The 72,089-nt window shown below is 37.3% G+C and overlaps 3 protein-coding genes across 3 annotated transcripts; 1 reads left to right on the top strand and 2 right to left on the bottom strand.

Moving 5' to 3' along the window:
- Positions 1-16,223: 16,223 nt before the first annotated feature.
- LOC113356864 lies at positions 16,224-22,227 on the bottom strand. The gene is made up of 2 exons (XM_026600095.1): positions 20,494-22,227; positions 16,224-20,019 (listed from the first exon to the last, which is right to left on the bottom strand). The coding sequence occupies exon 2, from the start codon at positions 18,677-18,679 to the stop codon at positions 16,250-16,252; it is 2,430 nt and encodes an 809-aa protein (XP_026455880.1). The 5' UTR covers positions 18,680-20,019; positions 20,494-22,227; the 3' UTR covers positions 16,224-16,249.
- A 14,170-nt stretch (positions 22,228-36,397) lies between these two features.
- Positions 36,398-38,154, bottom strand: LOC113359759. Its single transcript, XM_026603341.1, has 2 exons — positions 37,355-38,154; positions 36,398-37,301 (listed from the first exon to the last, which is right to left on the bottom strand). Exons 1-2 carry the CDS (start codon positions 38,152-38,154, stop codon positions 36,398-36,400), a joined length of 1,704 nt encoding a protein of 567 aa, XP_026459126.1.
- Positions 38,155-55,299: 17,145 nt separating this feature from the next.
- On the top strand, positions 55,300-58,633 carry LOC113356863 (probable serine/threonine-protein kinase At1g01540). The gene is made up of 8 exons (XM_026600093.1): positions 55,300-55,538; positions 55,646-56,393; positions 56,615-56,719; positions 56,867-56,989; positions 57,080-57,250; positions 57,420-57,549; positions 57,673-57,882; positions 58,205-58,633. The coding sequence occupies exons 2-8, from the start codon at positions 55,654-55,656 to the stop codon at positions 58,361-58,363; spliced, it is 1,638 nt and encodes a 545-aa protein (XP_026455878.1). The 5' UTR covers positions 55,300-55,538; positions 55,646-55,653; the 3' UTR covers positions 58,364-58,633.
- Positions 58,634-72,089: the final 13,456 nt, after the last annotated feature.

The following is a 72,089-nucleotide window of genomic DNA, read 5'->3' as shown; positions in this document are numbered from 1 at the left end:
AGTCTGTATAAAGCAAATGGATTATTGCTCGAGATATCTTCGAAGAAATATCTAGCTAAATAATTAAAAAATAATATGCTTTGGCGAGTAATGGGGACATGAACATAATCTTTAATCATCATTGGGTCGACCGACCGAGCGAAGCGAGGGAGGGAGGACCTTCTATTTGGTCACTTTTTTGTAAAATGTAAGTGATCAATTGATACAAAAAGATTGGAAACGGTATGTGCCGAAAAACCAAAAATGCCCCTCTGAAACAAATTTTTCTTATTTTCCTTTAGACATTTTCATAAATAAACCGAAGAGGAAGCGCAAATAGGTATTGTATTATAATTCCTAATGTATCATATTTTCAAGGGTATAATTGGTAAGGAAACTAGAATATAACATATCTAAAAATCCGTGTCTTGCAATTTTACAAATTTTATCTCGTTTGAAAGATTTGAAAGAGATCTATACAATGAGTACAAACAACAATATCAAATTTAAAGTTTTTACGAAAAAATTGAAGGTGTTTATCATTTTAGGCACAATTTTCAAAAATTGATTTCGTAGCCATTATGCAGACAACCACAAAGGATGCATAACACAATATGTAGCCATATTTTGGTTTATGCATCAACTAATTTTCCATTGAAACTAATAAAACGATGTACTCCCTCTGTTTCAGGAAAAGTGATACTTTCACTTTAAGCACAAATTTTCTTTTTACAGTCGCTAACTACTCAAATCCAATCACAACCACCAAAGTTATTTAATGATTGTATCAGATTCAAGGATCTTCTGTCTAAATCTGAAATACCAAGATAACAATATATGATCCAAAACTGCTTGATCAAGATGAACTAAGATAATGATTATCGAAACAATCAATCTTGATTCTATAAGTTAAGCGTGCAAGAAAAAAAACTTATTGATATTCACAAGTTTACATTTATCAAAGATAAACAACTTGTTTTTCCTTGAAAATCAAGTCAAACATATAATCACGCCAAGATCAGAAACACAAAATAACTTCAAGTCTTCGATCTTCTCAATCTTCAATAGTAACGACCTGCGTAATAATCAACAAAAACTAAATCACAATCTAGTTTCCCACTAATGGTACTTGTAGTGCTGACATAATAAGCAGACTTTAATGCATAAGCGCTTTTGTCTAGAACTAAATCGAACTTAATCGGCACTAGTTGAATAATCAACGATGACAACAGAGGTGTGACTGTATGATGAGTTTGTAAGAGTACAAGCTCCATTATTTATAGTGTTATTACCAAGTTTGTTTGAAAATCAAGAAACCTATTTTCAAAATTCTCAAAAATATTTTTATTAATACCAATTCCGAAAATAAGATATTCTTTATATTTTTTCGATATTATTAACACACAATGTTGTGATAAAATTTGAATATATTTCCAGATAATATATGAGGAAATCCTACTAATTGGAAAACTAGTTATGTGCAAACTTCTGGGAAAGAGAAGCACATCAACATCGGTTCCAAACTTTGATTTAAAAATATTTCTCAAAATATTAATTAAGATCCAAGTCTTGAGTATCAAAGTAATAAATACGAACAGTAATATATTTGAGTTTAAATATGTGTTCAATGTCTCGTGATATATAACTTTCCTATTCAGTTTCCCAACTTTCGAAATGTAAAAGATATATAATTTAAGATGGAGATTTCAAAATTGCAATTCTAGGATCGCCCATGGGATCGGTCCTGAATCCTATTATACTTTTGAAACTGAATTCTGGTATAAACAATATTTAAATTGTGCCAAAGAAACGAGTTTTTTAACACGAATTCAAAGTCTGGATTCACTACTAGATACATAAATCTAGTTTCCATAAAGTTCAATAGTAATCTATAACAAGAGTCATATTAGTATTATGTCGCAACAACAAAATTATAGTTTATATAACTCAACACAATAAGTTGTCAAAACCACCAATATATATCCTTCCTTTGAAACTTACATCATATGAATGATCAATTCATCTAAACAACTAAAATCATATAAAGAAACTTCACATGCTATGTTTTAATGAAATACGAATGTAAAAACTTGATAAAAAAGGAACAAGTCAAAATCTATATCTACTAACTTAAATATGAAGGATGATGTCTTCGTTTGTTTTCAATACGTCTTTAGATCTTCAATGAGTAATTAGATATTATATCAATGTTTCTATATCCTAAATCTTACCTAACGAAGTTGACTTTAGTAATTAATTCAAAGCACCGAGTTTTGGAACTAAACCTGACATACACTGATTGGTGGGTTCAACTGGGCAGTGCTATAACAGATTCTCACTGAATACTTTAGTTCACTTTTCATTGCTGCCCCTGTTGATTTGAATTTGCGAATAATTAATTTATAATAATATCTCTTCTTGTATTTCATTGGAGGATGATATGAATCTATTAAGAATACCATCTCATGAGGATACTCAGCTGAACTGTTTTCTCATGCTTCACCATATTATACACACCTTCTTCTAGGCCCCCGCTTGTGTGGCAATAAACTTCCTACCACCCCAACCTCATATAGTAATCAACATATATAAAGTATATCAAAGAGTTTAATATCTCTAACTCGTAATTCAATCCGCAATCAGCAAATAGAAATCTGCGAGCCCGATTGAATATAATAGGAATTACTTGAATGGTACCAAAGACCAATGTTCAAGTGTCAATCAATGTAAATCAACAACTAAAGGTTGGATATTCTAATTGATCGATCTTAACGCACAACCTGTGATATTTCAATTATATAACAAAATATAATGCAGAAAATAAATAACACGGACACCAGAATTTTGTTAACGAGGAAACCACAAATGCAGAAAAACCCCGGACCTAGTCCAGATTGAACGCCACATTGTATTAAGCCGCTACAGACACTAGCCTACTACAAATTAACTTCGGACTGGACTGTAGTTGAACCCTAATCAATCTCACACTTATTCAAGGTACAGTTGCGCTCCTTACGTCTCTGATCCCAGTAGGATATTACGCACTTGATTCCCTTAGCTGATCTCACACACAACTAAGAGTTGCTACGACCCAAAGTCGAAGACTTGATAAACAAATCTGTCTCACACAGAAAAGTATATAAGAATGAATAAATCTGTCTCCCACAGAAATACCCAAGAGTTTTTGTTCTGTATTTTGATAAATCAAGGTGAACAGGAACCAATTGATAAACCAGACTTATATTCCCGAAGAACAGCCTAGTATTGTCAATCACTTCACAATAAACTTAATCGACTAGTGAAACAAGTTATTGTGGAATAACAAACGATGGTACGAAGGTGTTTGTGATTACTTTTCTATCTTTCCTATCGGAGATATAAATCTCAAGCCAATTTTACAATTGCACTCAATCACGATAGAAACGTCAAGATCGGATCACGCAACTACAAAGAGAATAGTTGGGTCTGGCTTCACAATCCCAATGAAGTCTTCAAGTCGTTAACCTACAGGGTCTCGAGAAGAAACCTAAGGTTAAAGGAGAATCGACTCTAGTTATGAAACTAGTAACACATAGGAGGTATGGGGATTAGGTTTCCCAGTTGCTAGAGTTCTCCTTTATATAGTTTTCAAATCAGGGTTTGCAATCCAAGTTACCTTGGTAACAAAGCATTCAATAATCACTGTTAGATGAAAAACCTAATTCAACCAAGATAATATCTTTCCACCGTCAGATCGAACTTAGTTTGTTACACACAAATGAAATGTACCCTCATTTAGGTTTATGTAACCCTACCTAAACATGTGCACCATGTTGGTTCACAAATAGTTAACCGAGGTTAGCCATATGATTACTCTTATATCAACCTTATTCATCTTAATCATAACTAGTTCAAATGACTCAAATGAAACTAGTTAAAGAGTTGTTCAATTGCTATATTCTCATGGATTTATACAAGAACACAATTGAAGCAAAATCGGTTTAATTCACTCGAATCAATACATGAACATTATAGCCACGTTTGCAAAGATTATATTCCTTATTGATAAATGTTTTAGTTCATGAACTGACCAATTTGATAAAGTAACTAGCTTAAGTATGCGTACGGGTATGCGTACTTAAGCAACCAGATTTGAGTTGGTTTAGTTTCCAAACTCAGCAGAAATTTTCAGTTCGAAAACATTTGCTAGTATGCGTACGGGTACGCATACTTAAGGTGACTAGTTAAGAGCTTGTTAATTCCCAAACTCAGCAGAATTTTTCGGTTGGAAAACTTCCGCCAGTATGGGTACAGGTACGCATACTTAACCTGTCTCCTTCAACAATTTCGTATACACACATATGCATACTCTTGGTTCCCGGTTTATGGATTTATACACTAATGTGCGAACACACTATATATACTTATATCCAAAGATGGTTATATAATCTCAAATCTTCATTTCAATCATTGAAACATTCTTCTATAATGATAATAGTCGTTTTCACACACTATTAGCATCAAAGCAATTTTCAAGATATTGAAATAATCATTATCGAAACATTCCAAGTCTTACACCAAATGATTGCATCACACAAACCATATAAGATTTTTACTCGAAAATTTTCTCATGATATAAGATGAACTTGGTCGAAGCGAAAGCTTATCAACACATATTTCGAGAAATATGTAAGCTAGATATACTCAGCTCGAAATCTCAAATGTGTATAGAGAAAACTATATCGTAACACGACTTATTTCTCAATATAAGAGATAAAGTAGAAATAGACTTTCCAAGTGATAGATGAGTTTAAGTCTCCACATACCTTTTATCGATGAAGTTCCACAAGCTCTCCTTAGTCCTAGTCCGAGACATCTATAAATAGGCTAGAAATCAAGACTTATAGTTTTGATCACTAACATTGACAAACATGCTTGAGATAGCAACGCATGCGAGTTCGACCGAGCAGTGCTCTAACAATCTCTCCCTTTGTCAATTTTAGTGACAAAACTATCAATACATATTTACAAAATAAATAAAAATTGTAGCTTCTCATCCAAATGCTTGATCTCCTTGGCATCTTCAACGTGACTCGAAATCTTCGTCACTTCCAAGTACTCCATGATCCTAAAGGTTGTAAGTTCAGCATCATATTTGTTAAAGATCCGTAGCGATAAAAATGAGAAAATAAATGCTCTCAATCTTTGTTATACAGTGTCATAGTATTATTACACAGCATCAAAGTTCAATTCTATCACAACTTTGACAATAATACTATGGTGATATGTATCACCCCCCCTTAGTCAATACTTCATCTCGACATGAAAACCACTCCCCCTTACATAATAATCCGTAAACCATATGTATTTGTAGTATCACACTACACATTAATTCTCCCCCTTTTTGTCAATATAAATTGGCAAAGGTACGAAAACTAGTGGGATCCTCATGAAATTTCCATAGAGATACTTCATGACCAAAAGAGAATACCATATCAACTTATTTAGATGTCATCATAAAGCCGAAGCTAAATGCATTCATCAAGGAGTTTATAAAGATACAATATAACCCCTAATATTCCACAGCCGCACTCCCCACAAAGATTTGGCAATTAAGCACAAGTTCAAAAAGAACTCTCCCCCATAAAATGTCATTTCCGAAAGAACAACAAAGGCGACCTTACTTTCACGAGAAAAGAAGGATTTCTTTTGACATAACCAAATCACATGAAAACATGAATTTGAATCCAAAGTATTCAATTGAATTATCCACAAAAGAATTCATGATTAATCCAATCGAAATGCAAAATTAAATTAACCACAAGAAAACGCATAATTAATTCAATCGGTATTACACAACTAAATTAACCACAAAAGTGATCAATTCAATTGGTCATACTCGTCATAAGAGAACTTACGGAGCAACAACTAAACTGACCATAAGAGAATAATCAATTCAATTGGTCATGCTCAAACATAAGAAAACATATGGAGCAACACAGTATATGCACAAGAATGTGGATCGGAGATCGACCAATACTGCGGAATAGACAAGGATTCATTCTATTTTCCATCACTATTTGCAGAATAATATATAATAGACTTAATCCTTGTAAACAAAAGTTTTACCCTTTCTTCCGTCAAAACAATGACATAAAAGGCTTTAACTTTTGTAATGTCAAAAGTTCATTCTATCTTCTATCAATACTTTCATATCAACATAATAGAGATAACTTTTGAACAAGTATGGGAAAGTCACAGGTTCACGGATGTAAACAACATATCCCATAACAATTTGCAATATATAAAATCATAAAGATTAAAATTGCAAAAAAAAAAATCATCTTCCAAATAACTTAGAATTTAAATAAATAAATATAAAACATTGAAGATGAAAATAGTTGGACATAGCTATGTGTACTCATAATAATGGGTATTCCAAACCCTAGTTATTCTTCTAAAAACATAAAGAAGAAGATTTACTAGACATTGAGACCTCTGAAGAATTCTTTATCGTCCCCGAACTCCTTGTCGTCAACAACATGGGAACATAAGGTTCATGGAGAAAGGATTCAATTCCAACAAACCTTCTAGGCTGATGATGTCGAATCAGGGCCTTCTGAATTTTGAGAGTTCTCATAACAAAAGCCTTTATTTGCTGAATCTCCTTCCTTGCTTCCTTCAACTCTTCAAGAACATCAGAAAACTTCTGAGAATTTGAAGGAACAGCTCTTGGATTCCTCACATTCCTTCTCTTTCTCTTCAAAGTTTGAGGTGACAGAGATTTTTCTTTTTCCTTCATGATTGATTGCTTAACAATCATATTAACATCTTTTCCATCAGAATACATGATGCTTGGAGTCTCCATACTTGTATGGGTTTGTGAGAGGAAATCACAATTTAAACTCAACATGCAGTCTTAAGATGAAAAGAGTTTCAGAGAAGGAAAAAGGATGTAGGGTCACGGAACCTTAAACAGCACAGGTTCACGCACGCACAATTCACAACTCTAGAGAGAGTAGAATTATCGAGAATAACCCTCTTTTATTGAATACACAGGGAAGTCTCTTCCAAAACCAATTGGCAAGGATGAATTCCAAATTTGAAAACTAAAGCAAAAACAAACTAAAAAGAAAAACTACTTTTCTTTTCTTAAAGCCTGAGGTGTGCACAATCTTGTCTCTTTTTGATCAGGCACATGAGACGAGATGCACGAAACCAACACAATAAAGTTGTGCTGCGGTGAACAACAATTTGTCCACCATCCCCTTTTTGAAAGGAATTTATAGAACCATGTCTATCAAATTGTTTAGACCATACTCTTTTCTCTAGTGGTCTTGACCTATCTTTGGAAACCAACTTCTTTGAAGAGGATAAAATCTTACATACCTCAGTGGTTTTATGAACAAGTTTGAGCTTGTTTGCTAGGCGATTTGCTCTTCTTTGAAGTCTCTTGACATGTATCATCTTGTGTTTGTACTTGAAACACTTTGAAAGTTCATGACCCTTGAGTAAACATTAAGAACATGTCACTGGATAAGATGATTCAGACGCCCGAGATTTGCAAGCTACTAGACACGGAGTGGAACCTGAATAATCAAACATAGGGTTTCCAACAGAAAGGTTAATTTCTTCTTCTAGATTGGTTGGGTCTTCTTCTGGAAGGATATCAAGATTGATGTATGTATTGCTACAATTATCAAAATCAATATCTTCACATAGGAGTGCAACACTTGATTTTTCATCTTCGCTGGAATCATAGTGATCAGACATTTCATCAAGTGTTGCAGCAAGACCTTTGTTTCCAATGTATTTTCTACAGTTCGGACACTCATTCGCAAAATGACCAAAACCTTTACACTTAAAACACTGTGGCATATCTTTGTCATCAGCCTCGTCAGCATCCTTGTTTTTAGGAGAAATACGATTGTGAGGTTTAACTGACGACCTAGGTTTGTCTCTGGAAAACCGTTTACTTCTCTTCAATATAAGATCCCTAAACTGTCTTGTGATCATAGAGACTGATTTGTCAAGATCTTCATCTGATGAATCAGTCTCAGAAATATCATCCTCAGAGACAAACACTTTTACTTTTGTCAAGTAATTTAGTGTTTCTTTGTGCTTTGAAGGAAACATCCTTTCCAGTTTTGGATGTATGCTCATGATCAAAGATCTTTAGCTTCCTAACCAACGTATTTCTGGAGAGAGCATCAAGGTTATTTCCTTCAAAGATGGCATGCTTCTTAGAATCGTATCTAGATGGCAGTGATCTGAGAATTTTCATCACAATGTCATTTTCAGGAATAGTCTTACCCAATGCAAAATATGCATTAACAATTTCATACACTTTGTGATTAAACTCATCAAATGAATCTTCATCTTCCATACAAAGGTTTTCCCAATTAGAATTAAGGTTTTGAAGCATAGCTTCCTTTTCACTGGTATTTCCTTCGAATACGGTTTCTAAGATATCCCAAGCATCTTTAGACCGAGTACACGTAGTTACATGGTGTTGAAGATCTGGGGTAATGGCATGTATGATGACATTCAAACCGTCGGATTTTTGCCTTGCAGCAAGTATCTCAGCAGCGTCATATGCACCAATGTTCTTAGGAACGGTCGCATTCTCTACTGCCACAACGGGAGCATCATAGCCATTAACTACATAAACCCATGATTGAAAATCTTGTGCTTGAAGAAAGATACACATAGAAATTTTCCACCACAAGTAATTTGAGCCATGGAAGACTGGTGGTACGTTTATAGATATAACACCTCTGTCCATATCAGATCACTACAAACACAAACTTGTAAGGTCTTTAATGTGTTTGCCTTCTCTGACACCAATTAAAAATGTGGGGGTCTAACAACCACACCCAACAATTCGTTTGGCAATCTGAGAGGACTTACTCCAATACACTTTCTAGAGAATCAACTAGACAGTCAGACTCAATCTAGAATAAAGTATATCAAAGAGTTTAATATCTCTAACTCTTAATTCAATCTGCAATCAGCAAACAGAAATCTGCAAGCCCTATTGAATATAAGAGGAATTATTTGAATGGTTCCAAAGACCAATGTTCAAGTGTCAACCAATGTAAATCAACAACCAAAGGTTGGATATTCAAATTGATTGATCTTAACGCACAACCTGTGATATTTCAATTATATAACAAAATATAGTGTGGAAAAGAAATAACACAGACACCAGAATTTTGTTAACGAGGAAACCACAAATGCAGAAAAAACCCGGGACCTAGTCCAGATTGAACACCACACTGTATTAAGCCGCTACAGACACTAGCCTACTACCAATTAACTTCGGACTGGACTGTAGTTGAACCCTAATCAATCTCACACTAATTCAAGGTATAGTTGCGCTCCTTACGTCTTTGATCCCAGCAGGATACTACGCACTTGATGCCCTTAGTTGATCTCACCCACAACTAAGAGTTGCTATGACCCAAAGTCGAAGACTTGATAAACAAATTTGTCTCACAGAGAAAAGTTTTCAGGATTGAATAAATCTGTTTCCCACAGAAATACCCAAGAGTTTTTGTTCCGTCTTTTGATAAATCAAGGTGAACATGAACCAATTGATAAACGGGACTTATATTCCTGAAGAACCTCCTAGTATTATCAATCACCTCACAATAAACTTAATCGACTAGCGAAACAAGTTATTGTGGAATCACAAACGATGAGACGAAGGTGTTTGTGATTACTTTTCTATCTTGCCTATCGGAGGTATAAATCTCAAGTCAATTTTACAATTGCACTCAATCACAATAGAAACAGCAAGATCAGATCACACAACTACAAAAAGAATAGTTGGGTTTGGCTTCACAATCCCAATGAAGTCTTCAAGTCGTTAACCTACAGGGTCTCGAGAAGAAACCTAAGGTTAAAGGAGAATCGACTCTAGTTATGAAACTAGTAACACACAGGAGGTATGGGGATTAGGTTTCCCAATTGCTAGAGTTCTCCTATATATAGTTTTCAAATCAGGGTTTGCAATCCAAGTTACCTTGGTAACAAAGCATTCAATAATCACCGTTATATAAAAAACATGATTCAACCAAGCTAAGATATTTCAACTGTTAGATCGAACTTAGCTTGTTACACACAAATGAAATGTACCCTCATTTAGGTTTATGTAACCGTACCTAAACGTGTACACCATGTTGGTTCACAAATAGTTAACCGAGGTTAGCCATATGATTACTCTCATATCAACCTTATTCATCTTAACCATAACTAGTTCAAATGACTCAAATGAAACTAGTTAAAGAGTTGTTCAATTGCCATATTCTCATGGATTTATACAAGAACACAATTGAAGCGAAATCGGTTTGATTCACTCAAATCAATACATGAACATTATATCCATAGTTTGCAAAGATTGTATTCCTTATTGATAAATGTTTTAGTTCATGAGCTGACCGATTTGATAAAGTAAACAGCTTAAGCATGCGTACGGGTATGCGTACTTAAGCAACCGGATTTGAGTTGGTTTAGTTTCCAAACTCAGCGGAAGTTTTCGAACCTGTCTCCTTCACCAATTTCGTATACACACATATGCATACTCTTGGTTCAGGGTTTATGGATTTATACATTAATGTGCAAACACTATATGTGCTTATATCCAAAGATGGTTATATAATCCCAACTCTTCATTTCAATCATTGAAACATTCTTCTATAATGATAATAACCGTTTTCACACACTATTAGCATCAAAGCAATTTTCAAGATATTGAAATAATCATTATCGAAACATTCCAAGTCTTACACCAAATGATTGTATCACACAAACCATGTAAGATGTTACTCGGAAATTTTCTCATGATATAAGATGAACTTGGTCGAAGCGAAAGGTTAGCAACACATATTTCGAGAAATGTGTAAGCGAGATATACTCAGCTCGAAATCTCAAATGTGTATAGAGGAAACTATATCGTAACACGACTTATGTCTCAATATAGGAGATAGAGTAGAAATAGAATTTCCAAGTGATAGATGAGTTTAAGTCTCTTTGCTTGTCGTAGTGCAAGTTGTGCAAGGCTTGGACAGGCCGGCGTAAAACCTGTGTTCGACTCTTAGGAGATATTCTCTAGCCGACCCGGTACTTGCTACTGGAAAAGGCTTTGGATTGGGATTAGATGAGTTTAAGTCTCCACATACCTTTTGTCGATGAAGTTCCACAAGCTCTCCTTAGTAGTTCTTCGTTTTCAAGTGATAAGCGCCGTGAAGTCTAAGCTCAACTATACAAACTATGTCCTAGTCCGAGTCATCTATAAATAGGCTATAAATCAAGACTTTTAGTTTTGATCACTAACATTGACAAACATGCTTGAGATAGCAACGCATGCGAGTTCGACCGAGCAGTGCTCTAACATATTATTACTAACATAATTACCAAATGTGGATAAAATGCTTAACACGCTCCTGCAATTAGAAAGACGGGGCGCCCTCCAATGCAAGTCCCATAGACCAATACCTCAATATAACATTAATCGCTCAAATGTATATACCGAGACTTACGAAAGTAAGTTGGTTGGCTGACAGCCCATGTAGGACTATTATTATATGGGCATCTACCATCACCGATTGTCGTATATCTTGAGGCCTAATCAGCCAATCTTGCATGGCCTCTCCCAGATGTATGTCGGATACCTACAAAGGTGTAAAGCTTGGACACACCTATGTACATCCGACCAAGAAAACTTACTTGGCATATCGTCAAGTTAGGTAGGGAAGGAGCTATATTAACTTGATGGTTTTGTCTGATTTTTTCACGAGAAATTTGAAACAAAGTCATCATATAAACTGACAATGGCGCTTGGAAGCTGCACTCAAGCAGGGTTTCGAAATCCAATATTAGAAAAATCCTGTAATGCAAATCCTGGGTTCAGAGTTGGGCCAAAATAGGTTTGACTTGGTAGCGTTTGTGCTAAATCGGGTTGAATGCCTTTTTCTTAGAGTATCTTCGGGCTTGACCTCAATTGTATCTTTCACAGTTGTGCCATCATGTAATATTGAACATAAAATTTTAGGTCACGCTTTTATGGAATGCTCTTCGCTAAAGGATCTAACAATAAGCGAACTAATTGGGACCCCCTAGTTGTACCCCTGGATATCGTTTCCCGCATATAGTCTTGCCAACTGACTATATAATACCTCTACCCACATCGCAACATTGGGAAAGATAGTTTTAACTTCTCGTAAAATTGTTACTTCGTCCACCAAATTAAATATGTTGGAGTAGTCAACAAGAAACAACAATGTATCTTTCCCGTGCATTATAATACACATGTTAGCGATTGCATATAAGTATGGTTTTTCCTTCTCTGGGAGTACCCATAAGAAATTGCAAGTCTTGCAAGTCAGTTGACATGTCTTTGCTGATACCTTAAAAATGCATTGGAGAGTAGTCAACAAGCAACAATAATGTATCTTTCCAATGCATTCCAGGACACATGTTAGCGGATGCATAAGTATGTCTGTGAGCTTCTATTTTGGGTACACAAGTGGATAGTGGGATTAGATCATGTGATAGTTTCATCCTCTTGTGTAGTGGGATTAGATCATGTGATAGTTTCATTCTCTCCTATTCACCTGTAATATAAGTATGTCAGTGAGCTTATGGTTTCTGATTCATATGGTTGAAACTTACCTATTTTAGACTTTCCATTTGACAAAAAAATTGCAGAAAAAATCAAAAGAATACAAATAGCTCATTTTGAAGAAGATATTGTCATCAGAAATCCTACTAGAGATGGAAATTTATTATTAAGAATGCTTATATTATGATAGTTGAAAGAAGAACTATTTGACCATGTTCTTAAAAAAAGTTAAAAAAATGTTGTGGAAGACTCGAGTGCCTTTACGTGGTTATGGAAACTCACTGCATAATTTTTTGGTTATTATGAGGAATCTCTATATCATCTTTTGATTATTTGTAATCATACTAGATTTGTTTGGAGGTCCATATGTGTCGATGTTGGTGAAGTTAGTGTGAACAATGACTCTGTCAAGAGCTGGACTAATTCTTGGTTTAATAAGGTTAAAAACACTACAACTACTGAACAAGAAAATGGATAGTCTTCTAAAACCTATTAATATTATCGCAAATAACAACTTTCATCTTCAGAATTTTATTCTTAGTGATCTCATCTCCGCAGGTTAGACATTTCACAATGAGTTTAGGATTGTTAGTTGTGTCAGTAATCTTCAGCATGAAAATCTTGTAACTAAAATACATATTTACGCTCCTTTTGATAATCTTACTAATAAATTTGGTATCAGGATGGTATTATGTAACTCTACATGAGCTTGGGAAAGAGGCAAAGGTAGTTATGTAGCAGCAGTCCTAGATCCTGGTAAAGCTGAAAATATCTAGCAATGAGAGAGACTTCAAAATGGATGAGTATGCCCAACATCAGGAAGATTCATATTGAAGCAAAAGTGGTGGTTCCGGCTGTCGATGTTGATATATCTTTAGTCATATAAGAAAACAAGAAATTAACGAAGGAAATAAAACATTTACTTACTAAGTTTGAATATTCGAAAATTTCTCATATTAGAAGGGATAATAACAATATAGCTGGCGTCATTTCGAAAGAAAAAAATTGAAACAAGAATCTTTTAGTTGAGGAATCATTTCATTTTTCTCCTAGGGCTATTGCATTATGCATTATTTGAAAGGGGATGTAATGATGCTCAGTAAGTCAAAACAAATATATATTTTATCTAAAAAATTATATATACAGATGATGGTTTGGACAATATACGAATTACTCCATCCATGCCGCCTGGCAAAGGAGGATCAAAAAAAGTTAACATCCACCATGTGTCACGCGGAGCATACACCCAGCCAACTTAACATATTAGTACTAAGTTTCCGTGGAAAATTGGAAATGGTAACTCAGATATTAACAGTGGGTTAGTCCTCGAGTGATTTCTAGGGAGTTGAGTGTATTTTAAATCTCAGTAATTTTGAGAGATTTTGAGAGAGTGTAGGGAGTTTGAGAGAGTTTGGTGTTTTTAAGTTCAGGGAGTTTGGGGGAGTGTAGGGAGTTTGAGAGAGTTTATTAGAGGGAGTTTGGGGGAGTTTGAGAGAGTTCACTCCTAACTCATTCTCTTTTAAGAAACAATAAACCCTCATTTGCAAATAACATTGATCTTTAATCAAAAGAAAAAAAATAAATGAAAATGATCATATCTCTGTATCAATAGTATGTTATTTTGTGCAACGAGATAATTTTTTTTCCCTTCAATTTAACGGTCTCCATACAATTCTAACTCCCTTTGTTCACGAACATTTTTCCACATTTTCCTGTTGAAGTTTTTACTAACTGTCCACCGAGAGCGACCAAATGTGTCACGTATTGTGATGGAATTAAAATTTGGTTCAAAATCTTTTCTCCGAGCTATAGCATTTATTGAATCTTATTTATTTCTAAAATTAGGGTTCTTATTTGGGGTGGTTAAGGGAGTAGTGGTTGGTTATAGGTGGTGATGGTAGTGGTGAGAAAATAGTTTTGACGGTGGTTGCAGAAGTGGTAATGTAATTCAACTCAGGGAAGCGCTAATTGTGAAGACTTCTACATTTTTTTTTGCTGGTGCATCTTACGGGATATGTAGATCTAAACAAATCTATATATCCACACGTTTTCATGGACTCTAGATCACTATCCTAATATTTTCCTAGAAATGTTTCACCGTATCATAATGGCCATCATCTGACAATCATTTCATCATGTTGGAACAACATTTTTGTTGGTGAGATTTGAGAAATCCGTATGATTTGAAAAGAAAGATTTTGAACCAAATTTGGTTGTGAGACCAAAATACACTAAAATCTCTATTCTTTTGAGAGATTTGTTGTGAGACCAAAATACACTAAAAACTCCTTCGAACTCCCCAAAGCAACCAACTCCCTAGTATTGTAGGGTTTTATGACTAACATGGAGTTCAAGAGCTTTTTTTAAACTCTCCAGCGACTAACAGGTGTTTTCTAGGGAGTTTAGGAGACTCCTCTAAACTCCCCCACGACTAACGGGGATTTGGAGAGACTCCCTCAAACTCCCTCAGGACTAACAGGAGAAAACCCAAATACATTAAAATCTCTCGAACTCTCCCACGACTAACCCCCTGTAAGGATGTCAGTGTGTCCGGTTTCTTACGGACTCGGACCGGACCCGATAAAAAAAGGCGGGTCTATGTCCTAATGATTTCGGGTCTAAGTCCTACTCTAGTGGACCGGCAACCGGATCCGGTAAAAATCTAATTACCCGTCAGGACCGGGTATCTATTGGATCTTTTAAAACGGATTATACTTTTTGTTAAATTTCTTTACTTAGGCTTGAAGTAATTTTTTATGTCAAGTTACTGTTATATCTATATAAGTGTTCTAATTGACGATTAAATCTAATAAAAGATACGAGTTAAAAATATCCGGTCAAAACAAGTCAAAACCATTAAACTATGGGTAAAAACTACTAAAAAGTAACTCATATTCGAGTACCGGATTCCCACGGGTACCTGACGGGAAATATTCGTTAAGACCAGAAAATTTATCGGGTTCTAACGGGCCCACCTGTCGGGTACCAATATTGCTTGTGGGTCCAATTTTAGAACCCAATTTATCCGAATCTGATTCGGTTCTAAGTAACTGGATACTTATCAACAACGGTCACTCCGATCCCAAAGCCGTAGCTTAGAGCATCTCCAACAGAAGGTGCAAAAAATCCTATGTGGATTTTTAATTTAGTCCTTTTATTTATGGAGTGTACAGATAGAGTAAATATAAGACCTCATATTTAAAAAACCATCTCCAACTGTAGAGAATTTTTTAAGAAAAAATAGTGAAAAATATGACGTGGAGGTGGAACCGGAAATGTAGATAACACTTTCTTGAACACCTTCATATTTAGTAATTGGTCCCTCCTAATTTGTATTACCCTACTGTTGGAGATGGATTTATGCCAAACGGGAGTTTAAAATCCTATGTGTCATTTTAAAAGAGAAAGATCCACCCACTATTAGAGATGCTCTTATAATATTTTTTAGTTTTTTAAGCCTCTTCTGAAATGCACCTCAACCGACATTTCTATTGTTCAACGACTTTGTTCCGATTTTCTCACTGATTATTGTGGCCCACACAAGCGAAATTGGAATATTATTGACTACAATGATCATCATTGAGAATCAGAACAATAAAGTCGGATATTTTAAAAAGGTTGCTTGAAAAAAAAAAAAAAATTTGATGAAAAGACGATATATAACCACTAGCAAATATAGTACAAAAGGTTTACAATTTCGTTTCTATCGAAAACATTAGTAACAATGCTAGTAATTTTGACTTGTTGCTGAAACTTTATGGATAAATGTTGAAGACATTTTATCCTTGCTTCCTTGGCGATTTTGTCTGCTGTTGAATTGTATTTTAGATTAGTGTACTTTACCTTTGCTTGCGGAAGATCATGTAGGTTTGTCTTTACTCCTTGTACGGTGTTTTCGGCCGCCCAGAAGGGACTTGTGTTATCCTTGTTGATATTGTCTGCCAAGGATTTGCAATCAGTTACAATGGTGACACTAGATAACACGTTTTCTTTTAGCCACGTAACTGCCTTGAGTAATGCTTTCGCTTCCGCATGGAAAGCAGAAGTGGCTTTCTCCGAACCAGCTGAAATGTGCATGAAGGTGTGTTGATCGACTGAATTCACTATGTTCGCATATCCCATTGATAGATCTTCTTCTTTGAAAGAGGCATCTACGAAGATTATCCAATCAGTATTTATGTTTGACCACTTGGCATTGATCAACTGTGTTTTATTGGTGTCTGGTCCTTTCATAGTAATCTTTTTCGGGATGGATTGCAAGAAATTGTTGATCTGAGTTATTAGTTGCGTTGGATTTGGGATTGTCTTCTCAAAAACCACTGAGCATCTGTATTTCCATATGAACCACAATATTGTTGCAATTTTCCCCGTTAAATTATCTAGGTCCGGGTTTTGAATCCACCATTTTACCCAATTTGTGATTGATGTCGTATCATCTGAAGGAATTAGGTGACCTAAAGAGAAACTGAACCAGATGGCTCTGGAGAAAGGGCATGTTCCAAACAGGTGTTTCTCCGTTTCCTGAGCTTGCATATTCCACAGTTGGCAGTTTGTATCGATTTCCGAATTATGGGCCCCCAGTCTCGACGATGTGGGTAAAGCTTTCCCAGATAGTTTCCACACAAAAAGCTTAATTCTCGGAATTGCTTGTATTCTCCAAATATTTTTCCATGGGAAATCTAATAAGGAAATGTCTTCTTCTTGAGTTTGGTTTGCCAGGAAATTGTAAATGTTTTTTGCTGAGAAAAGTCCTGATTGATGATGTAACCATTTTATGTTGTCTTCTTCCTCTTTTCTTGGAGAGATTGCTTGAATTTTATTTCTCACTTCCGGGCTAAAGTAAATGTTTAGTTTTTTTTGGTCCCACTTGTTCTCTTCTGTAATAAATTCTTGAACCTTTGTTGGAATTGTACCCTGAGAAACTTGAGGTTGCGGGAGTATTTCCTCATTTGGAATCCATCTATCTTCCCAAACATTTATCGAGTTTCCATTTTTCACTTGCCAGATAAAGTTTTCTTTGATTAATTCCAGTCCTTTTCGGATGCTTGTCCAAATCCACGATAGGTTGGAAATTTTTGATTCTTCCAGAGGGTTTGAATATGGGAAATATTTTGCCTTGATGATTTTTGCCCAAAGTTGCTCCTTTTCTAATAATAATCTGCTGGCTAGTTTAGTGAGAAGGGAAATATTGAAGTGGTGTGGGTTTTTTATACCTAGGCCTCCTTGCGCAATGGGTTTGCAAATATATTTCCAAGCCCTAACGAAACCTCCTTGCCGTTTTTGCCCGTCTTTATTCCACCATAAGTTTCTTTGTATTCTGTCCAACTTGTTTAAAGTTTCCTTAGGAAGAGCAAGAACTTGCATCTGGTACGTTGGAAAAGCTTGGAGGATAGATTTTATCAGAACTGTCCTCCCTGCTTGAGAGAGGAGTTTCGATTTCCATCCTTGTAGAGTTGAGTAATATTTCTGTAGAAGAGGTTCGAAATTTGTTTTCCTGTTTTTATCAAATAAAAGGGGGGTTCCGAGGTATCTATCATTTTTTGTCATTAAAGGAACTTTTAGGATTCTGGCTAAAAAATTTCCATGTTTAGGGTGAATTTTTGGACTGAAATGTACACTTGATTTTTGTAGATTTATCATTTGGCGTGTTATATCTCCGAAGAGAGAGATGATTTCCAGAAGATTCTTTGTTTCCCCTAAATCGGCTTTTGTGAAAAGAAAGCAATCGTCTGCGAAGAAAAGATGGGATATGTTTGGAGCTTCTTTATTGATCTGGAAACCGGATATTTTCTTCCCGGAAATCGCCTTATCTAGAAGTCTGGAAAGAATTTCCATGCAGATTAGGAATAAGTAAGGCGAGAGAGGGTCCCCTTGTCTTAATCCTCTAGATGTTCTAAATTTTGAACCAGGGGAGCCGTTGAGAAGGATAGAGAAAGATGTGGTAGAGATGCATTGAAAAATGAGGTCAGTCCACCTTTCATCGAAACCCAAACTAAGGAGCGTTTTCTCTATGAAATTCCACTCCACTCTATCAAAGGCCTTTGACAGGTCTAATTTCAGAGCTAGATGGCCTTTTTTCTTTTTAGAATTTTTCATTGAATGGATGAGCTCATGGGCGATTATAATGTTGTCGATGATTTGTCTACCGGGAAGGAAAGCAGGTTGGTTAGGGGAGATAATTTTGTTAAGGATGGGCTTTAATCTGCTTGCAAGAATTTTTGAAATGAGTTTGTATATGGTGTTGCTTAGACTTATTGGCCTAAAATTAGTCGGGCTTTGGGGAGTTGAAATTTTTGGAATTAGGGTTATGAAGGAGTGATTCAATTCCTTATCAAGAACCCCTGTTTTAAAAAACTCTTGGACTGTATTGATAATGTCTGGGCCGAAGACCTCCCAACTAGCCTTAAAAAAACCTGGTTGGAAACCATCCGGCCCTGGCGCTCCCCATTGATTCAAATTGGAGAGAGTTAGCCGGATTTCATTTTTTGAGGAAATCTTTAGTAGAGATAAATTTTCTTCTTCAGATATGCACGGTTTTACGATGCTGGACAGATCAAAGTTACAACTGTTTTTTTAGGATGAGCAAATTTGGGAAAAATGATTAATCAGAAGGGAGTATATTTGATCTTTGTCCGATAGCCATAAGCCGGAAGGTTCTCTAAGGGTATTGATGGAGTTGATTCTTTTCCTATTGGAGGCAGTGGCATGAAAATATTCTGTATTTCTGTCATATTCTTTGAAATATTTATCTCTCGACAGCTGATGGTAGTAGTCATTTTTGATCTGGTACCATTTACCTAGTTTTTCTTGGAGCTTCTTAAGCTTATCTATATCTTTGGCAATATTTCCGGTTCTATGGATATTCTCAATTTTATTGTTTAAGTTCCTGATATTTTTATGTATATTGCCAAAGATATCCGAGTTCCACCAGGCAAGATCGGAAGACAGTAGTTGGAGTTTGAGGGAAAAATTATCATTAGTTGAGTAGGTGGAATGAGATTCCCAAGAAGCTTTAACTACTTCGGGTAAGCTAGAGTGTGAAAGCCAAGATCTGATACATCTAAAGGGCTTTTGAAGTTTTAATTTTATGATCAGAACCAACTGTAGGTAAATGCGTAATTTTTGTATCCGGGAATACCTGTGTCCAAAGAAAGGAAGTTAACGCTCTGTCGATTCTTTCGCAAATATTTGCATCGCCTTTTCTGTTGTTTGACCACGTGAAAGGTGCACCTTCAAAGCCCACATCTTGTAAGCCCATTGAGTCTATAATCTGGAGTATATTTTGTTTGTTAGGAGCTGGCCTTATTTTCTTTCCCCTTGCTTTTCGTCTGGATCAACAATAATGTTTAAATCACCAATCAGGGTCCAGGGTTTATCAACTAGTTGAACCAAATTTGAAATATAATTCCATTGTTCACTTTTTCCTTCAGCGTCCACTGCACCATAAACAAATGTGATGAAAGATTTTTTGTCATCTATAATTGCTTCAAAATGGCACACGTTAATTGCTTCAAAATGGCCACGCTATTGCTAACCCTTTCACTAATCCCACGGAAGGTATAATAAACCAGTCATGAAAGGGGATTTTTTAAAGGGATTTTTTAAAGAATAAGTCCATGCGAGACAGTGGAGCTTTTGTCTCGGCTAGGAAAACAATATCAGGATTGTAAGTTTGGCAAATATAAGAGAAGTGGTCTTTTGTGATTGGGGTACCTATGCCCTGGACATTCCAGGACAGAAGTTTCATGATGTCAAAAAAAGTCACAGGAAATAAACAAAATTTACTAAGGGAAGGGAGGAAAGGAGGGAGAACTATTATGACGTGGGCACTAAACAAGAAACAGGCAATCAAAGAAAAGAAAAAGAGATATAAGAGCACAGGAACACAGGAGATTAAGGGAACAGCTTACCGACCCAGTATCCACATTAAGGATACCGTCAAATCTGTGTAGTATCTGTTAAGAGATGGCGAGGGAGAGCAAAAATTACTTGCTTAAGAGGAGGTGTAGAGTAGAGCAGTTGTTGGGGTCAAGGAATAACACAAATACCTATCAAGAGGTTACATCACACAGAAACAAATCGATTTGCCACAATAACCAACCTCAATGCTGAGATCAAAGGACTAAGGGGGAAGCCAATCTCATCAGGGGACTAAGGGGAATTAATTAAAATTGAAAAGTCTAAAAGCTGCATCCAAATTGGCCAAAGAAAATTCAAAGTTCTAAAAAAAACTGGGAAGTTTAAATCGTCAACTAAACAGAACCAATATACCGATAGAGAGAAAAGAGACACCATAACAATTATGTCTCCAAAAGGACCACCCATGAGACTATGCAATACATGGACTTATACACACCAAACAAAGGAAGATTTTTGGGTAAAGCTGGCCAAGATTAGAAAAGTAACCGCTGAAGAAACTATTCTACAAGAAAGAAAACTTGAAACCAGCCGAGAAATAGGCTGACAGAAACCACAGAATAGTAGGAAAACAACGGAGAAAACTACGGATAGTCACAAAAATAACAAAGCCACTGGGAGATAACTACTTTACCAGAAAGAAAAAACCAGACCTTAATTCATCGATCCGACACAAACCCAAAATAGTTAGGCCGCAGGGAGGAAACCAGAAGTCGATAACAAAAGGAGCTTCAAAGTCCAGCAATACCAAAAGCACTACTTTGAAACGATAAACCAAGTTAAAGGGTGAAGAAGGATTAAAATGATATATGCACGAATAGAGTAAAATCTAAGAAAAGGGAATACTAACAATCACTCTGTATGCGAGCATAAATTGAAAGGGACTCACGCAAATTTTACAAATACACTGTGAAAAAATGGAACTTTTAGCTAAGATACGAAATAATAGCAACAACGAGAATTTAGGCAGAAAACATTTAACCCAGAGACAAGAACTAAACAATTGAGAAAAGGATCATTAGCCAATTAAAATGAATGCAGCAAATAACGCATTCAAAAAGAGCCATAGTAACCCCTGATGTTGGATTAAAAGATGAGTCTAAATTAAACCAATCAGAAACAAAATCAAACCTTGTGGAATGATAAAGGAGCCCCCGACTAAATCAATTTGAAGTGGATGATAAAAATCCATAAACATTTATCTCTGATTCATGTAAAATTGAAGGTAAAAAACAAACCCCAGCTTGTACCGTTGCAGCAACACACGACCAGCAAGACTAGAAGGGTGAGACTCGCCATAGAAGGTAGGAAACAGATACTACGGTAGATTAAACGGCCCCTAATGGGGCTACATGGCCGGCAAACCAAAGCTAATCAGCCTGACATAGAAAGGGGAAAACTAAAGTAATTAGATAATACATAGAAGCAATTAGAAATCAAACAAAAAAAGAAATAAGAGATTGAAAGGAAATTAATGATGATTTATGAATATGAAGAGGATTAGGTATTCCAAAAGATTAAGAGATTGAAGGAAAGAGTTAACGTATAAAGATAATTCCGAGAATTGAAAAAAGAAATCAACTAAAAGAGGATAAAAAGAAATTAAAAAGAGATTATGTTTAAATCCTAAACATGCAGTTGATTTAGATCCCAGAATTTTTCGAATCGGAGAAGATTGAGTCAAATCGGCGGTCTCCCGATCCGCAGAGCCCCCGGTTATTTGAAGATCCCAGAATTATCTTTTTTGTAATTCACTAATGCTTCCAAAATTAATAACTTGTATCAAATACTAATTTTTTTATTTTTATTTTATATTCAAATTTGAATATGAAAAATATATTTGTTAAAACTTATACAGAGCCTTTATTTGGTAACCTATTAACAAGCTGGGCTCCAACACAACACCTCTTTGAATAGCAATGCCTAATCTATGAAAAAATAAAATTACCAAAACCACTACTAGCATCGTTATTAACAATACAATTCTTCAGGCGCTTGAAAAAACACAAAGTATCTTCACCAAGTTCCCCAAGAGTAGAAAACGCTAAGACACCCAAACCATATCCAAGTGAAGCACACTTTTCCAAATATTTAGCTTGCTTACGCGAAACCGCCTTAGAAATAGCTTTATCTGGGACAAAAGAACGAATGCATTCACCAGTGAAGGGCGAGACACCTGTGACATCCATGCAAACATCTTGACCATTCTCCCAGTTGAGAACAAGGATATCGGCAGGCTTCAAGTCCTTGCCATCATCTGACACCATACCAAGAGAGACTTCCTTGCGCGCAGGCACGTTAGCTTTGTAACATATCAACTACAACATCTCGAACAAGATCATGTCGAAACTTACTTCCAACATATTTAGCACAATGAAGCGCATGGTCCCCAAAAATGTCCATATATTTGTTACAACTAGAGCATAAGCCATTCTCAACAAAAAGTGGGATGCCAAGGCGATAGCAAAGTACAGCTCTGAACTGTCTAGACCTGAGGCACTGATTAAGCCCACTAATGGGGACAGCCAATAGATAATCCTGAGCATGCTTAACACGGTTACACATCCACAAAATGGAATCTCGTGCAGACATAGAAAATTGGTCTGCAATTTTCTTCTTGACTGCATCAAAATAAGTGACTGCCAGGGAGTGTATGGAAGGGGGGGGGGGGGGGGGGGGGCAGTATCATCAAAACAATAAGAAGGAGGTAATCCACATACCTGGATAAAATTCTGAAGAGCCAATTGATAAGCAGAACCTTTGCCTGTTGAGAATAAATCCCCCAGAATTATTTTTTGTACCGAAGTTGTCTGACTCTGAGAAGCAAGGTAGCAGTAGGTACTGGTGTCAGCCACGGTGTAAATGCCTAGGCCACCATCTCTGATAGGTAAAGTAGCTAATCTTTGCTGTAAAGGGCCAAAACCCCCACCATCACCAGTAATTAGTAGCCTCAAATACCTAAGTAAATGGTCGTCAAAGAGATCAATGGCACGTTGCAGGGCTGCTGGATTGGTAGTACGCATTGCAAAGTATAATCTTGACACACCAGTGCAATTGCGAAGTAATAGCATCTCACTCTGAGGGTCTTTGAGTTTTTTAATTGCAGACATTAGTTGAACATTCTTATTCACCCTGTTCACCAATATATCACTAATAAAATTAAGATCCAAACTCACTGGTCCCCCCAAAAGTTTAACGTCATTGGTAGGTCTACCAATATCAAGTGGGAATACACCATCAACAGTGCTTCTGGGGTCAATAGAAGGCCAAAATATCTCTGTCTTCTTGATATTGAGATGTAAACCCCTACTTGGCCCTTCGGTTTCTATTATACTCAAAGCCTTAGAAACTTCAAGTGTATCACCAATAATCGTACCATCATCAAGGTACCAGGCATGTAAATCAAGCTTACAACGGGAAGCAATAGACTTCACAAGAGGGTGAAGAGACAAGGAAAACAACAGAGGACCAAGGGGATCACCTTGTTGAACACCGAGTGCCGAAGACAGAATATACTGGTCATAATAGAGTCGAGCAGGTCTTGAGTAGCAAAATTCTACCCATCGAGAAATACCTGGACAATGAAGCCGAACCTCCCTGAGGAGATGGGATCTACACACCATATTGAATGCATTGGAGAAGTCAATAAGTAACATTGACATCTTGTCCGACTGCCCCTTTAACTCCAAAAGGCCATTAACAGCATGTAAAATACTTTCCCCCCCTGCAGGCACCCCAACACCAAATTGGTAGTTCCCTAAATAGGAAGTCATGTCCTTGCTGACTGAGAAAGAAGCAACCTTAGAAACTAACCTTCGCCAAACTGTGCCGACTGCAATAGGCCTTAACCCGCCATCGGGTTTAAGTAGCGGTGTTAGGGGTGCACTAGCTATGAACTCGCCTAAACCGCTGGGGCATTTGCCTGCCAACCAAAGATTAACCACCCCTGTGATGGAAGAAACTAAGTCATCCGCAACTGCAGCTGCTGCTCCACCCAAAACATCGATTAAATGTTGTGCACGTAACCCATATCGGCCGCACGATGTGCCTTTTGGGAAGCTCTTGATCGCCCCAAGAACTTCCCGGGAATCCACAACAATAGGATCAACGACTACTGGTACATCCGGAATGGTAGGTGGAGGCGCATCCGGGTGCTTCAATTGCAATTCAGAATAAGTGCTTTCATTACGAGGAGCAATCCCATTCGAAGAAACTACTCGTATCGCTGCTGCAAAGTGACCACAACTTATCTTCTTTTGGCATGCAATGATGTTGGCCGCTGCTTGCTTCTTCTTATCTACCTTCTTACTCCCCTGATGACTCGGAAGTTGCAACAATTTGTTAACCAAAATGAAGCAACCATTAGCCTCTTTACAAACAATTAAGGCCTGATTAATGGCGGCGATTTGAATACGTTTCCTATTGCTGGATCTTTCTTCAGTAGAACTCTTAGGTCTATATAAGGTCAGAGTACATATAGGTAGGAGAATAAGTTGTATCCAAGAAGACATACAAGATGGATTGAGCAGTACCTTGTCAAGGCAGGCCTTCAAGACTCGAGAGAAGTTGAGTCTGCATTTATGGGGAATGGAAGCGACGATAGTGAACTGCCTTTGGAAGGCTGCATTGAGCAGTTCCGGAGATAGAGAGACAATCTCAATATCACGGATTTCAGCCCCCCCTGAAGTACTTCCAACAATCCGGTCTTCAAAAAAGTTATCCAATCCACACTACCACAAACAGCGTCAACAGGCCTTGCCAAATCGTGAATTAGGAATTCTGCTAAAGAACCATTGATAGGGCCTGCAATAACATCACTATGGGAAACTCCATCCTGACCTTTACAGGGCATTTTCCAACCATGAAAACGCATACACCTGATGCATATCCACATGCGTAAACGTAGTAGAACCCTCTCGAAAGAAAGGTAAATTTGTGAGTCCTTAGAGATTAATTCTCTACAGCTGTTCTTTCTAGCATCAGAGACGAGATGTCTGTCCTGCAGATGTTTAAGGATCGACCCTTTAGCATAACCCCTACCATTCACCCCATTTGGACAACCATCGAAACTCCGGAGTGGACATTGGCAGTAACCTGCTTTTGTTTCTTCCGTACAAGATGAAGATGAATCACTAAGAGAGCTCGGGGACGCAACAGTCTGAGAAGAAGAAGGAAGAGAAAGCTTCTGGGCCGTGATGAAGACAAGGTACCTTCTTTTGTTTTTATTTTATTTGTTCTTCTTTACATTTTTGGGTTTTTGTCTTTTCCTTACAGAATTTGGAATTTGGAGCAAATGAAAATTTTGCCAAAGCTTTTGGTGAATATTTAAAGACTTGGAGTAAAAGACAAAGCGAAAGGAGAAGATTTTTCTATTTTATAAAAAAAGAGAGGAAAAAAAAAAGAGAGATATTTTTATTTTATTTTTTTGATTTTATTTTTTTTAGACTTTCCTTTCCTTTTGCACTTTATTTTTGGACTACTTTGGACTTTAAACTTTGGGACATTATTTTTTTTAAAACCCTACGGAAGGGTAGTTTAAATATAAACTGTGTGCAGAGAAGGACGACGATTACGATATCGTCTCGGCCCCTTGGGTTCGTACACTGACATCGGAGTCGGTGGCCCGAGTCGACTACAGTGTTTCATCCCCCGTTTGGAACAGGAGGTAAGTTTGTTGAAACACTCGCGAATCCCCTGTCAGCGAGTTACTGTCTTCCTTCGTGTGAATATATGTTGAGGAACTGAATACGGCTGCTTTAATTTCCTAGTAAATGGCAAGGACTGGCCATACAAGATAAGGGTTCGGATTTCATCACCGTTCTCTTCTTGCCCGCCTTAGGAAAATGATACTTAACGCGAACCCAAGCTTTAAAATTTGGAATAGAACGAGACCAATAAGGTAACGAGTTTAATAGAAAGTCATTCGAAAAATATTGGTTACTCTTTTAAGCATACTTCGAAGTTCATGATGGTTTCTGTGAGTTGAATGCGTGACTCCGCCGCCTTGTAATACCGGTGAGGCCTTGGGTATCAAAGCTCCACCGAGATTCCCTCGCCTCTATTCAACTTACTTTGACTCGGATTGATTCCATAGGGGTTTGCTTAAATTGTAACGAATTCCCTTTCGAAAGATTAAAAGCTGGTCTAGAAACAATCTAAGTGGAGCCATCATGCTTTTTGTTTGCTAGAAATCTTTAGGTTTGTTTTGGTGGAGTCAGCTTGTTGTGTGTTTGCTTAGAACCTCCCTTCCTTAGGATTTTTAATTTTTTGTAGTGTATGCCAAAATCGCTCGAGTCCATTAGTGAGCGTGCTTGGAAAAGAGATACTTTTGGCCGTTTGATTAGTGACGAGCCTAGAAGTTTTTCTTTTGTAAACGGGGAGCTCGAAGACTCTTCTTTTGAGAGCCCTGTGTTTGGAAACTTCAGTTTTGAGAACTTAAGTCTTAGTGAGGAATTCACCCCTAGGATTTTACTGTGCCAAAAATGACAACTTTGAAGGAGTACATGTACCCAACTAGGACCAACCGACTATCGTGTATTAAATTGCCAGCCTCTACGGCTACTTATGAGTTGAATCCTGGTATTCTTGAGATGATCCCTATATTCTTAGGAAAAGATGATGAAAACCCTTACTTTCACATTAGGGACTTTGAAGAAATTTGTGGAACAATTAAGATTAAGGACCTTACTGATGAAGTCTTGAAACTTAAGATGTTCCCCTTTTCCTTGAGAGATAAATCCAAGACCTGGCTTAACAACCTACCATCTGAATCCATAGAAACATGGCAGTAACTTATTGATGTTTTCTATTTGAAATTCTATCCTAAGCATAAAACTGCAGCTGTTTGGCAGAAAATTAGTTCTAGTACGCAATAAGAGGGGGAATCTCTTTATAGGTTCTTAGAGAGATTTAATGATCTCCTATCCGAATGTTCTCACCATGGGTTTGAGAAAATGAAACTAGTAGAGATTCTTTATAATGGTTTAGACTATTCGACCAAAGCCATGGTCGAGTCTCTGTGTGCTGTTGAGTTCACTAGTAAAAATGCCGATGATGCTTTTACCTTCTTAGGAGTTAATGCTGAAAAATCCCAACAGTGGGAACCTTGTGTTCAACCCCCTAAAAGACTCTTGGTCAATAGAAGTAGCACAAATATGGTAGATTCAAGCTTAGGGTCAGATGCTAAGTTTGCGGCTTTGTCTAGAAGGTTAAAAGCTTTGGAATTGAATCAATATAAACATAGGTCTCTTGTTGAACCTGATGATAGGATTAAAGCCTTTAAAGTCTCTAGTTGTGGAGTAGAACCCAATAGCTCGTTTTGGGAAGGTCAGGTTAGTGAAGAGCAAGCCCATGCTGTTTATAACAATGCTAGGTTTGAAAACCGTCAGAAGTTTGACCCATACTCAGAGACCTACAACCATGGTTGGAGAAGCCATCCTAATTTTTCTTAGTCTAAGGGACAAAATCAAGGTTATTCTAGTAATTTTCAACCTCCCCCAGGTTTTGGTCATACTCAGGACCCTTCATGTCAAACTCAGTTTCAAAACACATCTGAGAAAAGAATCTCGACCTTAGAAGAAACTCTTACTATGTTGGCAAAGAACCATGATATGTTATCAGTTAACCACCTTAGCTTTCAACAAGAAACCAGGCACACTCTAACTAAATTAGAACTTCAAGTCGGCCAAATAGCTAAGTATATAAGTGAGAGAGAAGATGGAAAGTTACCTAGTCATACTGATCCTAACCCCAAAGGAGAGAAGTTGTACAATCATGTGAATTCAGTTACAACCCTTAGGAGCGGTAAAACGGTAGACAATAAGGTATCCATACCTAGTGGACATACTGTAGTTCCACCTTCTACTTCCCAATAGGAGGATCCCATAGCTGAGGAAACTGAAACAATATCTAGGGAGTCCAAAGAAATTCCTGATAGGACTACCTTTGTGCCTAGAGCCCCATATCCACAGTTGTTATCCCCAACAAAGAAGGAGTCTATTTTCAACGAGATAATGGAAACATTTAAGCAGGTGAACATAAACATTCTGTTATTAGAAGCAATTAGGCAGATGCCTGCTTATGCCAAGTTCCTTAAAGATCTTTCTACACGAAAGCGTAAGCTTAATATCCATAAGAAAGCCTTTTTAGCTGGTCAAGTAAGTTCTATTCTTCTGAACCAAACACCCCCTAAGTATAAGGACCCTGGATGCCCGACCATATCTTGTGCGATTGGTAATCACATGGTCGATAAGGCATTACTTGACTTAGGAGACGGTGTTAACTTACTTTCGTATCATGTATACACCCAGCTAGGTCTTGGTAAGTTGAAACCGACCAAAATGACACTTCAATTGGCTGATAGGTCTGTCAAAGTGCCTCGTGGTGTCATATAATATGTTCTTATTGAGGTCGATAGGTTTATATACCCAATGGATTTTGTTGTTCTAGATACCCAGCATGTTCAGGACCCAAGTGCTCAAATCCCGGTGATTTTAGGTCGCCCATTCTTAGCCACATCTAATGTTGTCATCAACTGTAGAACCATACTTAAGAACATATATTTTGGTAATATGACTACTGAGCTAAATGTCTTTAAGTCTTCTGAAATAGATGATTTAGAAGTGGTGAACATGATTAGAACTTTAGGTTAAGATCCGTTAGCCTGCAGTGTGTTTGATAATCCTTTATTTGAGGAACCCTTTAGTGATTCAGGGGAGATGAGCATGACGAACACCTTAGTTGATGAGCCTATGCTAGAGATTTTCTTTGATAATCCATTATACGAAGATGTTGTTCGTTTAGAAGACCAGTCCCCAAAAGAAGTTAGTCATTATGTTGACTTTATGGACCCTAGAATCCATCCGATAGATTTTGGTCCATTTGAGGATAGTGTTCACCCTAAGTTTGGGGGTAATGATGATTCTTGTGATCGTCAAGTATCCCTAATTGAAGTCCCTAACTTGGGACTCGAGCTTTGTGCCTCTATGGTATTACTTGAGTTTCTTCAAACTCTGCTACCCGATCCTCCCGATATTATCCATGAGGAAATCCATTTCTTAGAAACATGTCATCCGGTTGAACCTATTTTCCTAGACATTCATATAGAGCCCAAAGAGACACCCCAGATAAATCTAGTTTCCTTGAGAAAAGCCCTAGATCAAGTTATGCTTTGTCTGCTTATTTTTCTAATCCGAGATGGTAGTCTTTCATTTGTGTCTGCTCTATTTGGCTCTGAGGACCCACAACTATTTCAGATTTTGGTATATGACTTTGGAAGGTGACAATCCTTTTTGAGGTATCTGATGTCTAGCTAAAGACTTTAAATTTAGCATTTTCTGGGAGGCACCTACGCTCATGCTTACGGTAATATCCTTCCTTATTTCTTTCCCCTCAAGTGGTAACAGTTTCTCCTTGTTCATGTTTTTATTTTTATCTTTAGAACATTGAGGACAATGTTATATTTAAGTTTGGGGGTAAGGGGGAAACTTCTAGCGTCACATAGTATCCGGTTAGCTAAGTTTACATATTGTTTCTCACCGAAAAGATAGAAATTGGAATTGCTAGGGATAACATTCTATTGAGACATTAGAGAAAAAGACATTGAGATCTTTGAAATTCAGGAGAGAACTTGTTCCTTTTAGAGGGTAATCGTGATGGACCTAACCATCCATGATGGAAAGGCAAGTAGGTCAGAAGGAAATGCCAGAAAGACAAAGCAACCTCACAATGTAGTCTTAGTTACTGGATTACGACTCTCTCTCAGTAGAAACTTATCATCATCAACAAGCGGAGCGACATTAAAATCTATGAAGAAAGTTGAAGACGTTTAAGGTTTAGAAGAAACAACAGAAAAGAATAAATCAAAAATCAATGTTGAAGACTTAGTTACAAGAAGTTATAAGAGAAAATGGTATAAGTTGTTGAAGTTCATGATACCAAGACATCATAAGTTGAGAAGACCTAAGTTCTAAAGTCCTTCTCTCATGGCCATTTAAATTTTTGTCTTGTTATTTTTGTGTTGAAAAAAAATGGAAATTAAGTCTAAAAATCAGCTTTCACAAGTCCTAACGAACTTTATTACTACAACATCATTGAAAATACCATCAGGGTGGTTAACCCACCCATTTTCCATGCCAGGTGGCCTGGCAAACTGGCCGCGCCACTATGGTAATAACGTTAAGCGATCGACTCTAAACCGAGCGGTGGAGACTACACCGCTAGCGGTTGATTTTAAACAAGAACGACTCTTTATCCACCGCTATCAAAATGTGACATTCACACTCAAGAATTACACCAAATTTTTTACACAAAAAAATTCTATCTTTATCTATCTTATTCTTCAAAATGGCCAAGTTTGAATCCCAACTTGACTTGGCTACCCAACTTGATTTCTCTGGAGTGGTGCTTAAAGCCGCCGTTAGTAAGATATGTGAAGGTTATAAAGAAATAGGTAAAAACCAAAGAAGTCTACAAGTTTTGGATATTAACCAAATCAAACCTCCAACTAAGAAAAGACAAAGAAAAGTTCAAGGGAAGGAAAATTTGAAGGCATAGAAGAGGATAAACAAAGGAAACTCCGTTCATGAGTGCATTGATTGGAAGTTTGGTGAAATGAAGAAGATAAACATGATGAAGAACATTGTCCCAAATTTTTACTTTTAGTCTTTATTATAAGTTATGTCATTATCTAGATGAATGAAAGAGGGCACTTAATGTAAATTAAAATTCTAAACTTTTAATGAAAGATGCACTAGTTTTATATTAATAATATCTTAAAATTAAAATTCGATACAAATGATAGATGCATCATACAAATGAAAGATGCATCATATTTGGGCAGCTAATCTAAACTGATCATATTCGGGAAACACCCTCAAGATAAGATAACAACCATCAAATTGAAAATCTTTTTCCACTCTGTTGCGCTATTCGACCTGACACATTTTCTCCACATCAAATGCGTTTTGGCCATTTTGTCGGTTTAGATAGCCTTCAGTAATTGCAACAACAAACAACTTCACCTCCCTGCTGATTACTCGGAAGCGTTGACAACATCTATTTGCATCTCGATTATTGAGGTTCATTGTATCTTCTTGAAATCTATGAAATATGCGACTCCATAGAATCTCTTGATGTTGATGTTGTCCATCATTGGTTATATCTTGCATAACAAAAACATAATTCCTGCAAATGATTCATCTTCAGCTATGTTAAATTTGCGAGCTCGAACTCGAACTGACATGTTGGACTTGTGGAGTGAAAGAATGGAGATTGAAAAAATGGTGTGAGTTGAAATGAAATTTGATATCGTATCTACAGGATGAAGAAATTATGACCGTTAGGTGAGATGATACGACCGGTCGAGTCTTGACCGCTGGCGGTGGAGACTACACCTACCGGTGTTCACTACACCGAGCGGTCGAGTTTCGACCGCTCAGTAGACACTTGACCTGGCCTGGCTAAGTGGCAAATTTGCCACTTAGCTAGGCCAGTTTGCTTGTTTGCTAGGTCCATTATGGGTTCAAAACTGGAAAATCAATAGATTTTCACCCCCCATAGGAACCGGCTTATGCAAACGGGTACGCATACTTAAGTAGTCGGATTGAGTTTGTTTTTTACTTCCAAACTCCAGCAGAAATTCACGGACGTGAATTTTCCGCCAGTACGCGTACGAGTACGCATACTTACCTGGATTTCCAACAACCGCCAGTACGCGTACGGGTACGCATACTTTAGGTTCCCGGTTTTGGACTTTTACACAAATGTGAGAACACACTATGTTTATATCCAAACATGGTTACTTGTTTTAAACTCTCATTTCAATCATTGAAACTTTCTTAGAGGATTTTAAAATAGTTTTTATCCACAAACTATTAGCATCAAAGCGATTTACAAGTTATTGAAATAATCAATATGACTTTCGTCATGAGTAAAGATGAACTTGGCTAAAGCCAAAGCTTACAAACACATATTTCGAGAAATAGATAAGCGAGATAAACTCGGCTCGAAATAGAAAAAGTGTATAATTGAAGTCTATATAGCAATACGCCTTTTGTCTCAAATAAGAGATAGAGTAGATATACTTTCGAGTGATAGATAAGTTCAAGTCTCCACATACCTTTTGTTGATGAAGTTCCACAAGTTCCCTTGAGTAGTCCTTCGTCTTCATTCGATGAACGTCGTGGAGTCTAAAGCTCAACTACACTTACTATTCTAATCCGAGACTTAGCTATAAGTAGGCTAGAATCAAGACTTATAGTTTTGGCAACTAAACTTGACAAACAAGCTTGAGATAACAACGCTTGCGAGTTCGACCGATCAATGCTCTAACAAAAGGTGTAGAAGAGAAGACATGATGCTGGTTTGACGAATGGTTAGAGATTTGATTTCTATGGTTTCTTTGATGATGCTCTCAGGTATGTCTTGTTAACTCTTTCGGTCCTGTCTTGGGTTGCGGAAAAAGCATATAATGATCTTTGATTTAATGAAAGTTTTTCTGGTGGTGTTGGCCGTGGATGTAGCATGTAAAGTGAACCACGTATATCTTGTGTTGTGTGGTTGTTTATCTTCTGTCCCTCTTATTATTTCTCTCATGTTTGGTTCAGATCACCAATTGCTTTTTGTGATCATGCGCTCCGCTGCGCTCGGGGTGCTAATTTTTCCAACATAAACAACTGTGCAATCCTCTTATTAGAAGTTTTCGGCTAGTGTGCTTTCATTTCTGTCATAAAAAAAATTCCTAAAACAATTTTTTTTTCTCAAAATTCTTCCAACAAAATCCATGATTTCAGTCTAACCAAACCAAAATTTAATAACTTTTAATTCAACCAATTAATCTAATTAAATTAATTAAGCTAAACATGTTTTATTAGTGCTAATAAAAAAAAATAAGGACATTTTAACCATTTTTGAAAATATATGGTTAGGCTTTGGATTTTCCATATTTTGTCCTATCGGATACTCAGTTAATTTGGATATACCCTAATCTTGTCATGAAAAAATATTAGCGACAAGGAAAAAAGAAAATTGAGGTGAAAAATACATAAGTTACCATTGCAGGGGTGGCAGAGGGCTAAATCGTGGACCCATCTGGTTTGGGCCACTGATGTATACCAAACCACAGTACCAACTACAGCACTGATACGAACGAAATAATGTTCCCAACTTTTTTCTGCTAATCGAGTAACGTTCCCACCGGCCACCACGACTCAGTACGTATGTTGCATGTCCTTTACCAGTATTTTAATGGTATATTTGATATTTCTTGGCCTTTTGCCAATTTCAACCACTACTCAATGTGTAAAGGGATTCTATAAAATTATTTCTTTTTTTTTATGAAAATGACTAGACAGAGACAAAATCCGGCGACCAAAATCTAAAGTTTTAGAATCCAAAATCCAACAAATTATATGGATTGCAGGATTAGTAGCTTCCCCACCGATTTCTACAGGTTCATTTTTTTTAGTCGGTCAAAAATGGATTGATTAAAAAAGCGAAAACACAAAGGGAAAGGTCTCTGAAGCCTTAGCCAGAAAGGCAAAAGCCAAAGAGCCTATTTGAAACGATAATACAATTTGCCAGGCCATTCTACAGAGGGAATGAAGGCCGGCTTACCCTCATAAAATTCAAAGATGTCTTCGGCTAGCAAACAGGCCCTCTTGGCCAAGGCGTCTGCAGAAAAATTGACTTCCCTATAGCTGTGAACATAGCGAATGTGGAAGAAGAATTGCTTCGCTAAAAGCCATTTCTGTCTTAGCTGCCAAGGAAGTTCATTTTTCTGAAAGGCCTGTATACAACTCATCGAATCAGAACGTATGTAGAGATTTTTAATGTCCCACTTCTGAGCCACAACTGCTCCATAGATAACAGCTGCTATTTCCGCATAGAAATTGGTCTGCCAGCCCAGACCAACAGAAAGAGATCCAAGGACCGCTGAGCTTGGATCGCGAAATATTACTCCTGAGCCTGCTTGGCCTGGGTTACCCATCGAGGCACCATCGCAGCAAATCAAGATTTCGTCAGGATTAGGAGGAGTCCAGCTTATCTCCACCGGGATGTTGACCTTGCAAGATCTGTGTTGAACTCTGAAGTAATTTAGAATCCTCAAGTCATCTTGAGTGTTGTGCATATGCCCTTTCATTCGGCTAGAATTGTCTCGTATTGTTTGATATACCCTTTCTTTGAAGCCAAGACAATTCACCGGAGCATTATCAAAGTAATTTTTGTTCCGAGTCTTCCATAATTCCGTTGTGATGGCAAGATTTGCCACAAGCCACAGATCTTTTATCATCTTGCTACGGCCCTTTGCGGCCTTGTAAGAGATCACAAGGTCTTCGCTTGGCTTGATATTGAAGAGACCAGCTAACCAAGCCCAACTCCTTTTAGAAAATCTACAATGCCAAGTGATATGGCTGAGAGACTCGCAATCTCTTCGGCATAGCCGGCACATCGTTGGCATGCTTCTACCAGTGATTTTGATCATTTTATCCTCAGTTGCACAACACTGGCCCATCTATATCTTCCAATATTGCACGCCCAAAGTTGGATGGACCATCTTCCTGTTAAACAGGACCGCTGCTGGCTGGATCTCCTCTGACGCTTTGATTGCAGCCTTGGCAGATTTCACCGAGAAAGCCCCTTTCTTGTCCAAGTCCCAGATTCTGTAATCTTCCCTGCCAGGGGTAATTGGAAGCTTCCCCACATCGATGCCACAATGATCCATTAGACTACTCGTTAAGGGTGGAATAACCCAAGACCCATCCTCAATAATGTCACTAACCATTGCCTGGAAATCATTAGGGCCTTTGGAGGAGAGGCCCAGCTTCCCAGCAATTGAGAAGTCCCCACACCAGTTGTCAAAAAATAAAGAAGTATTCTCACCAGATCCTATGATCGATCTTGTGTGCTTTTGCACAAATGTGTAAACTAGTTTGATGCCCGGAAAAACAGAAGAGCCCAACTTGTAGTCGATCAGATTGCCATTGTTTTTGAAGTATTTGGCTCTCAGGAAGCGAGCCCAAATCTTGTTCGAATCCCTGATGGAGACCCAAAGCTTCATCAACATAGCCTTGTTAACGTCCAAAAGCTTCTTGAGGCCAATGCCACCTTCCTTTTTGGAACAACAAAGGCTTCCAAAGAGAACAGTGAAGTACTTACGCTTATCCGCATCTCCTGACCAAAGGAAATTTCTAATGGCTCTCTCAACTTGTTTGATGGCGGTGCAATGCCACTTATAAACAGCCATGGAATGGGTAACATAGCTCGAGATCACTGACTTGATTAGCACCAGCCTAGCTTGAAAAGATAAGAGCTTACCCTTCCACCCTACTAACTTGTCCATAATCTTCTCCACCACCTGACGGATGTGGATGTGCCGAACTATGCCTGGCTTCAAATTTATACCCAGGTATCTATCAGGAAAGTGAGCTCTTTCCATGCCCAGAAAATTGGAGATTGCTATAGCTCTTGAGACCGAACCTCCTCCATAATAGAATTTGCTCTTGGAAAAATTCACACATTGGCCTGAAGCCATCTTGTAAGTGGTCAAAATATCAACCAGACTTCGAAGGCTTTGCCAATTACCCCTGCAGAAAACAAGGATATCATCTGCAAAGAGAAGATGGGTAGGAGCTACTCCCTTCTTACTGACCATCGAATGCATACTACGACGAGCAAAGAGTTTGGACAAGTTACGGCTTAGGACATCCTCAATGAGAACAAAGATCAAGGGGGAGAGAGGATCCCCTTGACGGAGACCCCTCGAGATGATGAAAAAACCTTCAGGGCTGCCATTGATCATAATGGAGATACGAGCCGAATCAAGAATGCTACGAATCCAAGTGCACCAAGTTTCAGAGAAACCATACTGTCGAAAGACCTCAATAATGAACTCCCAGCTTAGTGTGTCAAAATCTTGGGTATATCAAGCTTGATACCAACATTTCCATACTTCCTGTCTGTATTGAGCTCATCGATTAGATCTGATGCCAAGGCTATGTTTTCGTGTATGTTCCTCCCTTTCATAAAGGCTACCTGCTCTTCTGAAACCAAATCGTCTAGAACAGAGCCAAGACTTGTAGCCATTATCTTTGTGATGATTTTGAAGAAGAAATTGCTCAGGCCAATAGGGCGGAAATCTTTGATTGAATCAGACTTCTTGTTCTTTGGGATGAGCACCAGAAAACTCGAGTTTATACCTTTTGGAATCTTTCTTATTTCCCAGCAATTCACTATGGCTTTGTAAAGGTCTTCCGAGATAATGTTCCAACAATGTCTATAGATTGAACCTGGGAAACCATCAGGCCCAGGATCTGAGTCTGCTCCTAAATCGAAGACCGCTTCCTTGATGTCATCCAAGGATGGCACAACATCCATAGAGGCACTCTCCGTGGAAGAAATATTGGTATGCAGATAATCAAACAGCGTAGGATCAATGTTGACGCTGCCACCATTAAATTTCTTCTTGTAGTGATCGATGATGAAGTCTTTAATGTCCTCCTGCACAATCAAAGTAGAGTTAGTAGAGGTCTTGAGCTCTGAGATGGTGTTTTGGCCCCTTCTCAATCTGATGGAATTGTGGAAGAAACGAGTATTTTGATCCCCTTCTTCCAGCCAAGAGATCCGTGACTTCATTCCCAGCATACTGGCTAGCTCCAATCTCACATAATCTGCGGCCTTCCTAGCATCTGCCACTCTAGTGAATTGGACTTCATCTGCTGGGTCGAAATCAAGAAGATCAGCCTCAGAATCCAGCTTAAGCTCAGCTTGCTTCAGTCTGTAGTGAACATCTCCAAAGACAAGTCTGTTCCAAGATTTTAGAGCTTAAGTCTTTTTAACTTGTTGTTGAAAACAAACGGGGGAGCACCAGCCATACTTTGATTCCAATTATTCTCCACCATGTTTAAGAAGTTTGGATGCGATTGCCACATCTTTTGGAATCTAAAGGGAGCTCTAACCGGTCTCGTATTGTGGAAGCCAAACCCAATGAGAGGGGAGTGGTCAGAACAAATACTTGGGAGAGCTTTACATCTCCAGTTGGCATATTTGTAAAGCCAAGCATTATTCACTATTTCTCTATCATGCTTAGAGACAATGCGACGTCTTCCTTTCTGACAATTGGACCAGGTGTACTTCTTGCCGATTGCATCAGCCTCAACCAAACCATTGTCAGAAATCCAACTCCTGAAATCGATCATGTAAACTTCTTTGTTCGGAATTCCGCCTTTTTTTTCCTCAAGGCGCAGAACACAGTTGAAATCTCCCACCACCAGCCAAGGGATAGATATGGATCCTAAACCTAGCTGACTCCAAAGCATTTTCCTCGAAACAGCATTGTAGGAAGCATGCACAGCCGTGATAAAATTTCCATCCACATCGATAGTTATGGCTTGTTTGGAAGAAGAGATCACCTTTGGTCTAGGGAGAGTGCTTCTCCACATGATCCAGATATTACCTTTGATACCAGCAACCTCATTAGTAATGACGTCTTCGCAGAATCCAACCAACCTTAGAGAATTAACATAACGAACTGTGCAAAAAACATGAGTCTCAGCGAGACAAATGATGTCAGGGGAGTGCAAATTTTGTAGCTCTTTTAGCTTGGCCTTTGCACCATCTTTGGCCAAGCCTTGAGCATTCCAAAAGAAAACACGCATTAATTGACTAAGTTAGCAGAAGGGCTTGCTGAACCCTTGTCATCCTCCTTGTCGGCCTTTGGTTGTTGTTTCTTTTTCTTTGTTGTAGTCTTCGTAGCCTTCTTGCTTGCCAGAATGTCAACCTTCTTCTTTTCAGCTTGTTCGCGTTTCAGGCGGTCCTCTTCGTCTCTGGCAGCCCCCCACTCCAGTTTATTTGTCTCTTCCACTACTATGTTAGACCTACTCTGTGACAGAGTAATATTAGCTTCCTCCGTATCATTAGCTTCATCAACAGCACCTAGTAAGAACATGTTGGATGTCTCCAAAGCTACCGTAGCTTTGAGTGGGGAAGGTCTTCTTGTTGTTTTAGTTGGGGGACTAAAACCCTCGCCATCGATGAGAACTTGGATGATAGTAGAAACCTCATTGTTTGTATCAGTAGCCCCATCGGCTTGTCCAAGGCCATCAGCTTGTTTGTTCTTCTCTTTGATTTGATTTTGAATCTTATCCAGGGCCGTCTCATGTTTGGTTATGGCTAACTTAGCCACTGTGTGCAAGTCGTCAGCCAACCTTATCTCTTTGTTTTATGATGTCAGGAGATCCTGATTCTCCTTATCCAAGTTCTGATTCTCCTCATCCTCGTCAGCTTCAGAAAGGGACTGAACAAAAGAGCCGTTGGTAGTTGTCCCCTTGGAAAGAGACTCGACAGGCATTGGCCCCTTGGAAAGTGAGTTGACAGGAAAAGAGCCGTTGGAGGTAGTACATTTTGACAATGACTGAACAATTTTAGAGCCGTTGGAGGTAGTACCTTCTGAAAGTGACTGAACAATAGAGCCGTTGGTAGCTGTTCCTGCGGAGAGAGACAATATTGGGGCTTGTACACCAGAAGCAGGCTCTGTCAGATTGATAGGGACTACTCCTGCAGGTCTATCAGAGTCAGCCTTGTCTGGTAGCAGGATAGCAACACTTTTAGCATGCCCTGATTCATTGATGGTAACCCCTTCAGCTGAAATTTCTCCCTGATCTTAGAAATAATCATGATCTTCGTGGTCCATCTGCTCATTTGCTTGGATTTCACGTTCATCTTCACTGCTAGAAGAGCTGGGAATGATAGTATGAACTCCTTGGAAAGTAACACCTCCAACAGGTTTAGCTGGTGGATCGTTGGACTTGCCATTTCTGAGAACAGTCCCCGTGAACTCCCTCTTCTTCCAGATATTTCTGAGCTCATCTAGCTCCATTTTCAGGGCTGATTTTTTCTCGTGATCAGTTTCAGAGTCGTGCTGCCTTTTCAGATCATTATATCTCTTGTTCCTACAGTTTTCCTCAATGTGACCAATCCGTTTTACAATGATCACAGAATTCAGGCTTGTTGAAAACCTCATAATCAACATAAAAACCTGTTGAAAGTTCCTCGTCCTCAATGATAATGCTTTCAAGAGGCTTAGAGAAGTCAATATCGATAATAAAAGCAGCAAAGTATCCGTATTCGTGCTTGAGAGTTCTAGGATCTACTGCTACTGGCCTTCCAAGACCTCTAGCTATGCGAAACAGAATATCTTCTTTCCAATATTCCAGGTGGAGATGAGGGAAACGAACCCAAACAGCAGCTCGTGTGACCTTCTCAGATTCTGGGTTGAACATTGGAGTCCATGGGAGGACTTTCAGCTGTTGAGACTTCACTTTCCATGGACCTTCATAGCTTACAATCTTTCGATCAGTTTCATTGAACAGCTTGATGATAAAGTAGCCTTTCATCCATGGGATGAACTGAACCTGACCAGTGAGCTTCCATTGTTCACTTAATACTTGTTTAACTTCCTCAAACTTCATGCCAAGCGATTTGAAATCAAATCTACCTACTAGACTGAACTTCCAGTTCTCTTTTGACTTGGAAATCACTTCTTTGGAATTCTAATGACCATCTCACCTGTAGAGGATCGGATCGGAGGGTGGGATAGCGAGTCTGCATCGATTATTGAAAGCTCCATCGATCTTCTTTTCACTATGTTGGCGTAGGAAGGTGTTCCATTTTCAGCTGAAACACCATTGTTGTTTGCAAGACCTCCATTGTTGTACGGAACATCGGCAGCAGGTCTGAGGTTTGGGTTATTTGATGAAGAACTAGCCATTTTGGATCTTGACTTTGAACGGGATCTGTTTCTGTTTTGGCTGAATCGATAGTTCCTACGAGATCTTTCAATAATATCAGGAGGTTTGGGTTGGTATTGTGTCGCCATGGACACAAAAAAGTTTGAGAGAAAAGGGAAGAAAGGATATGAGAGAGAAGCTCTGGTTTGGAGAGAGAAACCCTTGAAATTTTTGCTTTGACTTCTACAGGTTCATAATATCTACATTGTAGAAGGCAAAAGCAATGTTACCAACTGGTGTCAGAAAGATATAAGAATTAGAATATTTATTTCGTGCCCATTTCAGTAAAAACTTTGGAGTGTTTTTTTTCTTCTTTTTCCAATAAACATTTTAAAGAGCTGATAAACGGTCGATTCTCAGTAAGTGGAAAAATTATCAAAGATGGGAGAAGTGGACAAACTCATGCACCTCCTGAGCATACCCATTCAAGTGGGATGGGATAGGAAATTGTTATGTTTTTCTTTAAAAGATTGGCACTTGCCGTGCGAAAATCTCAACTTTCAATTAAGTCTAATCAGTTTTTCAACGGGATTTTTCAATCGAAAATAATTTATTCACCGAAGAATTTACACCGCATTCTCACCATACGAGAGGGTATGTGGGGTCCACTTCCGCCCCACCCCTATCACAATGCACCGAACGCTGTTCTGGGTTTGCGATCTCCCTCGGTGCATCCACGGTGTAAATTTTTCGATGGGTCTAGCAAAAAAAAATTTCAATCTACGTTGCTATGAGAATTCGTAAATTAGTGAAAGAAAAGATCATGATCTTGAAGCCATGCAAGCTATTAAAATCCAAGAAATTTAATTTCAATGGTGTCAAAAACCGCCCCTTTCCCAAAAACTCTCGCTTGTGTGGATGAATCTTACTACTGAAAATTTTGGAGAACTCCGTTAGGTACATTAAGGTTCGGATTAGGTATCAAAGAAGGGTTGTTTGAATATCAAAATGGGAGGAAAGTTTAGTCCCCCATCAATCATGTACCTGTCGAGATGATTATTTGAATATTCCCAATAGAAATTAGGCAGGCCCGCTTGGACAACCTATTGTCATCGTCAGATGTCCCACAACCTGCTGAATTCGTTTAAAGGGACATAGTTGAGTTGAGATTAGTATTCCCATTGGTCCGCGAGTTATAACTCAAAGGTGTCACTATCCATCTACAAAAAAATCCATCAAAACAAAAGTAACACAAAAACCCTAAAAAAATAAAAATAACATTTCATCGTAAAATTTGATGAAACAAATTTTGAAATTTGGGATTTTTGTATCAATTTTGTTTAAGATGGAGTTTTAATGGATCCCAACATTTGAACGGGGTTTTTGTACCACAAGTTTGGTCACCTTGGGTTTTTATGACTAGTTTTGTTAGTACGGAAAGTTTAAGTTCATCAACGCCTAGACGAATAAAGCTCCCACGTTGAACGTTGAGGAAACCATCGCTTCCTATTGACCGAAATAGGCATTTTTTGAGTTTTGTGAAACGAGCGTTTTGGTGAGGACACTTGGCAACATGTGGTTGGTTTAAAAAGAATCGGAAAAAGATTAAAAAAATAAAACCAAATTATATTTCGAATTTATAAAGTGACAACATTTAGGTGAGGACACTTGGCAACATATGATTGATTTAAAAATTACGAACTTAAAAGGAAAACCTAACTTACCATGTTTGGAATTTTATGGAAGTCCAAATTCAATTTGTAAATCGAGTAATTACTATATTAAGACTATTTTTTCCAAATTAATATATAAAGGGGAAAAAATCCTCATATTTTCTGCGAAAATAAAAGGAAAAAAATAAATAAAATTTGCACATATCCTCCACCTATTTAATGTATTTGCCCCGTCACACCAAATCAAAAATACATCTACACGGGGAGAGGCGAAACCCCACGCTCACCAAATCAAACATGCATTTCCACGAGGTGGGGCGAAGACCCGCACACACCAAATTAAAAGGAAAAAATAAATTAAATCTGCACATATTTTCAACCTATTTATGTATTTTCCCCGCGACACCAAATCAAAAACACATCTCCATGGGGCGGGTACCAAATCAAAAATACATCGCCACGGGGCGGGGCAAAGCCCCGCGTACACCAATTTAAAAGAAAAAATATGCCCGGTGTATAACACGAGCACAAATCTAGTATAATTTATAAGCCTTGTGCAATCCTAATTTTGTAAGCCGATTTCCGAGGTGAATTAGGTCCATGGACTTCAACATGGTATCAGAACAGTTATTATTTTGTGAAGAGTCGTTTATTTATGACGAGTCACCCGTAATGTTCACGTGTTAGATCCAATGAGGCTACACGTGAAGAGAGGGTGTTGAGATTATTAGTCCACATATTATGAGAATTTTAAGATCCTGCAATTTATAAGTCTTGTGCAACCGTAACCTTGCAAGAAGATTTTCAAGGTTAGTTACCCCCATATATTTGAACAGACACCCTTTACACATAAAGAGTTCTCTATAATTTGCTTGAGTTGTAAGATTTTTTCCTCCCTTGTTAGTATTCAATCTATACATCCATGATGATCACGGTTTTGTCATCTGTGGATGTAAATTTGGTGTGGAGTTGTGTTGATTATGTTCATGTCCGTTAGATTGATTATTCTTCTAGTTCGTTATAAAAATACGTGCACTTGTTGATTTGTGGAGCTAGATCATACCTAGTGTCGCACGGCAGAAGATAAATAATAAATAATTTCACGGTGTTAATTTTGGCATGTGTCCCTCATTGGTAGTTACTGCACAAAGTAATATTATTCTGTTAGGTGAGTCTACACGTGAGGGGAGGATGTTCAGATAATTAGTCCCATGTACTATGAGAATTTTAAGATCCTACAATTTATAAGTTTTGTGCAACCCTAACCTTGCAAGAGGGTTTTCAAGGCTAGTTACGCCCATATATTTCAACAAACACCCTTACACATAAAGAGTTCTCTATAATTTGCTTGAGTTGTAGGAGTTCTTCTTCTCATGTTAGTATTCAATCTATATATAAATGATGATCACGGTTTTGTCATTTGTGGATGTAAATTTGGTGAGGAGTTGCGCTGATTATGTCATGTCCGTTAGATTGATTATTCTTCTACTTCGCTTTGAAAATACGTGCAACTTATTGATTTGTAGAGCTAGATCATGCCTGGTGTTGCATGGCAGAAGATTGCTAACAAATAATTTCACGGTGTTAATTTTGGCATGTGTCCCTCATTGGTAGTTATTGCACAAAGTAACAATTATTATGTTAGGTGAGTATTTTATGGGGAAACGTCCTTCGTTTGAGGCAGTAAAACTTGCAGCGAGCAAGCTCTGGAGTAATAATGTTACTTTCGCTTTTTATTTCAAGGATGAAGGGGATAGGAGACTAGTTCTAGATACTGGTTTGTTTATATTACCAACAAACCCTTTAAAATGAGACACCCTGGACTCCATTGTTGGAAAACTTCATCTCAAATATCAAATATGTGTCATTTTTGGTTATGATTTATGGGGCACCATTACATATGTGGGATATTGAGGGTCTAGGTTTGATTGCCAATTATTTGGGGAAATTACTATATGCTGATGATTGCACTTTAAAATAAGACAGATTAGCTTATGCCAAGGTTTGTGATGAAATAGATCTAAGCTTCTTACACTGCTAGCATCTCTTTAGCAATTGATGGTAAGATTACTCCCAACCTCCCAGTGGAATATCAGTGGAAGCCTTCTCAATGTGAAGTTTGTATGGTGTTTGGCACACATTAAAGACGTGTTCAAAAAAACGAAGACCAGATAGACTCCAAGAAGATATTACAAGACATTGCACGGTGAAGACATTGTGGAGGATGAGAGAATTTCCAGTCCAGAACTAAGGTCGAGCCGCTGGGGTCAAATATCGTGGTGGCATAAATTGTTGGTCAAGTTGATAAATCTTTATGCACTGAGCGCAAGAATGGTAGGCTTTGTCGAGAAGTTAATTGCATTATTTTGTCTGAAACTAATAGAGATAACAGTGGGGGTGCTTTAGTGAAACAAGTTGTAAAAAGTTCTGATGTTAGCAGTAGCCTTGAGCAGCATCAATGTTTAGTAAAACCACAAGATCATACATTTCAGAATTCTTCGAGGATGCAAATGAGAGGTGAAGGAGTGAATGATAAGAACGTAGATGATGAGTGCCAAATATTGTATATTTCTACATTTTTTATAGACATTTATCTCAATTTTTGTGCTCTAATTTTCTATTTTACTCCAAATTCTGTATTTTCATTGTTTTCAAGAATAAATACTTTTACTAATTAACTTTGTGTTTTAGGTAATAAATAAAGTTTGGATGAATAAGAGAAGCAACAGGAGCAAGAAATTAGTGGTCAGAAGCAGAAAGCAAGAACCATACAAGAAGGCAGTAAAGCGCGAAGGAACATCACGCAAAAGTCAGTGGAAATCCCCTTGGGCACCACTGGCAATCCGCTTGCGCACCATTGGCAATCCTCTTGCACATCAGTTGCAATCTGTTTGCGGAGATATGGGCTTGGTCGAGAACCCAAAACCCTAACTCATATCCAAACCCAAGACAAAATCCGTTTTCCAAACCCGAGATATCAAACATGATTCACTCGTTCAACATCCAAAAGCTGCTCAACATCCAACAACATCTCCACTTGGTACACCAGAGTTTGATACATCCGCCTAACATCCTAGTCTCCCCATTTTCTTCCCTAATCGACCAAAACCATAATTCATATTTTCTTCATTTCGTTCACATAATCATCAAAACCACCGGCCCTCCTTCATCAAATCCATCTCCCGACCATCTCTGCTCACAACCGCCAACACAATGAAACTCTTAATCTCTATCTCTCTCAATCTTATCTTTTTCCTTATCAAGAAAAGTAACCCTATAAGCTAGGATTGAGAGAGATAAGACTAGGGTTATCTTCAGCAGTTGGAAGAGTAGGCTTGCAGAGATGAATTGAAGATAGAAACTGTCAGAAAAACGCATTTTGGTGAGTGAGTCACTGTTAGTTGTCGAACTAAAGGTGAGTTGAGCGAAACTGTGTATAAATAAGGCTTGATGTGGTGTGTTGTAATCATCCAATTTTAGCTGGATCATCTAGTTCTCATAATATAATTGTGTTTTCATCTTGTTCATCATGTTCTAAATGCATCTGCTAGGGTTTATATGAAACCCTTGATTGTATGCTAGGTTAGTCAATTTCATGTTGTTGTTCTTATTGTGCTTCACTGTTTTAGGAATGATTAGTTAGCTAGTTGAACAAATTAACTTGTGATTAGTTGTACTGTAAGAAGACAACTAATACTAGGGGTGAGTTAGTGATATTAGTTGATAGGCCATCCATTTGAGAACTCCCTAGATTAAATGGCTGGCTTGAACCTTCACCGGTGTCCACTGTAAAGGGACAAGAACATAACTTGACTATGTACTGTCTTAGTATAAGATTAGGAGGTGGATTCAACCACCCTAGTACCCTTTGTATAATTTTTTACAATCTTCTTATTGCACCTTTTGCTTACATTATGCTTTAGTACTTTAATCTTTATCAAACATCTTGTCGTATCGACACAATAAATCCCCTTTTTGTTACTTCTCATTTGAATCAATTGTAGTAAGACTTTAGTTTCAACTTTACACCTCCCTGAGGATCGACTCGTGCCTACACTATTTAGAGACTCGACGTTGTATATTTACAGTAGTAAAATTGTAGGTATTGTTTAAAGACCTACCAGTAGACAAGTCTGCATTTGTTGTTCATAATAAGATATAAGGTGCAACAAAACCAACAGTCGAAGCTTCTCGTAGTGGGTCCGCAGTGTCAGCTACTGTGAAAGCTGGGATGCAGAAATAGTGAAAGAAATCCCAAAAAAACGTCATTCCTAATGGTCAGCGATGAAAAGGCGAGGGTACCCAAATATACCTCAAGCTAAAACTTTTCCTACCTATAAGTCCTTTCTCCGAAAATGATTGTCTATGGACAGAGTCGAGACAATACAACTAATCGGTTCACACTTCGTGTGATCGTCTATGGATACGAGATCGAGACAATACAACAATGAAGTATGTTACTTGACAAAAAGGTTCGGACATAACCAAACACAATAGGATTCACTTATCAAGTAAATATGAATTAAAGTTTGTGTAATTTATTTTAATTATATATAAACAATTATAATGCGGAAATATAAAGTAAATGACATAGCAAGATTTTGTTAACGAGGAAACCGCAAATGCAGAAAAATCCCGGGACCTTGTCCAGAATTGAATACTCTCAGGATTAAGCCGCTACACAAAATTACACCTAACTTCGTATAGTTGAGACCAAGCAACTAAACCTATAGTTCACCTAGTTCCGTCTGTATTCCCACGCCTCCAACTTATAAATAAGTCACGTACTTGGAAAAATTCCTTTGGTTCGTATTCCAAACAGTAAAGGAACAACAAATATGTTTGGTATTAACTCTATTCAACCAAGTGATATGAGTCGGACAAAGGATGTTCCGTTTATCTTAACATAAACTCCTTCGTCAAGTCCTTATATCTATCTTATGTTCAATTACCGAAGTAATCGTTTAAGATTAAGCCAACAACATTCTTAATCCAAAGAATTGTGTTGCTGCCGATCTACTCAATTAATCAATCGAATCTACCACAAGGATAAACCGATTATTAATTGGATCCTCTTTTACCGAAACAAGTATTGCGCACACCAAAGATTATAAACCCAAGTCAGATCTTCAATATCTTCTTTGTCTTCAATAAAAACCTGCACACAGTCACCTGAATCTCTTGTGATCAATCACGCACAGAACGGAGTCTGTTAACAAATAACAGTCTAAAGATCCCTGTTGAAACTCTGAACTTTGAGTGAATCTTATATCAGAAGAGAAGATTCTCAAGTATAAACAAACTAGGTGCAATCAGATTTCAACCACCGTTAGTCAATCAAATCAATCGAAAACAAAAGATAAACCGCAATTATCTAGTTTCCCACCAATGGTACACGCTAGAGATTCTCAATCCCAAAGAAGACTTTAAACTGATCAATCGTAAGAGATTTCGCCTAATTAGGATACTCTTCTCTCCGAATAGGTGGCTACATCAGTAACAACAACAAAAGAGGAAGTCTGTTGTTACGAAGGATTAGTTTGCTAGAAAGGCAAACTTCAAGTATTTATAGACAAGGAAGTTTGGTCACCAAGGAATTTCCAAAATCGGAAATATTCTTAAGATATTCATTAAAGCACAAATTCGGTTTCCATAATTCCTGGAAATGCTCTGTCCAAAAATAATGATCGAAATCTCTCGGAAAATCTAATTAGTAAATGCACATTACTAATTCTTAGTAAATGCACGTGTTCAAAGTATGTCGACATCCTTACTTTGTAAGTTCTCTTTCACACTTACAACCTTGAAACCGATTTCCCACACTTCCAAACAAGTTTAGAATTAGTTCATCTGACTTTCAAGAACTATGCGATTGATCAAACAAACATTCAATCACAATCATGGGTTTAACGGTTCTACCAAAACAAGTTTCGGTTCTACCTTCCATGTGAGTATTGTGCATAGTCACACTAGCTTTCCAAAATTCGGTTGACTAGGTACTGGGATCGGTTCCCCACATATATATGGTATCTAACTTATATGTGTTGCACATGTCCATAGGATCGGTCCCCCTTTGCCTAAAAACGTGTTGCACATGTTCATAGGATCGGTTCCCCTTTCTGCTATAAACCTTGCTGCACCCCATACAAGGATCGGTTCCACTTTGTGATGTACTGCACCTCTTACTAGGATCAGTTCCCCTTTCCCATATTTTGTCAGACATAAAATCACAAACCCGATCATACCATCTCAAGTGATTACTTAATATCGGTTTCACTAACAAAAGTCATACCAATACATAAGTCAGGCCTTTGTGAATAGTTCTACCAAGAACACAAACAAGTTGTGAGCGGTTATACTCAATCGTACATATTGGTTGTTCATAAGATATGTAATGAATAACAAAACCAATAACACCTGGCAATTTCCTTTTCGGTTCACAAACAAGTTTATGAACTTACTTCCTTAGAACACATGTAAAACATTGTTCCCTAGGATGAAATCCTCACCTCATACCCATACATAATCACAATAGTATTCAAATGATTATGGTGATGTCTTATCTACAAATTTTAATGGTTAAGCAATAAACCTCGTATTGTATTCCTTAATACTATGTCTATCTAGAGTTCAAATATGCTTCGCAGTTTTGTTTTCAATATGCACGACTTGAAAGATACGTTAGGGAATGAAACAGTTCAAGTCAAATATCGCTAACCTCAAGCGGAAGGATGATTGTTGTCGTTGTAGCTCATTGCTTCTTCACATCTTCAAGACTTCGCAATACTTGTAATGTCTCATATCCTAATACTTTCAAGCTAACCTATACGAAGTTGACTCTAGTACATAATCAAGCGACTCTTAACATGAGTTTTGATTCACTAAAATATGACGACCAAACTTGACATACTAACGCTTGGTGGGTTCAACCGAGCCATGCTCTAACAAGAGACTTCCCCTTCCAATCAAAAAGTTGTTTCCCAATTGATAGACAGAATGAAATGTCAAGAGATATTGCAGACAATGACGGCAAAAATGTCTTCAAAACAATTTTAGTTTGTGACAATGGTGGCAATTGGAATATAGCTAAAAACAAGAACATTCTAGCTAGGAGAGAAAAAGATGATAAAGTGAGTAACCTTAACCCCTTGATCATGTTAAATGATTTTAATGGAGGAAACCTTCAGGACAATAGAAGCCAAGGAGTTTTCCTTGCTAATCAGGGAGTCAGTACTGAAGACTATGAGGAGGACAGTGAAGGGTTCTAAGATGCTGAATCAGACAAGAATACTCATCTCACTTTTAATGAAGACAAATTTTGCAAGAAAACTGAGAAACAACTCTCTAGGATCAAATGAAATGGTAAAATTTCTCACAAGGAACGAGAGTTTGGGAAGAGGGAAAAGAAGTTCTGTTAGGAAACGGAAATAGGTTGACTCAACTATCTCGTTCTGTGTTTTGGTAAGGTATTTTGAGTTGATTTTAAGTTATTTTTCTGGTCGTAGTTATCTCATGCCCTCACTTTGGATTTTCTTGTTTTCGGTGTTGGCTTTTACCTCACCAGGAGACATGCCTAACCACTTTTTCTGGTATTCTTTTTCCTTTTTGATTAATGAATTTTATCTTTTCTCCTCAAAAATAAAAATAAAAAATAAAATAATTATTACCTTAGACGAGTTTGTTTTAGCATTGAAGATGACCAATTACATATTTCCAATATAATATTATATATCGTTATTATAGATGGTGAAATTTAGGTAGAGAAAAAAATTGTCATTTCAAGACCAGAGACAAAATGGTATCTTCGTAACCAGAGGTTGAATCATCATTCTGAGTCAATAATCTAAAATGAGATAGAATTGAGCATAAAAAGGAGCCCTGGAGATAAGTTCGATCTTCATTGCTAAAAGACAAACTCAACCCCACAAGACTAACTCAACTCTCGCGGGAGAGACTGAGTCTTTGTCCCCCAAGGCACTAATAACCACGATTTATAGCATACGTCCCCGGCGGACTGCTGGTCATGATGTCGTGATCTTTAGCATACTCCCCGGTGGGCTGCTGGTCACATAGGTTCTGTAGAGCGTAAAACGTCCCTAACGGACTTATGAATCAGAACAACCACGGTTGCAGCATGTCTTTGCGAGATGCAGATGGTTGTGATGCCTTGATCCCTATCATATGTCTCTAGCATAGTGTTAATCACTTAGGCGCTGTAGACGTGTAAAATCGTAGACTTATGACCGAAAGTAGACACTTCTATGTCTCCCGTAAATATGACTCGTTCCTACTTGAGACCAAGGACTGACTCATAGTACATCATCGCGAGATACACTGGTCACGTCTACTCTAGGCCTCGACTCAAGTTACTGAGACTTTCTGAACAATTGCTACTACATCCCCACGAGATACACTAGTTATGATGCCCCTGGGCCCTTTCGACAGATTCCTAGTACATCCCCGTGAGATACACTGATCATATCGGCCCCACTATATAAATAAAATCGTAATTGACTCCTAGGACATCTTTGCATCATACACTGGTCAAAACAAATGAGCTGAGGTCTCACTTGTTAGGCATGCAAGCCTCCATAGTTATCTCAAACATGTCTCAGCTGAATCTGAAGATACTTAATCTCATGAGCTAAGACTTGACCGGCCTCGTGCTGATCCAAGATGAACCAGCTCGTCTGAAGAGTCTTGTATAAGCACAAGACTCAGGTACAAGCCTCTTTTCGGCGTCTCAAACACACTCACAGCTAGTAAATTGAGCCTAAACCGTGCACGTTTATCCAAAAACGTGGATAAACCCTTTTGAGCTCTTCATGCTCAACAAAGGGACCTACGTGAAATAATTCTCTTCTCACACTTTACACGAGATCTTTGAGGCATTCCTTTCCTTTTCACATGACTCATCCTAGTCATGCTCACAAATCAAGAGAATATTGCTTTATCTCAGCCAACTCGGCTATAGAGAATATTTATCTCTCAACCAGTGTTTCGAAAACCGAATCGGCCAGTATGACCGAAAAACCCGTGAACCAGTGAGGAAACTGGTTTGGGTTGACAACCACCCAGTAATTTTTAAGAAAACCGGGGTTTATATTATGAACTGGGTGATCCGGACGGTTGGAATAGCTAACCCTCTGAACCGCCCGGGTTTTCCACTTGTCTAACCATATAGATTATAAAAATAAAATGAGATTATGGTCACAATGAGACTTGAACTATTGGCCCAAGGTTATTAACCGAAAGGGAAACTAATTGGGCCCGTTCTGTTGATGTTAGATTTGTATATTATGTATGTATGGATCATCTGGTTTGTTCCTGCTCTTGAAAGTTATGTAAACTTTCTAATTAATGCGCAAAATGAATATTATTCATTTAAACATTAACCCAATTGATTCAATGGTTCGAGCACTGGTTAAACAAGATTGACCAAACTTACTGATTTTTCCGGTTCAATGTCCGGGCTGATTTTCAGAATGTTGCTCTCAACACATCATCACAAAGGCTGACTCAGCCACAAATAAATAGGGGATATCAATTGTGGTTTTGGTCTGACGATCTACGACACGTGTGAGAAGTACCTGAGTTATTTTTCACCGCAAAAGAGAGTAAAGGCGGTGGAATACAAAGATAAGATCAGCCTAGTTATCTCTATCTATTCCTGAAAAAACAGAAAAAGTGCTCCACATGGTAAGTAATCCCTATTTTCACCGATATGAGATTAGAAAATTCAGTTATAAATAGTCTTTAATTTTCTTAAAGATAACACACAACTTTCTCATAAACTCTCAGAGCAATTCTTATTCAAACCCTATAAATCTCTGATCTCTCTCTTCATCTGCTTCCCTCCCTAAGACCAACCCTAAGCCTCCTTCCCTGTGACTGAAACATCCTTTGAACGTCCACTATGCGTGGTTTAGGCGAAGACTGTCCGTGCTCCCATAACTCACTTTCGAAACACTAGAATCCCCTTTTCAGCCTCTCACCAATTTTAGGTAAATCCAGTAATAACATCAATTTACTCAGTAATCACTGTTTTTCACCAGCACCCACCATAATACAGTAGGATAACTGTCGCTTTCGTCACCACTGCCAACTATCACTAACGCAATTTCCTCCTCCGTCGCTCATCAGAACTATTGCGTTTGTTTTTTCAGTCGTACACCAGCACCGCCACACAACCACTACTAATGTCCACTAATATAATTACTATTAATCAATATATTATTAATAAACTAAGATATTATTAATGAGACATCATTATGAGAAATTAATTATTACAAGAAATTAATGGTACTCTAATGGTATAATAAGCAAATTTAAACAATCAGATATATAACAACGGTTGATTGTCAAAGTGGTAGATGATGGTGTGATATGTCTCGGATTGTACTCATTATTTGTAGGAGTAAAAGTATTATATTGTAATCATGATCAAGGAAACTTATAAAAATCCTTGAAACATAGACTCAAATACATATATATGTATATATGAAATATATTTCTAAATATATAATCTCTGGATGCTTATTTCAAGACGTTTTCGGACTGGAATTTCCAAAACTATCACATTTATAAAAGAAAAACCGTATCATATGACTTCATTACAACTAAACGTATCCACCTTGGTGTATTTGTATATGTTGAAAATTTGGGCTAAAAAAAGAAGAAAACATATTTTATTCTTCTGGCTTCAAGGCTATGTGAAAGATTTTTTTAGACAATTGTTTTGACCCTTCCGAATATAATTCACGAGTACAAATGAGTATTAAAATGATTCTTTCGGGATACAATGAAGCTATTATAACAGCGTAACCGAATTCCTTGTATCCTTTGATTCAACCAAAAATACGCAATGAGAAAATTTGTATACCCCTTGATTCAACTAAAAATACGCAATCAAAAAATTCTAATGATGCTTTGTTGTGATTTGATTGAGAACCAAACTTATAGGGGAATTGCATCGATGTTTCTTCATCTCGAATAGTTACCACCAACAAAATTCATGTGGGAAGGGTTCTGTCTGTTCTGTTTGAATTAGGGTTTTATCAAATACGTATCGTTTGAACACCTACCATAACAATACATAAAGTGCGGAAACCATTTTTATTTTTTATTTTATTTAAAAAATACCCCAAAGTAAGCTACGATTAAGATCGGGGAGGACTTTCTTTTAGGCTTGTAAAGTATATTCAATTTGGTTGTATAAATATGTGGTAGATTTAGTTTATAGTCGCGATAATTAGAAAAAAAATTATTGTTAAAGTAGTGTTAAGTGGTTATTCATGTTTCGTTTTTGCAAATAAGATGAATAATAATAATAAAGAGTCCATCCATTGTAAGCTTGATTTTCACGCCTGGTACCTTGATGATGGTACAATCATCGGTGACACACTTAAGGTGGCTAAATCCTTGAGTATAATAGAATCAGAAGGGCCGAGTAGGGGTTTCCATCTCAACATTAAGAAAATTGAGGTCTTTTGGCATTCAATTGATCCACGAAGCATTGCTGAAGGTGTATTTCCCATTGAGATCGGTGGGCCTAGTAATGGCGTTAAACTTTTGGGAGGTCCTGTGAGTCTGGACTTGAATTTTATAAGTGACATGGTGGTGAGAAGGGTGAACAATACCGTTCAGTTAATGTTCGCCATCAAAAAACTCAAGGACCCTCAAAGTGAGATATTGTTACTCCGCAATTATGCTGGTGTGTCCAGGTTATATTTTGTTGTGCGCACGACCAATCCTGCAGCTCTACAACAGGCTACTGATCTCTATGATGACCATTTATTTAAATACTTGAGGCTTTTAGTCACGGGAGATGGAGCTGGTTTTGGGCCTTTGCAACACAGGCTGGATACTCTGCCCATCAAAGATGGTGGCCTTGCTATCTACACTATGGCGGACACTCGCACCTATTGTTATCTCGCCTCTATGAGTCAGACTACTTCGGTGCGGAAGGTGATTCTTGGTAGCCTATTCTCAACAGATAATTGTTCTGCTTATCAGTTGGCTCTTCATAACTTCATTCAGGTATGTGGATTGTGTTCTACTTATTGCGTCGATGATAAGTTAAGAAGTTAATCCCCGACCAATTTTCCTTATCTGAAAGAGATTCCATTCTATGACAATGTCACCGAGTCAAACATGCACAAGATTACCTCTTGGCTGTGCCCATTAGTGGGTTAGATCAATGCCTCGGGCCCAGACAGTTCAGAGCGGTAGTTTACTATCGGCTTGGTATCCCCTTATTTGTCGAGGGAGGCTTATGCTCTAGTTGCAGTAGACCTATGGATATTTTTGGTGATCATGCACTTCATTGTGCTAATGATGTCAGCCTCAAGTTTCGCCATGACCTTGTATCTGATGCAATTGATGATATTTGTTACAAAGCTGGTGTGCCTGCGCGCAAGAAAGTTGCTTTGGGGGTTTTTTTCCAGATAATAACAAGGATGTGATTTGCGTCCAGCGGACATCCTTGTTTGTAATTGGGAAAATGGGCAGGACGTATGTATGGATGTCACAGGTGTCTCACCCTTCACTGGTGAGGGTGCTCGTGCTTTTATCCCAGGCCAAGCTATTTCAAAAGCAATTATGCGTAAGCGTACTAAATACTTGGATGCATGTGCTTCACATGGCTATGGTTTGGGGATTTTGGGTTTCACTACTTTAGGGGAGCTTAGTGAGGATACTGTATGTTTTTTTAAGCGTTTAAAAAATTGTTTAGTTAGCAATGATGCTGGTAGTGTTTTAGGTAGTTTTATTTTTCATAGATTAGGTATTGTTATTCAAAAAGATGTTGGGCGCAACTTGTTGCTAGGTTGCCAATTAAAGCTTTGTACGATTTCATATAACTATATAAGATGGATCTTTCTCTTGGTATAAAAACCAAAATATGAAAAAAAAAAAAACAAACTATTATATTATTTTTAAAACATAGTATTTAATTTTTTGATCGATAAAAAATTTGATTATTTTTAAAAACGTATGTTTTATGATATTTTTTTTAATCGATAAAGAATTTGATGCTAATCATTTTCAAGTTCGTAATTGATATCATCATCCAATAATTTTATCACGACACTACGGTGATAACAGAAATTCAACGACAATAAGATCAAACGATTGCCGATCCAAGTTCTAACACCGACTACATGGGAGTTCAACTGTGAATCATCAGGAGTCTACTTATTGATCAAAATTTTATCAAAGGAAAAGAAGAGCAAAAACCTATTGACCAAAAGAATATAATAAATAAATAAATGTCTTTTCGACATTAAGTACTCAACTAGCTACAGTGACGAGACCCTTTTTTCTTAAACATACACAAGTAGTATAACTGTCCCCCATTAACTACTCTTTCAGGCTTGGTATAGTAGGAAAACTACAGATAAAAATTACAAGAACAAAGAAAAAGGTGATTTTTTTTTATTAAGTTGTTAGTTAATAAATACTACAAGTACTGATAAATCTGCCATTAATATTTTCTTCTCTGGACAAAGTGAAAAACAAAATACTTATTTCCTTCTTCATCTGGTACACTGCTGCTAGTGGAGGAAAGTGGAAAAGAAAGGGATATTGTCTCTCTCTTCTTTCTTGTTTCTTCTTCTTCTTCTCCTCTCAGAATCCATTCAGGTAAAACCCTTCCATTTATTCTTTTTCACTGTCACTTCTCTAAATGTAATCAGTTCTGTCCATACAATTTTATATCTTCTCTAGAACTTTATTATCTTCACAAACAGGAGAGAAGATGACTCAAAATAAAGCAGCATTTTTAAATGATGAATTATCAAAAAGGACTTCAATTTTTGGATTGAGATTATGGGTTGTGTTAGGAGTATGTGTAGGAGCAGCTTTTGTTCTTCTTCTCTTTGTAATCTCTTTATGGTTTATCTCTAAACGTAATAAAAACAACACTAGTAGTAGTAGAGGAAAAAGTAACTCTTTTTCTGGTAGTACTAAAAACCCCACTATCCCAAATGTTTCTAAAGAAATTCAAGAAATCAGGGTTGATAATAATGGTAGGAATTCTACTCAGAATCATCATCAGGATCATCCAAAACCCAGTCAAATCAAAATGCAACAACAAAACCCATTACCGGAATCAGGTCAAAGCGTCGGTTCAAATGAGAATCAAGCTTTACTTTTACATCCTGAAGAAGAGAATCTTACTGGAGTTCATAGAATTCATATTGAAATTGGTAAAGATCATAAGATTACATACCCTGTTAATGGTAGTGGTACCGGTGGTGGTGGTGGTGGGTCTTCTCATGGAAGTGGAGAGAGTCGATCAATTGATCAAGTACCAATTTCGATCCCTGAAGTTTCTCATTTGGGCTGGGGACATTGGTATACACTTAGAGAGCTTGAGGCTTCTACTAATGGATTTGCTGATGAACATGTAATTGGTGAAGGTGGGTATGGGATTGTTTACCGTGGTGTATTGCAAGATAATTCTCAAGTTGCTATTAAGAACTTGCTCAATAACAGGTGAGTTTTCTTGTAAGTTTTGTGAATTTCTCTAAATTGCTGAAGATTTTCTAGCTTTAACTCAAGAGCGGCCTGAGTACCGATTAGGGCTATAATTGTGACTAGCTGATGCTCCATGCTTTACTTAGTGATAGATTTAGACCAAACAGGAGTTGTATATGGACACACTCAAATTTAACTAGATTTGGAGTTTGATTAATCGGTGGTTGTTTTCTGTTCAGGGGACAAGCTGAGAAAGAGTTTAAGGTTGAAGTTGAAGCGATTGGACGTGTTCGGCATAAAAATTTAGTTAGGTTACTGGGCTACTGTGCTGAAGGAGCTCATAGGTACTACTGTTCCCTGAACTTCAGTAGTTTGCCTTGGTAGTCATTTTGTCTAAGTCTCAAAGTGGACTAACAAGCTATTTTGGTTAAGACTGTTTTCTCTTTTTTTTTTAATAACTTTTTTGATTACTTGTGCATATGTGTGCACAGGATGCTTGTTTACGAGTATGTAGACAATGGGAATCTGGAGCAGTGGCTTCATGGGGATGTTGGTCCTTGCAGTCCTCTCACATGGGAGATTCGTATGAACATTATTCTGGGAACAGCAAAAGGGTATTGCTTTAGCTTTAAATATCTAAATTTTTAGTGTCATGGTGCTTTAAATTGCTGGTCACGGCTGAAATCTTTCATTTGAAATTTCAGGTTGACATATCTCCACGAGTGTCTAGAGCCAAAGGTTGTCCACCGTGATGTAAAATCAAGCAACATTTTGATTGATAGGCAGTGGAACTCTAAGGTGTCTGATTTCGGGCTTGCAAAATTATTGGGCTCTGAAAGTAGCTATGTTACAACTCGTGTGATGGGAACATTTGGGTAAGTTCAATTTTTTCTTATTGACTATTTCCTAAACATCATTAGTTAAATCATAGTTGTGAAGTTAAATCAAGCAGCATTTGCTTTGAATTATTGAGTCTTCAGCATCCATGAATGAGTACAGAGTAGTCTATGGAGAATGATGACACTTAGCTTTTGTTTTCTGTAGGTATGTGGCTCCTGAATATGCTAGTACAGGCATGTTGAATGAACGCAGTGATGTATACAGTTTTGGAATTCTTATTATGGAGATAATTTCTGGGAGAAGCCCGGTTAATTACAGTCGACCTCCTGGAGAGGTATTCATGTCGTAAAACAACATAATTAATGAAAAGCAGACTATCTCAATGTATATACTGTGTGTTTGTCAGCAGATTTTGAAGAATCTTTTCCTTGTCTTATTCCAAATCATGGGTTTTCAGGTGAACTTGGTTGAGTGGCTCAAAACGATGGTATCAAGCAGGAATTCTGAAGGAATTTTGGATCCTAAGATGCCTGAGAAACCTTCTTCAAGGGCATTGAAACGTGCCCTTTTAGTAGCTTTGAAATGTGTTGACCCAGATGCTCAGAAAAGGCCAAAGATGGGACATGTTATACATATGCTCGAGGCAGATGATTTCCCTTTCCGAGATGTATGTTTTCCTTCATGCCTTCCTAAATCCTTTCTCCTTTTTAGGAAGCTTAATTCATGAGTTTATGCGTCCCGTGTCTCAAAGTCACCCTGCTGTATTAAATCTTTTAAGTCAACGAGAAAAAAGAAAAATGGAACACAGAATCGCAACTTGTATTGAAGTTCTCAGCAATATCTTAAAGACTATAAGCAACATAAGCATTTCCTCCGTGTTTGTATTCTAGCAAGCCTCGATTAATTTAGTTTTTGTTTTATGAAATGCATACATGACTTGTTTCCTTGGTTTTGTTACTTCCGTTCTGATTGAATGTTTTTTCTTTCAGGAACACCGTACTGGGCGGGTCGATCCAGGACGTATGACTCGTGATATGAAATCAGCAACTGAATCTGGAGACAGCAGTGGATATGAAAGTAGCATCCAAGCCACCATGACAAGGTGGAAAAAACCAGAACTTGCAAACGTGGATGAGAAACTTCCTTGATAAGGTGAGCTACTACTTTTTCATCCAGACCCATCTTATTATGTGTACACCATTGTTTACTTCATCTGTATATGATTGTTATATCAATGTTGCATGCTTATTTTGTAGAGTCTTAGAGCCAATCTATATATGTAAATAATCAATGACTACGAGTGAATCCTAACATTGGAATTATTTTGTTGAGAGCGTTCGATTTCTTACCAAGTTTTTGAGTACATAGTTAATAATTTATATTTATCATTTCACGCGGAATGATCAATTTTCTGCTCTAATTTTCTTTTGTATTCTGTTTTTCCTGAATACCTTTTAACCTCTGCTACAACCTTAGAGAAACTTTATGTCAATTTTTAATATAAGTGAGATTGTATTCTGCAAATTTCCAAATTACGGGGTCTTATTTGGCTCCTCCCAATTTGTGATTAACACAAGCAACGCCTTATTTAGATTCAACAATGTCTTCACCACTGTTGCACAACTTACAGCTGATGTCTTGCACCTGCACACCTCTTGTTTGCAACATTTGAAGTGCAGGAATAAAATTTTGGTTAGCAGCCCAAAACATAACCAAGACTTTAGGTGGTAAATCCTTAGGCCATAGAGATGTTGTAGCATTAGATGGAATACCATCTCCATCTTCTCTCAGCAAAGATTCATAACAGTTTTTAGATTTAAAGCTGCATGCAAATCCAGCATTAAAAGAAATTTGCTGCATTATCTTCTTCATTCAACACAGGAGAGTGACCACCTCTTGTTAACAGTTTTTCCTTCATTGTTTCTTCTTCACTAGTCAAAGCTCTTAAATTCAGCTTCCAACTATTCTCTTCTGTAATCAGACTTCTCAATCCATTTGTTTCTTGAATATTTACTGAGAGTTGGAAACTCTTGCTTAAGAATCTGATTGTTCCTCCACTAATCATGTCAGAACAGTATAGCTAGAGACTGGAGTCCCTCCTGTTAACGTTGAACAAACTATTCTGCTGCATTAGTTGATTGAACTTCAAGCAACTTTCCATAAACCTCTGCCATATGAAATGTTAGTCTTTCCATAGGAAATTTCCAGCTCCAGCGTAACAATTTTACACCACATCGCTTCTTTCATTTCGACTCCAAAAGGGCAAAATATAAAAACAGTATAGCCAGGAAAAGTGGCCACCCTGAAGAGGATACAAAAGAGCTCAAACGAATTTAGCTAAAAGAAAAAGAACAGGCTTATGACTTCAAAAGATTGAATCTGCCAAACCGATAAAATAAAAGCGCTTTAACTACACTGTCCACATATCTAAACCTCTTACCGGGGAATGAAATTGCATCCGACCATGAACAGGTGCGGACACCAACAATCTCTTTACTCACCGGCGGAAATCATCTTCAGAGTTGGATTCAAAATCCCCAAATTCATCGTGTGTTGGGACCCTAGTCACACATTGGTTAGATGGGGCATAGTTGAGTAGTTTACAAGTCAATAGGATCCCTCAACTTGTAGACCGGTCTTAGAGTTGAGTTCTATCCATGGGCTTATGACGAGTTAGGATCGGTACCCTAACATCATGATCATCAAAATGGATCCGATTGAGCTCTTTTTCAGATTTCTTATGCCACAATATACACATGTGATAATCCCCATCCCCGTGGGTACCCGCCCTTATTGGGTAAGGTTTTAACTACACGGATGGGGTTGGGTTTGGGTAATCCCCAAAATTAGTGATGCAGCCATGCAGGGATGAGATCTAAATTCCGCACCACATAGCTTTCAGATGTATGGTTTAGACTTTTATTGCCCCCTAACTTTCAAATATGGGGTTTTAGACTTTTATTTTATAATTATTAGAAGTATATATAGGTTTCATTTATTGAATGTTCATAGGAATTTATGAAGGATACGCACGGTGCGTATAAGATATTTTCTTTCAGTCCATCTTTATAATCCAGCTTTTTGTGACGAAAGACAGTGAAGAATTTGAAGAAAAAAACTCTCTGATTAATAACTTCATTGTCGGTTATAAAATTCATTATACTTTTGGCCTCATTACGAGAATACACTTGATAACGCTTACGGGATTGTGACAGAATTCCAAATATCTTATGGGTAATCCATGAAAAACCCGTCCACTACGGGTATTTCTCATACCCGTCCCCGCTCAAGTTCTTACGGGTAATGATTAGGGGATGGTTTTTTTTTTTTTTGAACGGGGAAGGTATGGGTTTCAAGATTCCCACCCTATACCCGTCTCGTTGCCATCTCTATTCAATGGTTTTTTTTAGGATTTGAACAAGGCGGGTTAGAAGACAGAGAAAAACCATCATGCTTAAGCTAATGTTGTACTAGACTAGAACTAGAATTTGATGAAGTAAAATCGGATAAAAGCTTAGGCAAAGGCCCATGTACCACCCTTTTCGACTTCTTCTTTATGCGAATAGTATCTATGAAGAATTTTCCGCAAAAAAAAAAACCATTAGTTCTATTTTCCTGTTGAGCAATATATGAGTTAGAGATTGAGTGAGTTGGCTCACTGACTTGTTGTTGTTGAGTCGATGGAGTAGAAGGTATATGAGACTTACCAAATGGGCTTCTTGGACTCGAAGAGTTGAAACGAAAAAATTATCCATTTAAACCAAGAAAGATCTCGGTGACCTATTCAAAATCCTCTTTTTGAAATATCGGTTAATTCCTTATTTTCTTCCAAAAATCTATTATTCTTGTTAATAGAATTATTCTGAGGAACGCTAGTAGAAAATAATCCAGCAGCCTGTAGACCCACGCTACAATTGGCAACATATTGATTTAGTGGAATTTGAATGCTGACAGAAGAAAGAATAATGTAATCATCTGTCATGACAATTGTTGAACGAAGTCTAAGTTTGGTGACTAGAGTAATAATTTGTTGATAGACTTGATGGTCAATCAGATGAGTAATTGACTCGTAAATATTAGCTTCAATCCACTCAATGCTCTACCAAAAACATTTGGAACAAATTTCCACATGACATTAAGTGATATATCATCTTTGATCTTTAGTTGCGTGAATTTAACTTTCATTTATCGTCAATTCACGTACTATAACTAAGGAACCCCAACCAAAAGCGAATTCATTAAATGGTTTTGTGACCCAAAGATTAAGAGGTGAACCTCTTATACTAATCCATTGAATACTTTCCTTTATGTATTTTTTAGGGAAAATAGTCTTCAGCTTTCCAACGACGAAGTAACATCTTTGATTTGACAATTCTTAGAATTTGGCCAAGACCAACACAAAATTGGAAAACATTGTCATACTTGGACAAAAATAAAGCTAACTTTTCAGTAGCCACACGTACGCTCAGATATCTCTCCACTTGAAAGACTTTGAAATAGCAGAAGAAATTCTACACCATCTAGGGTGACGATTTTTAACTTGGACTACAATACCTCTGATAGAAGAATCAAAAGTCATATATAAAATAGGTAGAGATGGAAACTTTTCTATGAACAGGCAAGATTGAGAATCACCCGGAGGAGAATGGTTGAAAGAAAACCAAAATTTTCTCTAAATATCCCCATTAAGGCCACTCTAAATTTTCTTAAAATTTTCTATTGTACCTTCACACCACAAACTTGATTTCACTTATGATTGATCACACACAGAACGAAGTCTGTTAACAATGAATGATCACAAGTTTTATAAATAAATATAGTTTTCAAATATTATGAGGTTCCGGTTTTGAGATCTTCAAAAAGAACCACTGACATTCGATAAATCCTCAACACCAAAAATTGTTTGGTGAAATCTGTTGTCCATTTTGATGCTAAATCATCAAATCCACAAGAAGCACAAAAGAGAACCAATCAAAAATTATATCGGGAATCAAAATCTAATTGCTTGAGCCTCTAAATCTTTTCAAAACCTTTAAGTGTGTAAATTTTCTCTTGTAAACTTTGAACAATAAAATGACTTATGCTAAGTAGATAAAAAAGACAGTTTCTATCCAACCATGGCATGAAAAAAACAACAATATAAAAAGAAGAGAATCATATTTCAGAGCGGATCGGATGATGATGAAGAAGAAAAGTTCTTTTCTCATGCTAACTCTCAGCATCTCTCTCTCGTTGCTCTTCAAAACTCAGGGAAGTATTTTAAAAAAATCAATGGAATTACACCTTTTCATACTGCATCTTCTTAGGACATAGCTTCTATTAGAATACCTAAATACTTCATGGGAAAATATGAAACTTTACAACTCAACTTTTCGGCTAAATATGATCCAAACAATTAACACCAACACTAATGATCGAGCTATCGTCTATATTAAGTTTAAGCCCTATAATTGAAACATCTTATTTTTCTTTTTAAGTTACCAATTACATCAAATGGAGATCATAGATAGATAAAACCTTACCACTCTCATTTGATCGCATTTCGCCCTAAGCACATGTGAAGGAATGAAGTGGAATGATTGGAATAATCTCGTGACTGATTCCACAACTTCTCTAAGATGCGAGTCTTTTCTTTGTAATTGACGACCTGAGTGTTAGAGCATTGCTTGGTTGAACCCACCAAACGTTAGTATGTCAAGGTTGGTTGGCATATTTTAGTATCAAAACTCAATTAGAGTCGCTTGATTGAATGTACTAGATTCAACTTCGTTTAGGTTATACTAGAAATTCTAGGAATGTTGAGACATACAAGTATTACCTTGAAGACCTGAAGATCGTGAAGACGTATCGACTACAATGAAGACACCATCCTTCTACTTGAGGTATATTGATACTGACTTGACTTGCTTCCATTCCTATCATTGCTTTCAAGTCGTTTAAGATTGAAAACACAACATGCGAAGTTATATTTAATTTTCTAGTATTAGACTTGGTCATTTATTATGATCAAAGTGTCAAGGATGAATATTTGATTACGAAGTATAACGTTTATCTTTCGAACTTCGTAAATGTGACATCGACATAATCTATGTAACTCGTTACTTGATTGTGTATTGGATGTAGGTGTGATTTCATCCGAGGAAACTATGTTTAATTACATATGTCTAAAGGAAGTACATATACTAAACTTGTTTCGTAATTGAAAGGAAATCAATAGTCGATTTGTTCCGGTTTTTATTGAAGATCTATTGGATGACCAATTCGAACCTAGATAATAACTTTGGTAGAACCGATCTTGACTTATGTTGAGAGTTATGGTAGAACCCTATCTTCACCTAGTTTGGGATATGCAGTAGAACCAATCTTAACTTATGTTGAGAGTCTTGGTAGAACCGATCCTTACCTATATTGGGATACATGGTAGAATTGATCTTAACTATTATTGAGAGTCTTGGTAAAACTGATCCTTACCTGTATTGAGAATCATGGTAAAACTGATCCTAGCTTTTATCGGGAGTCATGGTAGAACCGATCCCTACCTATATTTGGAGACTTGGTAGAACCGATCTTAACCTATGTTAGGAGTCATGGTAGAACCGGTCCCAAGAGCAAAACCGATCATGTATATTCACATATTACTTTACAATTTTGTGTGAGTTTGGAATTAGGGTTTGCTAAATAGGAAATTTCTAGATGTTGACATAATTTGGACATATAATTCTTATTTTTTATTGTTCAAAGATATTCCTTGATACTCAAGGAGATCCCAATCCGAAATATTGAGAATCTTTGAATTAATATTTTCGATTATATGTTTTTGATTTTCCAGCAAATCAAAACATATCTCTTGGAAAGTTATATTAATTAAGTGCTAAACTAATATTAGATATTTTCTAATGAGAGATTTCGGAATTACATGTTGGATATTAGTTGGAAATATGAAAACCGAAATTAGGTATTTAGAGTTTCCTTGTTGTCCAAACAACCTTGGTCTATAAATAGTTGAGTTTGCATTTCTTGCAAACTATCCTAAGAGCCAGGCAAACTTCATTCGTGTTTTTTCTGGTAGAGCCGTCTATTTGGATAGGAAAGTACCCTAATCGGGAAAAATCTCTTACGACAACTCGTTTAAAGACTTTTGTTGGATCAAGAAGCTCTATGAATACCGCTGGTGGAAAACTAGATAATTGCATTGTTATTTTAGTTTTCGATTATTGATTTGATTGACTAACGGTTGTTGAAACTTTTATTGCACCTAGTTTGATTATTCTTGAGAGGCTTCTCTTTTGACATAAGGGTCACTCAAACTAGATCAAAGTATTGACGGGATCTTTAGAACTGTTTTTAGATCTAAAGACTACTTGTGATCATCCATTGTTAACAGAATTCGTTCTGTGTGTGATCAGTCATAAGTGGATTCAAGTTTGTGGTGTGTGGGTACATAAGAAGGCAACTGAAGATTTGAATACAAGAAGATTTTTCTTATTGGTTTTTGTATCTCGTAATTTGTGCACACATCTTAATCGGTTGGGATCCGACTTAGGTCCGATTTATCTTTGATAGATTTTAGCATATAGTCGTTTAGATCGACAACTATCATTTGGTGGTATTCTTCAATATCCAAATTTGATAGTTGTGAATCCGAATATAAGTTACTGATTTGGATTGATCTTACCCGACAAAGGAGTTTACTTGTTTAAACGGAAGAGCCTTTGTCAAAACTCAACGAATATCTTTCTAAAAGATTATTAGAGAAGTTACCAAATAGCTTTGATCCTTTACTGAATGGAAGACGATCAAAAGGAGTTGAATGCTTAAGACTTTACATCTGTAAATTAACTCAAGATAGTGTTATTCTGTCTTGGGATTCACGTGCGTGAGCATATGGTCGTAGACGCATGGATACTAAGGGAACTAAGTAACTAGGGGTAGATTACTTGGTCTCAACTATACGAAGTTGGCTTTGTTCTTTGTATAACGGCTTAAGAGTATTCAAAACTGGACTAGGATCCGGGGGTTTTCTGCATTTGCGGTTTCCTCGTTAACAAAATCTTGCCGTGTCATTTACTTTACTTCTACATTATAATTGTTTTATTACAGCAAAGTAAATAACACTTGTACTTTAAATCCCAATCGCTTGACATTGATCTTATAGTCAATCGGTCTTGTATCGTAAATATTGTCAAGTGACTACCTTGTTGTCGTATTGTCTCAAATTTGTGCATAGACGATCACACTTAGTATCAGACTTATAGGTTGAAACAAAAAAGCGTGGTGTATTTGGGTACCCTTATAATTTCACCGAGGAGAGACATTAACGCATTAGGCTAACCATATCCCTTACTCTGCATTTTTCCACTGAGGGCGAACCTAGACCTGTGCTCAAGAGATGGTTGTCCAGACACTAATAAGGGCTGTATGGATTCTCAAGAATAGAGTCCTTATTACATCAAGGGGGTGAATTTTTTTTTTTTGTGGCTCCCATGATTATCTTGTTTTGGTCATGTACAACAACCTTAATTGCACAAGCATGGGCTTACCTTCATCCCGAGAGTAGTCGTAAGATACGGAAGATCTATGTATGGTTTTGTACCCAAGCCTTTCTAGCAATGAACCTTAGGTACCGATATGATAATTGGTTTAGGTAGGTGAGTGTCCTAATAAGGGAACCTGTAGAGATTAGTGCATGAGACCGCGATCCAAATTTTTTACTGACACACGGGATTCACCATCAATGTCAATCAATGAGAAACATAACATATCACAAGAAAAAAACGAGTGGGAGATTATCTATTGTGAGAGGGACACCTCACAATCCGGGCTTCTAGAGATGAGTTTGGGAAGCTTTGGGCACCATTGCGGTCATCCGGAAGTATGGATACCCCGTATATATGCATACCAAGTCATATTTGACATAGTTCTTGAGACTTTATATCTAAGAAAAAAGTATTTAAACTTCCTAGAGTGTAAATATATAGTATGTTCACTTCCTAAATAAGTTTATTGATATCGTCAGAACAAGAATCAATAACTTTACATATATCCTTTCTCTGTCAATAGATCTGTTGAGATCATCAACGTTCTAACCACATTTCATACTTCAAAAAAAGAGAACATATTTCTCATAAACTTCATTCATCACAGAGACTTCCACAATATTAAGGGCAATCCAAAATTACAATTGACGCAACTCGGATTGCTTGGATTCCAAAGTGTCTTCCATAAAACCTTGGAACATACCTTGGAAAAAATGTGAATGACCCGATTAGAAAGATATTAGACTTGACATTTTACACTATTTTATTGGTTACTCCATAGGATTCCAGTTGAAAAAGGGGACTATATTGCCCCTAGTTTCCTTAAACTTTCATGTCCCTAGGTTCACAGTTGGTGGTAGCCAGCCTGACTGATAGACCTACTAGTCGAACAAAGACGAAATTCGGTATGTTTATTTTATTATCTTTGGTCGGTAAGGTTGAAATGACGAGGGTACCAAGTACACCACAATCTTTTCGATATCAACCTGTATGACACATGCCTTGCATGATCTAATGTAGACAGAGACTGCCAATAAGATAACAACCATAACGTGTGCACTTGGTATATAGAAAAAGTATCGAAACCTAACATAACTATAGGGATCAAACCCAAGTGTTTGATTAACGTACAAGTGTATTTACTTTAATTATAAAGAAAAACTGAATAATGCAGAAGTAAAGTAAATAACACATCACAAGATTTTGTTAACGACTAAACCACAAATGCATGAAAACCCGGGACCTAGTCCAGTTTTTAATACTCTCAAAATTAAGCCGCTATACAAAGATTACTACCAACTTCGTATAGTTGGGACCAAGTAAATTAACTCCAAGTTACCTAGTTCCTTCAATATCCCTGCACCTACTACCAATATGGCCAATGCACGTGAATCCTAAAATAAAGTCCACTATCTTAAGTTTCTTCACCGCTTGTCAAGACTTCAAGCACTCAACTCCTTTGGATCATTTTCAGAAACAATAAAGGACTAATTTGTATTCGGAAACCTCTCTAAATATCAAGAAATAAAACAAATATATATGTTAAGTTAACAAAAGCTCTGCTGTTTAAATAATACAAACTCTTTTCTTCAGTCTAGATCAACCAAGATCTAGATTATCAACATAATATATCTAGGTTCACAACCTATCACATTCAGATCCTGGTATCAAAGGTTTTTGGTAGAGCATTGAGTGGATTCAAGCTAATCTTCATAAGTCAATTACTCACTTAATTGACCATCAGGTCGATCAAAAAATTATTACTCTAGTCACCAAACTTAGACTTCGATCAAGAATTGTTATGACAGATGATTACAGTATTCCTTCTCCCGCCAGCATTCAAATTCCACCAAATCAGTCTGTTGCTAATTGTGGTGTGGGTCTACGAGCTGCTAGTGTTAGAGCACTGCTCGGTCGAACTCGCATGCGTTGCTATCTCAAGCATGTTTGTCAATGTTAATGATCAAAACTATAAGTCTTGATTTCTAGTCTACTTATAGCTAAGTCTCAAACTAGGATAGAAAGTGTAGTTGAGATCAAGACTCCATGGAGGTCATCGTACAAAGACGAAGAACTACTCAAGGAACTTGTGGAACTTCATCGACTAAAAGGTATGTGGAGACTTGAACTTATCTATCACTCAAAAGTCTATCTACTATATATCCTATCTTGAGACAAAAGTCTTATTGCTATATAGACTTTGATTATACACATTTGCTGTTTCGAGCCGAGTTTATCTCGCTTATCTATTTCTCGAAATATGTGTTGGTAAGCTTTCGCTTTGGCCAAGTTCATATTTACTAGTGACGAAAGTCATATTAGTTTCAATTACTTGAAAATGGCTTTGACGAAAAATGGTTTGTGAATAACAACTATATAACGTCCTCTAAGAATGTTTCAATGATTGAAATGAGAGTTTAGAATATATAACCTTGGAAGGATATAAACATTGTGTGGTAATACATATATGTGTAAGTCCTTATTCCTTGAACCAAAGTATGCGTACTTTGCTGCTCAGGAAAACCGGAACTAAAGTCCGCGTACCAGTACGCGCACCGTCGGAAGCTCATGTCCCGAGAATTTATGCTGGAGTTTGTGAACTGAAAACAAACTTATTCCGGGTACTTAAGTCCGCGTAACAGTATGCGTAACTTAAGTTGGTTTTTTTTCTAAAAACGGTTATTGGTGAACTTAAACTTATATAAACTAAGGAATTATATTTGCAAACCGTGGCTATAAAGTTCATGAATTGATTCGAGTGAATCAAATCATTTTTGCTTCGATTGTGTCTTGTATACTTCTATAAGATCTACGCAATTGAACAACTCTCTAACTAGTTCATTTGAGTCATTTTAACTAGTTTTGGTAAAAAAGAATATGGTTGATATGGAAGTGCTCATATGGTTAACCATTTGGTTAACTATTGTTGAACCAAGTACGTGTACATGTTTGGGCACGGTTACAGAAACCTAAATAAACGTGCATTTCATTTGTGTGTAACAAGCTAAGTTCGATCTAACGGTTGAAAGATATTAGCTTGAATCTAATTAGGTTTTCATCTAACGATGAATATTGAATGCTTTGTTACTAAGCTAACATTGATTGCAAACCCTGATTTGAAAGTCTGTATAAAGGAGGTCTCTAACAACTGGGAAACCTAATCCCCACACCTTATGTGTGATACTAGTTGTATTAGCTAGAGTTGATTCTCCTTTAACCTTAGGTTTCTTCTCGAGACCCTGTAGGTTAACGACTTGAAGACTTCATTGGGATTGTGAAGCCAGACCCAACTATTTTCTTTGTATGTGCGTGATCTAATTTTGTTGTTTCTATCCTATTTGAGTACAATCGTAAGATTGGCTTGAGATTGATTTCTCTGATAGGCAGGATATAAAAGAAGTCACAAACACCTTCGTCTCATCGTTTGTGATTCCGCAATATATTCTTTCGCTAGTCGATTAAGATTATTGTGAGGTGATTGATAATTCTAGGCTGTTCTTCGGGAATATAAGTCCGGGTTATCAATTGGTTCCTGTTCACCTTGATTTATCAAAATATGGAACAAAAACTCGTAGGTATTTCTGTGGGAGACAGATTTATCTATTACCGTAGACTTTTCTGTGTGATACAGATTTGTTTATTAAAGTCTTCGACTTTGGGTCGTAGCAACTCTTAGTTGTGGGTGAGATCAGCTAAGGGAATCAAGTGCGTAGTATCCTGCTGGGATCAGAGACGTAAAAAGCGCAACTGTACCTTGGATCAGTGTGAGATTGATTGGGGTTCAACTACAGTCCAGACCGAAGTTAGTTTGTAGTAGGCTAGTGTCTGTAGCGGCTTAATACAGTGTGTGTTCAATCTGGACTAGGTCCCGGGGTTTTTCTGCATTTGCGGTTTCCTTATTAACAAAACTTCCGGTGTCTGTGTTATTTCTTTTCCGCATTATATTTTGTTATATAATTGAAATATCACAGGTTGTGCGTTGAATCAATCAATTGGGAAATCCAACCTTTGGTTGTTGATTGAAATTGATTGATCCTTGAACATTGATCTTTGGTATCGTTCAAGTGATTTCTCTTGTATTCAATTAGACTCGCAGATTTCTATTTGCTTGAGTAGGTATTGAATCGAGAAAGAGAGATATGACTCTTTGATATACTTTTATTAAGATTGAGTCTGACTGTCTAGTTGATTCTTTTAAAAGTATATTGGAGTTTGTCCATACAGATTTCTAAGCAAAATATTGGGTGTGTTTATTAGACCCCCGCTTTTTCAATGGTATCAGAGCAGGCAAACACGTTTAAAGACCTTATAAGTATGTTTTTGTAGCGATCTGACTATATGGACAGTAATCTCTCTGATGACGCAACACCAGATCAGAGTTCCCCTGAGATGTTTCAAAATCCTGAGACATCTAAGAAATCTCATGTTTCTGCCTATGTGTCTGAATCTGACTTCAACTGGGAAAAGTGTCTTGATGAACAGTTGGATGATCTTTCAGATGAGAGTGACTCAGAAGAAGACAGACTATTGATGAGGAAGTCTCTCAATATATCATGTTGTTTGACCATGATTTGAAAGAAAAGAAGTCAACAACTTGATTGAGAAAATATTTGGCACTTATCTGTCAAGAAAATAGAAAGATGAGAAAACTCTTTAAAGGTTACGATTGTGGATATAAACTGTTACAATCTACCATTAAATATCGAGACTAAAACTCACGCTCAAAAAGGTCCGAGTGTGACAAACTTCTTCAAAATCTCTTTGTGTTGAAAGAAAGACTTGCGGAATCTGAAGCAAGATATGACTCTCAACAAAAATGTTTTAATGACAGAGAACTCAGTCTCCTCGCTAGAGAAAAATCGTTGGAGACTGATCTCGTTGCTTCTCTTAATAAGGTAAAATAACTGGAAGAAAATATGAAAAGATTTAATACTAGCTCTACAAAATTATCTTCTATGCTTGGAGCATGTAAAGAACATCGTGATACACATGGTCTGGGCTTTAAGGGAATAGACGCTCCAAGTACTGGTAAGATTAATTTTGTTCATGCTAATGAAAACTGTTCATGTAAAAAAAAACTTTTCAAGCAGCCGACAGTCTTAGGAACAAGGATTGTACTTCTTCAAAATTAACTCGCATGAGAACAGCCAAGAACAAATCCTTTAACTGCTATTATTGCGGAAATAAAGGACATCTGGAACGAAGATGTCGTTTTCGACTGAGGAATGAGAAACTTCATAACATTCTTGCATGGATGTCTAAAGAAGTACTTAAACCTATCTCTCATATTGCTGGAGTAAAATGCAGTGTCTGCAATCAAGAAAAATGTTGTGATAGGTCACTTCTACATTATGATTTTAAGACACAAAATGCCTACAGTTATAGAAGGAAGAATGTCAGGTGGACAACTGACTCTTTAAATTACTCTGAGAAGAGAAAAAGGCATAGGAGAAGGAAAGAAAATCCAAATTCCTTATCTCCTTCTAAAAAGACAGTGAACCCGAGGTGTCTGCTCCAGATTTCATTCATATCAATAATCGAGTCTCGGAGCTCAAAATCAGCATAAACAGACTCAAAAGGAGCATCAAGAAGGCAAGGAAAGCAGCAGGTTCAGGTATTCCTTGTTCTCCTATGCTTAAGTCTCTTTCTACTAATCCTAATGATTTTTATGAAAATATTCAAGAAGGAAAGAGAGAAGAAGTCATGATGAGCAAAAAGCTCATCAAAATAAAACATGACTACTATATGTAGCGTCCTTCTTGTAATATGCAAGGATACTCATAATTCTCAAGAAACCTATGTGTCTTGAGAAAGTAGTTGTTACAGTTCATGTTGTTTACAAAACGATGATCATTAAACTGTTGAGCCTTGCTCCAGTACTTTACATGATGTAATATTTTTTTATCGTTCTCTCATGAGAATAATTTCTTGTTGATTGCCTTGATTTTCAACAATTCTCTTATGTTCCCTTGAACTAAGAAGGTCATCCCTTGTTTAGAATGATTCTTGAGTTTTTCAAGATTTAGCTCTATTTGTCTTTTGGCCTCGTACCAAGGTTGTAACCATAAGTTCACATACACATGACCCACACGGAACGTACGAGTATCCCTAAGGTTTCCTAAGAAACACTCATATATATATATATATATCATACTCAGTTTTGGTACATACACATTCTGTAACGTCAAAAGGTTCACCTGATTTCTGTGTGCATAATGGATGGATGCAACAAAGAAGACAATGTTGAGAAGAGCAAGCCTATCGAGTTTCACGAGAACCCTGTTTTCATAACCTGCTATCATGTTGTTGATCATGAAAACAAACTACCAGTTCAGAT

This window comes from Papaver somniferum, chromosome 3 (genome assembly GCF_003573695.1).
Source record: "Papaver somniferum cultivar HN1 chromosome 3, ASM357369v1, whole genome shotgun sequence".
In the NCBI taxonomy this organism is placed as follows: domain Eukaryota; kingdom Viridiplantae; phylum Streptophyta; class Magnoliopsida; order Ranunculales; family Papaveraceae; genus Papaver; species Papaver somniferum.
Note: the sequence above shows the minus strand (reverse complement) of the source record. Positions and strands in the feature narration are given on the sequence as shown.

Coding starts and splice junctions, on each gene's coding strand:
- LOC113356863 (XM_026600093.1), top strand. CDS start 55,654: ATGACTCAAAATAAAGCAGCATTTTTAAATGATGAATTATCAAAAAGG. Junction 56,990..57,079: donor ATTCTGGGAACAGCAAAAGG/GTATTGCTTTAG, acceptor TTGAAATTTCAG/GTTGACATATCTCCACGAGT. Junction 57,251..57,419: donor CGTGTGATGGGAACATTTGG/GTAAGTTCAATT, acceptor TGTTTTCTGTAG/GTATGTGGCTCCTGAATATG.
- LOC113359759 (XM_026603341.1), bottom strand. CDS start 38,154: ATGCGTGTTTTCTTTTGGAATGCTCAAGGCTTGGCCAAAGATGGTGCA. Junction 37,302..37,354: donor AGTATGGCTGGTGCTCCCCC/GTTTGTTTTCAA, acceptor ATCTTGGAACAG/ACTTGTCTTTGGAGATGTTC.
- LOC113356864 (XM_026600095.1), bottom strand. CDS start 18,679: ATGAAAAATTCTAAAAAGAAAAAAGGCCATCTAGCTCTGAAATTAGAC.